The 72,089-nt window shown below is 35.8% G+C and overlaps 3 protein-coding genes across 3 annotated transcripts; 1 reads left to right on the forward strand and 2 right to left on the reverse strand.

The window, feature by feature from the left end:
- Window positions 1–21,062: 21,062 nt before the first annotated feature.
- LOC122195232 (uncharacterized) lies at window positions 21,063–22,132 on the reverse strand. Its single transcript, XM_042896817.1, has 2 exons — window positions 22,021–22,132; window positions 21,063–21,913 (listed from the first exon to the last, which is right to left on the reverse strand). Exons 1-2 carry the CDS (start codon window positions 22,130–22,132, stop codon window positions 21,063–21,065), a joined length of 963 nt encoding a protein of 320 aa, XP_042752751.1.
- A 1,273-nt stretch (window positions 22,133–23,405) lies between these two features.
- LOC111901036 (G-type lectin S-receptor-like serine/threonine-protein kinase At4g27290) lies at window positions 23,406–23,924 on the forward strand. The gene has a single exon (XM_023896902.1). The coding sequence runs from the start codon at window positions 23,406–23,408 to the stop codon at window positions 23,922–23,924; it is 519 nt and encodes a 172-aa protein (XP_023752670.1).
- A 4,848-nt stretch (window positions 23,925–28,772) lies between these two features.
- Window positions 28,773–38,588, reverse strand: LOC111901026 (G-type lectin S-receptor-like serine/threonine-protein kinase At4g27290). The gene is made up of 7 exons (XM_023896894.3): window positions 37,198–38,588; window positions 36,947–37,102; window positions 30,418–30,557; window positions 30,013–30,223; window positions 29,692–29,929; window positions 29,387–29,534; window positions 28,773–29,312 (listed from the first exon to the last, which is right to left on the reverse strand). The coding sequence occupies exons 1-7, from the start codon at window positions 38,510–38,512 to the stop codon at window positions 29,007–29,009; spliced, it is 2,514 nt and encodes an 837-aa protein (XP_023752662.1). The 5' UTR covers window positions 38,513–38,588; the 3' UTR covers window positions 28,773–29,006.
- Between the last annotated feature and the right edge of the window lie 33,501 nt (window positions 38,589–72,089).

Genomic DNA, 72,089 nt, shown 5'->3' on the forward strand with positions numbered 1-72,089 from the left:
TATGAGAAGCTTGTTCAATTAATTTTAACCTGATATTAAACAATATGATGGTTAGTAATATGAACTAATAACGAATTATTTAAGAATGACTAATGAATATAATATATATATATATATATATATGTATATATATATATATATATATATATATATATATATATATATATATATATATCACATTAAATATCCAAAACACTTTCACAAACAACCAATGATTAATATTGGGGATTAAACATTCAGATGTCGCAAGCTAATAAATTCAATTATGATTATTATTGTTACCAAGTTTCATTTGGAAATCAGAATGATCCTTCATGATATTATAAGAAAATTGTAGAAGTAGATTGTCCTGTTATTGAACAAATATAAATGCAAATCAATAAAGTAACACTGACGTGTTTGAAGTTGATCTAGATTGTAGAAACTTGCACGGATCAAACTTGTGTCCTTAAAGGTTTTTACTTCACATCTATTGGTTGTAAGCAATAGAGTAAAATCCTAGGATTTAATGGAGATTTATTGATTTTCGAACAAGTATGTGAAAAATAAACGCAAAGTGACAACTCAGAATCCAGAAGAAATCACCAAGAGAGAGAGAGAGAGAGTTTTGAATTTCTTGCGTCGAATATGGCTCCTATGAAGCGGTATTTATATTTGCAAAAACCCTAAAAGGCAGCAACAAACTCTCATATGCATGCCCTTAAAAACCCTAGGGTGACGCCTTGCTCTCTAAGAAAGTCATTTTTTGGGCCTTCTAGAATATTCTCACCTGAATCTTGGTGCGAGCCTACTGTCGCAATGCGATTTCCACGAACCCGATTCGGTCAAACTCAACCGATCCCGAACCTGCTAAAATTAAAAGCTCCTAAACTCCTAGCAATCGATGTGTTGTGTGAAGTGCCAAGGGCACCTAAATCGTGCCATTTTACACATTCGCGTTATCGGCTAGGCTACAATCATGTGTATGCTTGGACCATCTCTTGATCCACTTCAACCTTTGAAGACCTATCAAGACAAAATCATTATAAACCAACTAAAACGATCATAGTGACTTGATAAACCAAATAATCTATCTCTAAGAATATACGCAACCAATTAAAATGATAATGATTCAAGCATAAATTGATTGTAGCTTTTTGCATGTCCATTTTGGACATTTTAGATATTCAAGCTAATCCAAACATTTTAAAAATGATAGCTTATATCTTTTCACCATCACATAAACTAATTCAAACACTTTTTAAAAAACTCATTTTTTTCATCAAATAAGCTAATCAATGCTTTTACAAAACAAATTTGTATTAAGTTAAATAAGAGTATCTCTAATGGAAGGTGTTTTATAGCTTAGGGTTTTTGTCATAGAGACCCAACTATCTTTTATATCAGCTTTTAAAAAGATCATTTTTGTTTTCTTTGCCCTTTATGGAACCCCTAACTCGAAAATTATGTGTTTAATGAGCCACTAACATAAAATGTGACCTACGATTACTAGTTATCTATATGTGACGGTGTAAAGGTGGACAATGTTTTCCATGCATATACACAATTGGCTGGTGACTCATCAGCTTCATTAGTAAGTTATTATGTGTGACATAAATGAAGACAACATCATCAAGATCATTTCCTATTTATAACAATTCTTTGTCTACTCTCGAACCCTTAAGAATCGATTCATCTTCGATGGTATACTCATCCGGATCACAAAGCTTTGAGAACCAAATTGTTGTAGTTACTAGGAATCGTGATAACAACTTGTGTAATTATCGTCATCCAAATCTTAGTGTAGAAAGGATGTCAATGTCTGATAAGAATCCAACTCATAGATTTTGTAACTGTGTTGACTTTTTGGTAAGCATCATCTTCTTTAGTCGTGTTGTTTACTATGTGGAATTAGAGGTTATGAAGCAATGGCGATAATGTTGAATTTAGGGTTTACTGTTGTCGATAAAGTCGTATTTTTCACCCGAAATCAATAATCTTTATCGATAATAGAAATGAGGTTGTTGTGCTCCGTGTAACTAGATATCTGTTTGGTATGTTTGTGTCACATCCCAAAAATACACGCCAAAAACTTCGTTTTCAAAATCATTTATCAAACATAGATATCAATGCCATAGTGTAAAACCATAAAACATGTATCTCGAAAACTCATAAAATCTGATAAACATATAACAGTCTCATAAAAAATATCAGAGTAAACTCCCAGGCTAATCAACTGGGGTGTGTGACATGCCATCAGCTCGAGACCTTCCCTTTGCTAGCTAAAGTACCTGAAACCAAAAATGAAACTGTAAGCACAAAGCTTAGTGAGCTCCCCCAAACTATCACATACCATACAAAGCACATATATCAAATAAAATAACTCTGGGACTATTCCTACTGCATCGGGACGAATCTCGACATCGGCTTACCCGACATCGGACTCATGTCCGGCATCGGGCTCACCCCGGCATCCGGCCGCACAGGGCATCGGGCTCACTCCGGCATCGGGCTTACCTCGACACATACATAACATAATCACATAATCTGCATCGGGCTTGCCCTGAAATTGGACTGAAGCCCGGAACAACAACATCTAACACGTAACTAGCATACATCGGGCTTACCCCGAAATACATAATATACAGCATAATGACTAACATACATCGGTCTTGCCCCGACATCGGGCTTACCCCGGAACACACATCATGTAACATATTCATATCTACTACATCGTGCTTGCCCGACATCGAACCGGAGTCCGGAACACATAGCACATAACACATAACATGCACGAATCACAAAGACATCAAGCATACATAACTACTTCTCAGGACCGCCCCGGCATCGGACCGAAGTCCAGAAACATATAAATTGCATTGGGCTAACCCCAACATACATTGCTACTTAAACGGGCCGGCCTTGGTTCCTTAGACCCGCTCCTACTGGAGGAAAACTCACCTTGTGTGACTGACTGCTGCAACTCTTGGTGAAAAATCTCTATCTGCTGCTCCGGCGACTCTCCGGCTATAATTTCCATAAAGACACTTAGTAAGAAACTGATAACTGATCTTAGGGTGAAAAGACTATTTTACCCTTGGACAAAGTCAGTAACTTGGTCAAATTCAACATCCAGTTGACCGGACTTGCCGAGTTGGGCCGCCAACTCGTCGAGTCCCTATTCTTTCATCTGCCCCAACCCGGCTCTACTTGTTGAGTTCTCCTTCTATAACAACATCGAGTCAACCTTCAACTGACTCACCGAGTTGTATGAACAACTCGTTGAGCTCACCTTCATCATATGAACATGACCAGTCTATGATTGGCCGAGTTGTGAGAACAACTCGTCGAGTCTGTTCTTATGGGTAGGGAGATTTCATTGGACTCGCCGAGTATCCAAGAAAGACTCATTGAGTCACCTAATGTCCAATTATGAAACTCGACTTCTGATGTGCAACTCCTATCCAAATGGTAGATCTGGGCTTCTTCACTTGATATCTCACGTAAAGTCATGAACTTTACGTTCATGTATGGGACTATAACGCTCAAAGGACCAAAAATTGGGTTTATTTCAAACATGGGGTTCTCATGGCCATAAAGATGGTACCTTTATGCCATGAGAACCCTCCAAGGTTCCAGATCTAAAGATGTGTCAACTTGGGATGTCCAAGTCTCAAGAATCAAGCTCCTAGGTCCAAAACTCCATAAACTAACCATAAGGAAATCTAATAACCATGAGTCAAGAGTTAAGCTTTATTACCAAAAAGTGGACAGAAGATCATGATGTTTCTGGATCTGTAACCCTCCCTTGAAGCCTTCACTCTTCTCCTTCTTTACACTAGCCCCAAATACACAAGATTACTCAAAAGGGCACTAAATAGCTCAAAGATGTTCACAACTGCTTAGGGTTTTGGGGACAGAGCTTAGGGGTGATGGAGGCTGGGGTGGAAGCCTCATAAGGTGTTTAAATAGGGTGCAAACCCTCCAGTCTAGGGTTTTGCCCAGACAGCTCCTACTCGCCAATTCGGTCTCCCGACTCGTCGTGTAGGTCACTTAATCCCCCAATCCAGAGTTGATCCTACTCGATGAGTTGAGCCCCCAACTCGCTGAGTCTAAGAGCAAAATATGTAACTTGACTTGAATTAAAACGTACCTGAGACCGGGTGTTACAATTTGTTTGATTGTAGGTGGAGATGGCAAATGAAAAGTGTAAATACTTTAAGTGGATCGATTGTGAGCAGACACCACACTATAAGAATGCATTCAACAATGTCAAGTATGAGCTGCAACTAATGAAAGAAATTAGTTACCCTGCAAGACTGAAGATAATGATAGTTATGCTGGAGAAATTGAATGTTGAAACCATTACTGCCAAAAGCCATTGTTGATGCTGACTTTGCCATGGCAGTTTAAGAAAACAAACAATTGAGGGGTGAATTGAAGGTGGCGAGGATGAAATTAATGGTTGCTATGATGTTCCTTGTGCTTCTTGTTGCTTTGTTGATGATTAGAAAGCTAATTGATGGGGGTGGTTCATGGTAATTTGTGGTTTTTGGTGGTTTAGATGCTCTCCCTTTTTGTAAACATAGGTTAGGGATAGGGATAGTTATTGTGGTTTTTGGTAGTTTGGATACTGATTAGTATTTGTAGGGATGAAAATGCCCTTGTATAGTAAATGCCCCTTCATTTTAACATATTTTTGTATGTACATGTACTATTATATTATGGAAACAAGCTTCTTTTTGTTACTATAGTTTTGTTCTAGTACATTGTCGTGTTAAGTGCATAGATACTTTCTACATACTCTAATGGGTAACCTTATTCTAATTCACATGGGTACACCAGACAAACATAAAAGATATTAGTTATTGTATTCAATTGTGGACCACATAAAAAACTGGACATAAGGGATCCACCACATGTCCGGATTGAAAGTGATTGGGAGTAGTGTACAATATTGAACATTGACCAAAACAATTGAATACTACTAAAATAAAGTACCATTCAAGGTTCTTAGAACAATAAGTCATAAATACAAAATACATATGTTGCATCCATATGAATAATTAAAGGTTCAGAAGACACAAATGTTCCCCATGCAGCAACAACATAAACTAGTACATAACATAAAGTTTCAAAAGACAACAGATGGTCCCATTCAATCACTTAATCTAAATCCACTGCATTTGTTATTGAGCTTGCTTCACCATTTTTTTCCATAAACTACTTTTGCAAGTTTAGTCTTCAAAATTCCCTCAGAAGGCTTTCTTTTTCTAACAGTACCACCTATGCCTCTTGCGTTAACTAATAATTAGGGCTGGAAAATATGTACCACGGAAAACCAACCAACATGTTACCAACCGAGCCAAGAATATTGGTAACCAATATGTTTAGTAACCAACATGTTTGGTTGGTACTACCATACCAATTTCAAAATCATGGTATGGTAATGGTACAAAGATTTCAATACTACAACAATACCATACCAACGAATTCATATATATATATATATATATATATATATATATATATATATATATATATATATATATATATATATATATATATATATATTGTATATTTAAATTTTTAGATTGTTTGGTGCTTATGATTTACAAGGTTTGATTAATATTTACCGAATTATTAAAGCTTAAAGTTTTAAACTTATATTAGCATGTCCAATATTCCTCCACCGCTTGAACATACAAACTCGTGATAGAAATTAGTAAATCATTTTGGATTGAATTTTCAATCTCAACTATTAGAAAACTTTTATTCACGAAACACCCCATTGAAGTTTCATAATGCTTAAGAACACGAAAATCTTCATTCACAAAATGTCGTACATGTTGGTATATACCATTACCAACATGTACCAACCAAACTTATTAGTAGCCAAAAAAAGTTGGTACTAACTATAGTTGGGACGGTACTGGTAGAAAATTTTTTGTACCAACTATAATTGGTATGGTACTCGACTTAGTGAAAAAATGAATCATACCTACCAATTCCACCCTACCTATAATAGAAAAATTACCATATTATCCTTTCATTGAAATATTAATTAAAATTTTGATAATTCATGGTGCAGAACATACCCTTTTCTTACGAACACCATGAACTCTACCACCATTCACTACATTCACTCCTCCTTCAACCATTGGAAGATCATGTATTCCACCACCATTCACTGCTCCATGCACTCTTCCTGCACCTTCTTTCACTCCTCCTTCACCTACATATTCTTGTACAAGAGCACACATCAATAATTATTAAAGTGTTTGCTTTGATCCAATAACAACATCATTACAATATACCTTGTTAGCCTTGCTTCTCTTTGCTCTTTTCACTCTGAGCTTACTTGGCTTATTTGTTGTGGTTAGGCCACCTTGTTATGGCTAGGCATATGACAAGCACTGCACACAATGGGTTTACCCTTCTTTGATACTTTATGCTTCCCCATTCTCTCTGAGACATCTGTCTTCCTCTTTACTACAAGTCTTCTAGGAAACCTTCTTTTTTAGGAGGTAAAGGTGGGGTGAATGATGTCTCTAACCACATCTTACTACCATTCATAAGCAATATATTGTTCATGTGTGTTTTATTGTAATTAGGCCTACAGAAAATAGGATCCATGAACGTCTCAACATCCCTATTATGAAAAAATATTGTGGCAACTGAATAGGCACACCCATATCCATTTAGTTTCCATAACCGACAAGAATATGTCCTGTTGTCAAGATCAACATCATAAGTTTGACCTTCATTTCTAGTGTCAAATTTGTTTATTCCACTTGGGACCAATTCTTAGTACCTAGCTTCAATCTTTAAGCCATTCATCAACTGCCTAATCGTAGGACTTACCTACATTGACCATTTTTTGTGTTTCAAGTTATAGATCCTCACCATGATATATAATCTCAGATCCTCCAACAAAGTGATAATTGGTCTCCTTCTGGCTTCCACAACAACTACATTAAAGCTCTTCGAAAGAATATTCTTCACGGTAGCACAAGCCCTGCCTACCATACAAAATGCTCTTGACCAGGTCTCTGTTCCTTTTCCATCAAATAGTTATGGCCTTCTAGGCTTAAAATTTTCATTTCTTTCTTGAACACATTAAAATATTATGGTGTTGTTGCATTGCAAGCCTTCCAAAATAGGTAGGAAGGGCTTTTGCTACCTTAGAGAATGTTCTTTCATAGGGTTGTGCCTTGCTCAACACAAGGAAGCACTTCCTTAACTGCCTCCATAAGACCCTTGTGTTGGTCAGACATTAACGCGAACCTACAAACCATAACTAGTTCAACATCATCTCTTAGGAACTATAAAAACCCCATCCAATTACCCTTATTCTCAACACACACTATGGCCCATGCAACATAAATGATCTGTTTTTTAGCATCTCTTCCCACAGCACACAGTAACACCCTTGTGCATACACCTTTAAGGAAACACCCATCTATCCCTACCACCTTTGTACACCCTTCTAACCAACAAATTTTCACATTATCAAAACATACATAGAACCTACTGAAGTAATTCAAACCATCAAGCATGCATTGGACATCCATTTTAACTATTGAACCTGGATTACTTCTTCTAATTTCCTCCCCCATAAAACCATAATTTTGCATAATGCTCAGTAAGGGTCTCCTCAATAAGACTCATGGCATGTACCTTTGCTGAAACATCCCTAAAATACTAGCCAAAAATTTCGTATCAAAACTATAATCATCCATAATCAATAAGAAAGTCGAGTATCATGTATCTCAAAATCACATATCAAATACTGTATCAAAACCAAATGAAAAATATCAGAGTCTCAATCGATCTCAGGCTGAAGGCTGTGGTGTGTGCCATGCGATCACCCCGAGCTCTTCCCTCCGCTACCGGAAGTACCTGAAACCAAAACTGGAAACCATAAGCACGAAGCTTAGTGAGTTCCCCAACCTACCACATACCATATACGCATAACCATGAACACATAACCACGTACTGGGCCTCGCTTGCTGCATCGGGCCTTGACCGGCATCGGGCCTCGCCCGGAATCAGGCCCCGCCTGGCATCAGGTCCCACCTGGCATCGAGCCCCGCTCGGTATACATATATGTCCCTCTTCGGCCCCACCTATCTCTGGGCCTCATGCGCTATACACATACATATAAAAATATCATACTAGTATATAATTAGACACTCTCTAACTGAACACTAGTCTAAGGCCTAGCCTAACTAGGGCCCAGCCCCTGATCTGCTACTGAAGTTGTGGAACCCCCTCCATACTCCTACTAGTAGTGAGATATGGGCCCCCGCCCACACTCACTCCCTTCCTATCATGGGCCTCGCCCCTACTCTGCTAATGTTGAGATATAGAACCCCATCCATACTCCACTAGTGATGAGATACGGGACCTCGCCCACACTTACCTTTCTACCAAGCACATACAAGTATCATAGAGACAACAAGTATAATCTAACATACAACATAAGAATCTTCCTCGAGATTTCCCTGGCATCGGACCCCGGACCGGAAACATACTATCATCTAATCATACTATGGGCTTACCCCAACATCGAACCCCCTTCCTGAATCTATCATACCTACTCATGCAAGAATCACAAAGACCTCTAGCATTCTATCCTTCCTCGAGCCTCACCCGGCATCAGATCGTAACCCGAAACATATAATGTTAAGTGCCTAGGGCTAGCCCCCGAGTCTTCCTACTATACATAAGCATAAACACAATTGGTCGACATTGGTGCCATAGACCCATATAAACAGTGAGGAGACTCACCTTGCACTGTTGAAGACTAGCTGAACACTTCTGAATGCTATCCGGTAACTCCTGAACTGCTGATCCTTTGTCTCCCGGAACTATTAATACCCAAAATAACATTTAGACCATAATACTCTCAAAAGTCAAACCAGTTCAGACTTAGTCAAAGTCAACGGTCAAATTCAACGCTCCGAGTTGACTCGTCAACTCGTCAAGCCCCACAATTCACAAATTACTTCTGGACTTCGATCCTACTCGTCGAGCTCTCCTTGAACTCATCGAGTACACCTTCAACACATCGGGACCCTTCTTCATCTGACTCGCCGAGTTCTCCTTTGAACTCGTCGAGTCCACCTTCATAAGTTAGAGATTGCCTTGGACTCGCGCGAGTTCATTCCTTGAACTCGTCGAGTACGAGGATCCTCAAGTCCACTATGAACCCAAACTGGTTGAGTCCTTTACCAACTCAACTCATACTTGCTAGCAGAAGGGTTTTGGGCAAGGAAACGGCCTGACTCGCTGAGTCCTATAAGTGACTCGTCGAGTCCCTCTATGTCAAAATCTATTCAGATGATTTTTGTCGAGCATAAAGCATCCAGGACCCAGATCTAACCTTCTAGGGTTGGAATAACACGCAAAGCTACTGTCTTTACACCTATGCATGGCCATTTTTGCTCAAAAGGCCATAACAACCTCTTAAACTTTGCATGGGGAGTTCTAATGGCATAAAGCTTCCACCTTTATGCCTTAACTACCCATAATACTCTCAGATCTAAAAGGTTTTTGCTTGGGGACGTCCAAATCCCACACGCACCCATTCATGGACCAAAATCTTCATAAAAAGGGACTATAAAGAGATCTAATAAATCAAAAGCCAAGATGAAGACTTGATTACCAAGAAATGTAGCCACTGGAGTGTCTCTTTTGGATCTACTTCCTCCTCCTTGAACCTCCAACTTCCTTCTTCTCCTTCTTCCTCTTCAAGAGCACACAAATCACACAAAGGTAGCTTAAACACTCACAAGATGCACTAGGGTTTCTTGAGTGATGGTTTGGGGTCTGGGGGCTGAAGACAAGGCTGAGGAAATGAGAATATGATGCTTAAATAGGGCACCAAGTCCCGAAATTAGGGTTTCCCAACCCAGGCTAGACTCGCCGAGTCCGTCTACCGACTCATCAGTAGGTCACTTACTCCGTAACATGGAGCCCGCTCCTACTCGTCGAGTTCCTCCCTGGACTTGACGAGTAGACCTCTTGACTTGGGGGTTTTCTTTACTTTCTTGACATTCTGAATTCAGGGTGTTACATTTACTCTTCTACATTGACTTAAACTTACCTATATTCCAAACTTCCTGATGACCTCCAATCTCAATTTTCTTAGCTTCTGTCTGTGCAAAATTTCCTTAGTATAATGTTCTCCTATCCATGTGTATGTGACAATTGATCGTAGTTTATATTTTGTAGCACAATTATGCTCAACCTTTAATGACTTGATTAGAAATGACACCTCCTGGCTCATTCACGTAGCCCATAATATGAATAGGTAGGCTCATTTGCAATACACCACTAACAACCATTTACTGTCATTCTTCCTAAAGCATAGTTGACATCCATTTGCCATAACATAATTACATAACATATTTTTCAACTACTTTGGACTTTCACACTTCATCCCAAGAATAGGTACTTGCCTCTTCTATTACAAATCAGGTTTGAAAATGAAATGGATTTCTATATCTTCTTTTTCAACTTCATTGTCACCAGTGTGTCCTTTGTGATGGCATAACTTAGTAAGAAACTCATCTCCACTGGTCTTGTTCAAGGGTGTATTATCATGTCAATGACTTCATCTTCAAGACCTATATTGGGATGTGTTCCATCAGAGTCATGGTTTTCTTCAATTCTAGCTCCACCCTCATCTTCAAGGCCAATGTCATCATCTTCATTAACAGCTAGATTCATGTCATCATCCCATCATTCCCATCAGGATCAACATAAATTGAAGTTTCCCCATATTCATACATGGTATCTATAAACTAGGCATAATCCAAGTTATCTATGAATCCTTCTAAATAAAGCAATGTTAGGTATGCGGTAGTAGAAGTTTTGAAACTCATCCCCTATTGCTCTTTCAAGAAAACCAAAACAAACCCTAACATCCATACCTACCTAATCAACGTGGTAAAGAGGAAGTGATTCTCATCAACATATTAAGAAGGATGTCACACAAATACACCATTATAGTGTAGATGAGCTATTAGATAGACAACTTCGTTATCGTTCTCAGCCATGCAATAGAAAAAAAAATCAAAGAGTTGAATACCTCGGAGAGCAGCTGTGTAATCTTAAAAGTGGCATAGATGGTTTAAAACCCTAGTTCGAGATCTTCCTTCCTTTTCTTATAAGACATACGACACAGGTAATAAAAATGGATTTTAATATTTACACTCTTGAAAGATGACTAATGGCAGGGGTAAAGGTCAAATAAAACCTTATAGCTTATTAATATAAATTTATTTAATTTGGTCTTTTAAAACCTTATGTAAAAGGTAGTTGGGTCTCTATGACAAAAACCCTACAGCTTATTACTATACATTTATTTTTTTTAAGCACTTAATATCATTGGACTTGATAACTTATTTGCTTTTTTATTTTGACCATTCAATATATATTGAGTGTCAATATACATTAGTAATTTGTGCACATAACCCATTCTACTTTACGCATATTTCATTTTACCCTCTTAATTATAATTTAGTTATAGACGATAATATAATATTTTCAATGACATCACATTTTTAAAATATAAATTTTATGATGATAATATAATATTTTCAATGTTTTATTTTATTTTTTATAACTATAGCATAATATTTTTTTTTTCGTATTTTACGTATATAAATAATGAAACGATATATTTGTATTTATATGTTCTTCTAAAAATATATATATTTTTTTTTTAAAGTTGACTGATTGAATGTGGAAGTTTTATAAAACATTTAAAATATATGAGAGTAAATTAGTTATGGTTATTTAAAAAATAACTATTTAAAAAAGCTTTATCACTAAAGTGGTAACTTATTTAGAGGTAACTTATAGAGGTCCACAATAATTATATGATGATGTGACACTTATTTTAAGTCATAACATAGTGCAACCATTGAAGATGCTTTAAGAATCTGAAACACCCCCTACAATACATGACTGTCTACAAACTTAAAAACTTTTATCTTTTGGCTTGGTGGAAGAAAAAGAACCTTTCAATTTTACTAATCATCCAAGCTTCTACATAACTTTGAAATCCGTTTTTTCTGTTAGCGTTAGAGTAGGATCAGAATGAACGTCACGGATAACCATTGAATCGATGGAAGTATGAATTCATCCCTCAAGAAAAGTTGCACTTTGGATGTCGTTCCAACGACCAAAGTAGATGAGCACCTTTAAGAATTTTGAGATTTGATGATGAAGACCGAGCATTTGACAAACTTAAACTGATTGTATTTTTAATTTCAAGGTTTCTGATATTGTAAATTTACTCTTGTTGTTTTTTATTTTGTATTAGAAATTAAATATAATAGAAATCTTAAATTTGACTGGAACTAAATTTACTTTAAAAAATCGGATATTCGGATAAAAAAATCCGGTTCTAAACTTATCATAACAGATACTGCCTGAATCGCTTCCCATTTATAAATATCCTGTTTGGAAATATTCCAAATTTTGTGCCAATTTCTCTTAAGTTTCCTAGAATTTATTTTGAAAATGCAGAATGTCTGTTAGTACTGTTGATCTTGTGACTTTCTTAGGTTGACCGAGATAAACCATTCGAACATTTTGGTGATAAAGAAACCATAAGGCTTGCCTTTTTCTTGGATCCGTTTTGACTCAGGTTATTCAATAGTATTGTTTATCTGAGTTCTTATGTTCTTGATTTTTTATTGGAAAATAAAACTCAGTTCTGGTTCTTGTTTCGGATCAGTAAATCTTATACCCACAAGATGTGTTTGTTAATGTCTTGAGATACAGTTCTTGTTTATGATCACCCACAACTATAGAACTAACAAGTATCTATTTTTCAAGATTCGATAGCTCTATCGAGTATCATATCTTTGTTGATGTAGTTTCTTTCTACAACAACTCTGTTTTCTTTATCATTTATCAACAAATACATATATGTACTACAGATGAATTGGAATTTTCAGATATGTACTAAAGATGAATTGAATTTTCTTAGTTATATATGTTATGCATAAGCTTTAAATACATACAGATATCTATTTATCTAGCATTCAAAATTGTAATGCTAAGGTCATTTCTAGAACTTGTGTCGTATGTGCCTGAAGAATGCCGTGTATCTTCTGTATTTTTACCAATGAAAAAACCTGGTTCTTTAGGTGAAGGCACTGGTCCTTCATTCCCCAACATCAAAATCAAAGAAGCCATAGTTGGTCTATCGGACGTCTTTGAACACATAACAAACCCACATGGATTGATCTTAGAACTTGAGGAGAATCGATTGATTTAAGCTGACACATGATAGCAACAAGTTCTAGTGATTTCCCTTCTTTATGGAGTTCCCACGCCTAGAAGAACAATAAAACACCAAGTAAACATATTGTTTTAGATGTAGAACGAGAAGGTGATAAATTCTCTAGGGCTATTTTTAATGATGAAGATAAATGAGAGATTGTCGGTGAGTCCTTGTCCCACTTTGTTGCGTCTTTTGGGTGGAACAAAAAAATTCTATTTTTCTCTTACTATGTTTGTATGGCTGTTCTTAATGATGAAGATGGAGAACATTTACGTCTTTTGATAGTTAGTTTTGTTTACTTCTTTTTATAGTTTATTTTAGCATATTTCATTCATAATTTAGATAATTTCCATGCATATTTTCCCTTTTGTTATTTTATGACTATTTCGGGTACTTTCGAATCTTGTGAGCATAATTGCAGGTTTTCGGGTCTAGCGGAGCTGGAGTGTTCGGGAGTATGGGAAGCGATGAGAGTTGATAGGCAAAAAGGATGTTAGGCTTGGTGATTGTGGAGATGGTGCATGGAGCGAGCTTGATGGTTATTTGAAGGTTTTGAGAGAAATAAACTTTAAATTTGCAAAACGCGGGAGTTTATTTGAGCGTGCGTAGATTATTAACCGGGCGAGTTTGGAGGATTTGGAGAGGCCAAATTGGGCTTAAAATGAATAAAAACTTGAAGAAAATGGGCTAGGAGGTGATTGGATTCGATCTGGGCTAGTGGGACATGCTTTGGAGGCCCAAAATCTCAAAGAAGCCCATGTCAGGCACCACCCGCGCAACCCACCCGCGCAGCAGCACGCGGGTCGCGCAGGGCCCTGCAGGGGCAATTTCGGGAATCCTTCTTTTGAGCTATTTGAGGAAGGTTGGTGCCCATCTTTTGCATACTCTTGGACATCCGATTTTTGAGGATTCTCTCTGGAGTTTTGGAGATTTTTGAAGGCCAAGAACCCTTGAAGAACATCATATTTTTACCTCTTGATTCTTGCTTAATGTTTGGTACAATTTTCTCTAACTTTGTTTCTTTGTGTTTAGCCATGCTTGGCTAAACTAATCTTGGTTGACTTTTGGTTAATCCTTTGAACTTTTGTTGAATGTTGAAGAATCCATGAACATGTTCTTAAATCTTTATGGGAATGTTTTGTGTTTTAACATCTTATCACTACTTGTATGTTTTAGTTCATGAGTTTAAATGTGTTTGTGGTGATTAGTTGGCTAATTTCTTGATTAAGTAAAGGATCCTCAAATTAGCAAGCAACAAATGATTTTTGTGTTGTTTTTGCTTCACACAATCATAAAAACATTTCCTCCAACATGGTGATGAAAGCATTTGACCCCTCTTGGATTTGGTGACTTTTTGGTTCTTAATGCTAGTTGACTTTCACTAATTACATGCTATTTGGAATTAGTGACTTTGACTAAGGAAATTGTTATGAGCTTCTCTAGCCATTTCAACAATTAAGAAAAGTCTAGGTAATCTCAAGCTCCTTGGATTACTATAGCCAAATTAAGGATTTAAATCAAAGTATTGCACCATTGGATTCTAATGATATGTTCATCAAAAGTCAAAGTGAGGAAACTTTAAGTCAACCATCTCTCCCTTATTGATTTTACATCAAACTCTTATTTTTGTTGCATTTGTCTATTTAAATCATAGTTGATTCTAGTTTGTTTCAAGTATTTCAAAACACCAAAACCCCCCCATTTTATTTTTATTGTCATTTTACAAGTACTTTTACAAAGAGATTTTTCATAGAGTTATAAATTGAACCAATCTCCGTGGATTCGATCCCTTTACCACTATACACTATTTTAGTGTGTAATATTTAGGGTTATTATTTGTGTTGGCCTCGACAACCACCATCTTTTCCACATACAAGAGAACTAAAGTGAGTCCTTGTTCCACCATTTTCCCACTAAGCAACGGTCATGGTCAAAGATAAAACTTACATGTCCAATAAGGTTGTTGTTATGTTGTTCGTGAAAAATTCCCCTGTTTTTTTCCTCACTTACAATTTCAAGCACCAAAGCACCGAAGCTATATACATCTGATTTTATCGAATAGATACCATCTCCCACATACTCTGGTGCCGTGTAGCCACTACAAGAAATCATTAGTTAATGTTAATAAATCAAAAAAGAAAATAAAATAAAGTTAAATTCAATAAATCTTACTATGTTCCAACTACCCTATTCGTGTTTGCCTCAATCTGATTTCCTCCAAAGTTTCTAGCCATCCCAAAATCTGATATTTTAGGGTTTATCTCCGAATCAAGCAAAATATTACTAACTTTGAGATCTCTATGAGTAATTCTAAGCCGAGAATCATGATGAAGATAAAGAAGTCCATGAGCAATTCCATTTATAATTTTGAATCGTGCGGGCCAATCAAGCAATTTGCTTTGACGTTTATCTGTGGATTGTAAAATGATTTGAATTTAGTTTACTTATTTCTTGATATAATACATATAGTTTTTGTATTATAAAATTTACCAAATATAAATGAGTCAAGGCCTTTGTTTGGAAGGTATTCATATAATAGCATTTTTCCAGCTCCCTCGATGCAACATCCCAAAAGCTTTACAAGATTTCGGTGTTGCAGTTTAGATATTGAGATGACTTCACTCTTGAATTCATGAAGCCCTTGAGTTGATGTTTCTTCTAGTCGCTTCACTGCTATTTCTTGTCCGTCTTCTAGCACACCTTGAAATCAGCATTTCAAGATAAGTTTGATTAAAAAATATCAGTTCAATGGTTAAATCTATAAATTTGTGAAAGTACATTGTACTTTTCAGTATTTTACATTTTCTTAAACGGTATAAAAAAGTACAATAGTTTAATCACTATAGAATATAGTTAAGTGGCTAAAAATATATTGTAGTTTTATGTACTTCCCATTTTAGTAACCTACATACACCATAGACAAGGAATGTCACTGGAAGTGGCAACCTATTTTACTCGGGTTACTGTTATGGGAATATACATTAATTTTTACCCTTAACACCAACATATTTACATTTGTTTGTCAGTTATAGCAATGTACTTTGGTTTTTACTCATACTAGCAATGTTGTTACATCGAGTTGCCTATATGGACGTTGTACTTTATTTGTTACATAATTTTTTCGTTAAGAAATGTAAGTACATTGCTATTATGGATAAGAAATTGAAAACATGTCACTTTTATATGTAGGAAAATGTAAGTAGGTTGCTATATGATGCAATTTACCATGGAAATGTAAATATGTTGCTATTATAGATAAAAAAAATAAAGTACATTGCTTATATCACTTGATGGTAAGAGTAAAGCAAGTTGCTAATTCCTACAATGGATTCATAATATACCTTGTAAACCGGTCCGAATCCTCCATCTCCAAGTTTATTGTTCAATGAAAAGTTGTTTGTAGCTTTAAGTAATGTAGCAAAGCTAAATAGTGGTAGCTCGAGATCTTCCTTGTTGCTATTGTTTTCGGAATCATGCCCAAATTTGTCTTCATGTGTTTCTACTAAAGGAATAAACAAGTATTTACAAAAAAAAAAAACAGACCACTTTAGTTTTCAAAGTGCAATGCTATAATAGAAAAAAAATATGAATGATTATGATATATTGTATTCAAAATCCGTACGTTCTTGTGTGCGTCTCTTCCTCTTATATCGGTAAAATAAGAATATGCAAACTAGCATAATGACCAATACTACGGATGCTATAGGTACATTAATGATTCGTACTTGTCCTCCCACACTTGAGCTTTGACTATTTTCAGTCATGTCTATACAAAAAGATAAATAAAATTAATAACGAAAATAAACATATAAAGAAGCACATGAGATTGTGTCTAGTTGATGTGGGACACTATCCGATTTACCTAACTCAGAAGGCGGCAATCGTATAAAAAGATCCTGCCCATTTTCAGAAAACATTCTGATATCCATTAATTCATCCGACCATAGCAAGCAACCACTCCCTGAACCAGATATATTCGAATGTGTGTACGCACTACACAAACAATCTTTTTTACAAACCCGTTCACATTTTTCAAGGGTCCAGGTTTGTTTAAACCTGGAACCTTGAGTATCTGGCAACTTCACATTCGAAAACTTATTGAATCCTTCCCCGGTCCCACAATCCAAAGGGGTTCGATGTCGACACCCTTGATCCCAATCAACAACTTTCCATTGGTTCGGTAATGTCGGTTCAAACCCCTTTAAGCATTCACAAGCTGGTGAGTCATCGATGTTGCAGCTAGCATATGGTCCACAGAGGTCGAACCGGTCACAATTATCAATTTCTGGAGATAAGTAAACATTCCACTCTTTTCTACTATTTACCTGTCCATATTACCATTGGGCTTTAACATTACCCTAGTGAAAACTGAATTATTTATGAGGTTATAATGGTAATAAATTTCTCTTTCGTTTAGAACAAAACTGAAGTTGTAAATCGGGTTAGGTCTCAAATTAATGAAAAGAAAGTAAATTGCAAAATAGTTTAATCAAAATAGCTCTATGATTAATGAGAAACTTGGTCAAAACTCAATTGTTTACAATTACTATCTCATACCCTAACACGGCTATGAAAAATTTTATATAAGATCTAATAACCGACTTGCTACTAGAATGGAATTAGGAAACATGAACAACTTGCCATATTATGATTGCTTGGTCTCCAAGGTCCTACGTGACTTAGGATTCCAACAATCACCCCCAAATCTCTAAGTCCTTCTAGAGAATTCTTCAACCCCGATCAAGCTCCGCATTTCTTTGAACTTGGTTCGAGCTAATGGTTTGGTAAGAATATCCGCCCTTTGTTCTTCACCGGGATGTACTCCACCTCCACTTGTTCTTTTTCAACACAGTTACGAATGAAGTGAAACCTCGTGTGAATGTGTTTACTTCTTCCATGAAAGACATGATTCTTCATGAGTTCGATAACCGACTTGTTATCAACTCTAAGAATCACTTTCTCTTGCATTTTGTTCATGATTTCTCCAAGCAAATCTTGAAGCCATATTGCTTGACATGCACTCGCTGTGGCTGCCATGAACGCTGCCTCGCAAGATGATAAAGCAACGGTATATTGCTTTTGCGAACACCATGTAATTGGTGATGACCCGTAGTAGAAAATGTGACTGGTTGTGCTTGTTCCGTCATCCGGGTCAATATTGTGACTACTATCACTATAACCAATAAGTCGCCTTTGTCCCATCCTCTCATACTTGATTATGTATCCCGTTGTTCCTCGTAAGTACCTTAGAAAGTGTTTGATTGCACCACCATGCGATTCTCTTATACTTTGCATGTATCGGCTAGCAACCCCAACCGTATATGCCATATCGGGTCTTGTTTGCAAGAGATATCTAAGACATCCTACTAGCTTTCGATATTGTGTCGGGTCGATTTTAGGTTCATCATCGGCCTTTGACAATTTATTTCCTGGTTCCATTGGTATGTGGGTTGGATTGTAATCATGTAAACCAGCTTCTTTTAAAATGCGTTAAGCATATGCTTCTTGGTTTATAGTAATCCCCGATTCTTCTTGCTTAACTTCAATGCCAAGGTAATAAGTCAATCTTCTAAGATCCGACATCTCAAAGTTCTTGGACATCTCTAATTTGAACTTCTTGATCATGCTCAAATTTGTACCTGTGACAAATAAATCATAAACATAAATTGCTAAAATTAGCAAGTTAGATCCTTCACTTTTCCGGTACACTGATGGTTCTTTCATGCACTTTTGAAATTTCATACTCTTCAAAATCTCATCAAGCTTCGTGTTCCATGCTCGAGGTGCTTGTCTTAGACCATATAGTTTCTTTTAATTCTTTATATAGCCTTCCGGTTGTGACACGTAAACAGTTTCTTTTAATTCTCCATGTAAGAATGTTGTTTTAACATCTAAGTGGTGGAGCTCCCACCCATGAGTAGCTGCTAAGGCTATAAGAAACCGAATGGTTTCAATTCGAGCTACCGGGGCAAATACTTCCTGAAAATCAATACCGGGTTATTGCACGTAACCTTTAGCAACCAACCTTGCCTTGTATTTATTAATGGTGCCATCTGCGTTTTTCTTCAATTTGAACACCCACTTGAGTCCAATTGGCTTCACCGCCATAGGCTTGTTCACAAGAGTCCAAGTATTATTTTTTTTATCGACTTGATTTTCACATCCATGGCCTTGACCCATTCTGGTTCTTTCTTCGCTTCTTCATCCGATACCGGCTCGTCATTGGTTGTTAGAAGGAGTTCTTCGAGATTGTCAAGATCAAGCTCATAATCTTGAAATCGTCTTGGACATACTCTTGCTCTTGAAGGTCTTTGGTTTGCAGCTCCTTGTTGATCATTATTATTTACCGAACTTAGTTGTTCATTATCTTGTACTTCTGCTCCGTCTCCAATCTCATGATCCGATTCAATTGGATCATTGTTTACATCGTTTCCTTGGTTGTTGTTCGCATCTTCTCTTGGATAGTCCCATGGTATTATGAATGAGCCCGGTTCTTCATTGTTGGTTCCTGCTTCTTTAATCCAATCCAACCCTTTGGTTTCATCAAAAATAACGTCTCGACTCACGATTATTTTTTGTATTATCGTGTTAAATAACCGGTAAGCTTTCGTACCCGGTTCGGAACCAACATGTACTAGTGGTCTTGATCTTGCATCCAACTTCTTTAGATTAACCGGTTCAACTTTTGCATGTGCTAGACACCCAAATATACGAACATTTTCTATATTCGGTTTTCTTTTATACAACTTTTCGTATGGAGTTGTATCACCAAGGACTCTTGTGTAAACTCGATTGATTAGATTTGTAGAGTGATTTACCGCTTCTCCCCATAAGTAGTTTGGAACATGCATTGCCTTCATTATACTTCGCGTCATGTCCATAAGAGTTCGGTTTCTTCGTTCCACAATTCTGTTTTGTTGTGGAGAGTATGGGGTGGTAAGATGGTGTTTGACTCCGTTTTGTTCACAAAAAGAATTAACCTCGAGAGAAGTAAACTCACCTCCTCGATCACTTCTAAACACTTTCAAAGGCTTTCCAATTTCATTTTCCACCAAAGCTTTGAATTTTTTGAAGTGTGTAAACGCCTCACTCTTTTTTTTATGAGATAAATCCACATAAATCGTGAAAAATCATCAATTAGTGTAAAAATATACCTATTTTGACCCTTGGTTGTCGGCGTGATCGGACCGCATAAATCACCGTGAACAAGCTCCAATGGTTGTTTCGCTTTGTATGTCGTCATGGTTGGGAATGACTTTTTGTTTGCTTGTCGACTAAGCACGATTTGCATAATTGATTCTCATGATGTAATTGAGGTAACCCTTTGACTAAACCCTTCTTGAACATCTTTTTCATCGACTCGAAATTAATGTTGCCAAGTCTTGCATGCCATCGCCATGCATCTTCACTTAGTCTCGAATGAAGGAAAATAGGAACTCCAGTTTGTAATTTTATTTTATAAAGGTGGTTTGGAGTTCTTTGTACTTTCATTAATAAGCAATTATCAGCATCATGCATAGTCAAATACTTATCTTTCATAGGAATATCACACCCGGCGTCCGTTGCTTGTCCGAGACTTATAATGTTGTTCTTGAGATCCAGTATGTAATAAATCTCCATCATCAGCCTTTGTTGACCCCTTTTACCTTGGAAAAGTATAGCACATTTTCCCTTGATTTTTACACACGAATTATCTCCGAATTTAACCCTCCCAGTTAGTCCTTCATCAAGCTCGGAGAAAAATGATCGGTTTCCAGTCATGTGATTGCTCGCCCCATTATCCAAGTACCACACATCGTTGTCTTGTGAGTCGTATCGGGACGTTATCACCTTTTTCGTTTAAAAATACGGTCTCGTGTAAAAATACGGTCTCGTCGGCATCGTCATATTCGGCAAAATTACTTTCTTCTAATTTTTTAATTTGGTCCGGGCATTGAGACGCAAAGTGGCCTGGTTTATCGCACCGATAACAAATGATTTTGGATCGATCCTTTTTTGTTTTATTCTTATTTTGGTTATTATTATTGGAATTGGTCCGATCAGAGTTGGACTTGGTTCCTTTATTGGGCTTGCCACCTTGCGGGACCCGATTTACATACTTAGATCCACTTGATCCATTCGTTCCATTAGACCCTCCTGCCCCATTTACTTCCTTCGTCCCTTTCCCTTGTGTTCTACGATTGCTTGAACCTCTGCTACTTGAAGACTTTGTAAACAGCGCCTTCATTTGATCTTCTTCGTTGTCGTCCTCCTCTCTAATTTGTTCTTCACACGCCTTTAACCGCCCTACTACATCTTCAAAGCCAACGGTTTTCAAATCTAGTACCTGTTCTAATGATGCGACGATGTGGATGAATTTTGCCCTTGGTAGTGATTTCAATAATTTCTTCACCATCCTTTGTTCATCGATTGATTCACCTAGTGCGGCTGCCTTGGATGCAATTCCAGATAGCTTTCCCGTGAAAGAGTCGATCGACTCCAACTCAGTCATCTTCGATCGATCGAAATCAGACATTAAGGTCTGTAATCGTGCCTCTTTCACACGGTCAGCCCCCAAATGCCTTGATTTGATTGCTTCCCAAAGTCCCTTGGAAGATTCTTGTTCACCGATTTGGATTATGAGTTCTTCTAGGTATCGATTGATAAATTAAACCTATTGCTAAATCATCTTTGTCTTGATTTTTTGTAGTTCCAGGTTCAGTTATCTCCCAAGCTTTGTGAATCTTTAATACTACCTTCATTCTCATTGACCACACAGTGTAGTTTGTTGACATGAGCATAGGACACTGAACAGAGGTTGATCCAATCTCTTTCACCCTCACCGAAGCTTCTCCATCCCCCTGACATGTTGACCTACTTATCAACAGGTAAGAATTGATCTCACAACTTCTTGTTTATGTGCTCTAATACCAATTAATGAAAAGAAAGTAAATTGCAAAATAGTTTAATCAAAATAGCTCTTTGATTAATGAGAAACTTGCTCAAAACACAATTGTTTACAATTACTATCTCATACCCTAACACGACTATGACAATGTTTATATAAGATCTAGTAACCGACTTGCTATTAGAATGGAATTAGGAAACATGACTAACCTGCCATATTATGATTGCTTGGTCTCCAAGGTCCTACGTGACTTAGGATTCCAATAATCCGGCTCGCCACTAAACTGGAGTCCATTCCATGGCCCGACCCGTAATATTATTTTCCAGCCATCCATTAGGTACATCTGCGCGAACCCTCTGGTATCAATCAACGCAAGTAAACTCACCAACAGAAGGATTATTCTGGGATTTCCACGACGTGAAGTTTCTTTCGATTCCATTGACCAAATCCTGGCTGAATTTCATTCCAGGAAGTAAATGATACGTGGAAAATCAAAACTTTGTCATATGAGATTCTCTGTATCGGTGTCGGCTTCCTCATGGATGATAAACTTACCGCAATCCAGAAGCTTACCCATGGGATTTCTCAGAGACGGTGGTGATGCAGAGTTTGCTGATGACCAAATGACATCTCCGGTGGCGTTACGGAGGATTAGAACTCCTTGAAAAGTTAGAGTTAGGTCGCCGGAGGTGTTGCTGAGCGGTGTGTTCCGGTTGGTAACCCATACAACAGTTCCGGTGGAAATCTTCTTCTACTAAATTCCGATGTAGTAGTTTGTAGAGTTACCGACTTTAAGGAAACCGAGTTCCAAGGTTTCATGTGGTGAAACGATGGTGTCACCATACCTGATTGTTTGGTTTGCGGATATGGTGTCTAGGGCTGTCGTACAAGTTATTGATGCTTAAAGTACAATAACGAAGAAGAATAACAACTTGGTCTTCGGAAGTCCTTCTTCTGCCATTGATAGTATTTCTGTAACAATGAATAATCTTTTTCTTTGTTGTGTTAAAATCATCATATTTTTCATTCAGATTGAATAATCATTTAGATTGAAAAAAATCTGAAGAAAACATTACTCTAAATGGATGTCGCAATCGTGAAAAAAAATTATTAATGGGGAAAGCAATGTGTAGAAGATACATTGAAATCGATAAAAATTATAGTTATTGATATTATTGAAATGTGTAGAAGATACATTGAAATCGATAAATATTTGTAATCGTGAGAATTTTAATGGGGAAAGTAACTATACTTGTTCTTTTAATTGTTTCACTCCATGTTCAGAAAATCTACACTTCTAAAATTGACTTGATTTCAGATTCAAGGTTTTTGACAGAAGCATACACGTTGGTCTCACAGACCGGAATTTTTAAACTTGGGTTTTTTAGGTCTGGAAACTCTGAGAACAAATACGTTGGTATTTGGTACAAGAAAATCTCCGTTCAAACAGTGGTTTGGGTCGCCAACAGACACTTGCCACTCCCTAGTGCATCATCTGACACACTAAGGATCATCTCTCCAGGAAATATTGTCCTCATTGACGAGACTAATGATGTGGTATGGTCATCCAATACAACCTCATCAGTCAACGCAATTGCACAACTTGATGACACCGGAAATCTAATTGTCAAAGAAAGAATCAAGGAGAAGTTTCTCTGGCAGAGTTTTGATTATCCAACCGATACACTTCTACCTGGCATGAAGTTACACTACAAGGATATGGAGCTATGCAGACGACACTTATCCCGATGACAATTGTCCTCGTTAAAAGTACCCCTATCCCGACGACTAGTCATCGCCATAACTTTAACTTTGACCAATTTACTTTGACCAGGACCTCTGTTCCGACAACAAGTTGTCGGCAAAAGTCTGGCGGGAATGACAAAAATATTGGCGGTATTCTGGAATTCTATACCGATGACATATCGTCGGTATAGGTATCAAAAAATATATTTTCCATTTATTTTTAATCCATGTGCCAGAAAAACAAAACGACGTAGTTTGTGGATGGACCAGTTGATAGGGAGGAAAGTCCCTTAGATGTTTAGACTCGTAAAGGGACCTAGGAATCATGGGACTGGACGAGTGTATGAACAGACTCGGTGATTCCAAGGCAATGTCCAAATCTTTGAAGATGGACTCGACGAGTTGTTCATACAACTCGGTGAGTCATAGACCAGACACATTCGTATGAGAGAGATGAACTCGCCGAGTTCAAAGAAGAACTTGGCGAGTACGATGAAGATAGCTCCGATGGTTTGAATGAAGGAGAACCCGTCGATTTCTTGCTAGACTCGACGAGTGGATTTGGGTTGGATCGGGTTAATGGAGTATGGACTCGACGAGTTGGTAGACTAACTCGGCGAGTTAGGTCAACTGGGTGTTGACTTTGACCAATGTTGACTTTGCCTGGTTTTGGTATTGACCGTGGTTAAGGTTATATGTTCTCTTTGAAGACTTGAGGGTTGTCGTGTAGGGACTGAGGAGTCGAGGAGAGCCTACCTTCTTGCCAAGGACAGTTCAGACACTACACGACATCAAGGTGAGTTACCTTCCGGTAGAAGTGGGTCTAAGGCACCAAGGCCAGCCCCCTAGTAGTTGACTATAGTTGATATGATTGTCTTTGTGATAATTATCTGGTCTGTTATTGTCGGATATGTGAGTATGCTAGTTTTCTAGTTGCTATGTTATGTGAGATAGTAATAGTAGAAGGGGACTAGTCCCCGCTTCAGTCGCTAGGACCAAAGGGTTGGTCGGACACCCCAGATATGTCTGACAGCATGATTATGTTATGATATTATGTGTTAGTAGTAGGGGTGAAATAGTCCCTGTGTTTGGTTGAGATAAACCGGAGGGTAGGTCAACACCCCAAAAGAGCTTGACATGGGTAGGTCAGCACCCCAAAACAACTTGACATAGGTAGGTCAGCACCCCAAAATAGCTTGACATGGGTAGGTCAGCACCCCATAATGGCTCGACATGGGTAGGTTAACATCCCATAATGGCTTGACATGGGTAGAACGGGCGCCCCAGAATTGCCTGGCAGTATGTATGCTATGTGATTGTATGGTATGTGGTATGATGGGGGAACTCACTAAGCTTTGTGCTTACAGATTTGGTTTTGGTTTCAGGTACTTCTTCGTTCAAGGGGAAAGAGTCGGCGGTGTAGCAGCGCATCACACACACATACATGATTTCCGCTTAGAATTTTCTAGGCTTGTACTCTGATATTTCGTTACTTCAGATGATTTGGTTTTGAAACATGATATTATGGTTTTATGGATTGACGTGATATTGGCAATGTTTGATAAACTAATTTATAAATCACTTAATTAAAAACGAAAATTTTGGCCTCAAATTTTGGGATGTTACATATATATAGAGAAATGCCAAATTTTTGTTCTATTATTGGTTTTATATTAATTGGTAACAATTTTTCTGAAATTGTGAAATTTTATATCTCATGTGATTAAGACAATTATGGATATTATTTTCTAGATTTTTGTAATATTATTTGAGGCATTTCAACATATTTAAAGGTGTTTCAAACTCTTAAAATCCAAAAAATGTTATCAAACGGTTTCCAAAAATTTTCAAACTTTACGTTTTCATTCCAAATTTTGTAGAGGTCTTCCAAAAAATTTCCCTTGAGTTTTTAATGCGATTAGCTATTTTCAAAAAAATTTAACCCTTCATATCAATATAAATTCGTGAAAAATAGCATTCAGATGATAAAAAATTTCAAACTTTTTATAATACGACAACTAAACATACTTAAGCTGAAAAAATATGAAAATGGATTTCTAAATAGTTTAACCAATTTTATTATTTTTGTGCATTTATTGTAACAAAAATGGAGATAAATAGAAAATAGTTTCCAAAATTCCTTAAACTTTTTGTACCAATGTTATTAAACATATAGAATTTGCAAAAAATATAAAAGTTATTTTTCAACCAGTTTGGCTATTTTTCATTGTTTTATTCACTTAAATAATCATTAATTCATGAATAATTATTAAACAGTTAAGGTAAATTACCAAACTTTTTCTAAACTTTATAAGGTGTGTTGATAAATTTTCATGAATTTTGGATGAGAAAAACTATTTTTCCCGTTTTATTCCATTATAAACACAAAATTCATGGAAAAATAGATATATGTTATGAAAAATTCCCAAAATGTTTTTCTAAGTGTTCCACATGGGGTAGGAGCATTGAAAATTCATATATGATCACACCAAATTTCATAAATTGGTTTTATGATTTATTGGGACTGAACAAAAAAAATTAGAAAACATACTAAAGGGTAACAAAAATCGATGAAACTTAATGATAGGCCATTATTTACTTTACGGGTCATAAACGCATTTATCTAGGATTTATATACCTCATAAAGTGTTTTAAATGATTTATGGCATCGTTTTATTGTACCAACTATAATAAATCAAAGAAATGATAACAACTCTTAGGATTTTTCATATCCTCTTATTACCTTATTGGGATTCTGAGAAAATTTTGTTTTGAATAGAAAATGATATTTAATTTTTTTATGAATAAAATTCTTTACATGCACTATTAACGATGTACTTTGATCATCAAGTCGTTAAACTTGATGTTCATTACATGCATCACGGTTAGAAGACCATGCATGAACATTTTTTGTTCATAGTGATGTTTTTAAAGGAAAACTTTGGTGCATAAGGTGGATGAACCTTTAAAACTTGTAAAAATATGTATTTTAGGGTTTGACAAAGGTTTTGGTCTTTGGATTTCACCATTAAACAACATGCATGTTGTTCTTGGGTGAAATCCTACCATCATCATCATCAAACTCGACATTCATGGCTATTCGCATGAATGTTCATAAAGAATGGTGTAGGAGAAGGAGAAGTGTAAGAAAAACCTTTAAAACTAGAAATAAAAGTGAATGAGAATGAAGGGTTTTTCGTGATTACCCTGAAGAACAACCCTAGATGATGAAGATTTGAAGATTGAGAGGTGTTCTTGGCTGAAAATTTTCATGAGTTTAGAGAGAGAAAGAGAGAGTTTGAGTGTTGTAAGTTGTAGAGAGAGAGAGAGAGAGAGAGAGAGAGAGAGAGTGAGTGAAGAGAGGGAGGTGAAGTAAAGAAGTGAAATAGTGATTGAGATTTTTTGGAATAGAGAGCCTTGGAGAGAGGGTGGCCGGATCTTGGGTGGATGAGATAGGTCCTCTCTCTCCTAATTCAAATTTAATAAATTATCCCTTCATTTTTTAGAAAATCCTAATTTTTATAAATGGCTTCTTTAGATTTTGAAGAAACGGGTAAAACGAGGAAAAAATTGTAGTTTTAAAAATCGAGCATGAGCGGAGCAAAAATACAAAAAAAGCTTGTATTTATTTTGCTTTTCGGTCAAAACTGAGGGGTAACAAAACACAAATAAATTTTTTTCTAGTTAGAACAAGCAAGAAAAAAAATCGTGTGCTTTTCATACAAACAAACTTCTTTTAAGATTTTTGGAAAAATATTAAGAAATTTTACAAAAATAATTATAAAACACAAAATTAGTCGAGGCCGATATTTAGCACCTTAAAAACAAATTTGCTTGTAACGAGACATTTCTTTCTCGATATGCAACAGCTAGAAGTGGTTCTTCGAAACCGAACCTTGTTAATTAAGCCCGGATTTTGCCTTGATATCACCATAAATTTATATAGAGATATTGTAACGTTCATAACAGAATAGTCATGACCAAAACAGTAAAAACCAAAAAATTAATGCAGTCATTAACTAAAAAGTCATAACTGACACTTCATTTAATCACAATTCACATCTAACAAAGGGCTTCTAGCCCAACGGTACCAGATATTGCCCTCCCTCTTTAGGATCGAGGGTCGAAGTCTCATCTGGGACATATGTTATATTAGGAGTAGTTTAGTAGGAATAAATTAGATTTGCTGTTTCAAAAAAAATCACATCTTTAAGGTGGAGGGTTCAAGTCAAATTACTTTTTAGTCTTTCCAACTACCTAATTTTAATGATTAATTTTTCATTCGTCAATACCAAAACGAAGGTATGATAAAGGAGAATACAACTGCATAAATGTTTATCCATTTAGGTTTCAAAATTCGTGTTCAAAATAGGAAAACTCCAATTTATAAATTGTTTGGAACCAATTTTTCCAACAAATTGTTGTAATCCTGCTTTAATTGTGCATTATACAAGATATCAACCCTTCCTTGCGGATGTATACAACCTCTTCGGGTGTGGAACCACCATAAATCTCTTATCTTGTTATTGTTGTGTGTTGCCATATTGTGTTTTCGTGTTTGTTAGACATTGTTATCTTAGTATTTATGCATCAAGGGTTTTGGGTATTTCAAGCAGAAGATCAAATGGCGGATGTTTTGTACGCATTTAGCAGACAAGTATTCAAATGAAAAGTAAAAATGAAAGACCGAGAGCAATTAAGTAGCAAGTTATATGTACAAAAAGCATTGTGTTGTCATTATAATAAATTAACTTGTAGAAGTGAACATTAATCTAGATAGTGAAAGATCTACAAATCAAATAGTCTGGACTGAAAAGTGCAGAAAGTTCAAATTCTATTGATGTGCTAAGAAATTCAACGATGATGTGATTAATTAAGAACAAAATTATTCTCCATTTCAATGTTGTCTTTAAAGAAAGTAACAGGAGATAAAAGAAAGTAACAGAGTATTGTCCAACAATTAAATCAATTTAGTAGACATGTTTAGAAATGGGGATAACAAATAGCTTATATTTTGAATGTACTAATTATAAGAAGAAAAAGAAAAAAAAAAAAAAAAACTGAAGGTTGAAACTATGCATGTTCTTTCTATCGAGCAACTACCTCTGTAACAGTTAAACCATTGGTTGAACTTGTTGGGCAAGTGCTTGAAGAGAAATCAGCACCAAGTGTGTTCGTTTTTGAGAAAAATGCTGGTTGCTTAGGTTTCAGCAATGCACCCTCGTTTCCCAACATTAGAATAACCGATGACATGTTTGGCCTATCTTCTGGATTTTGTTGAACACATAACAACCCCACTGTAATTGATCTTATAACTTCTGATGAATTGCTTGATTGGCCTAAAGCTGTATCGATGAGTTCCATTGACCTGCCTTCATTATGTGTTCTCCATGCCTGAATATAATGTAGAAATAGTTAGAGGACTGTATATGCAAATCAAACAAATACTTTGTAGTCAGAGAACATACATGTCCAATGAGGTTATTATCATGGTCAGGATGCATGAATCCCCGATTTCTCTCCCCACTCACAATCTCCAGCACTAAGACACCAAAGCTAAATACATCTGATTTTATTGAGAAAACACCTTTTAGTGCCTCAGGCGACATGTAACCACTGCATGCAGGATAATGCTTATATGAGTAAAAAACAAAACTTAATATATATATATATATATATATATATATATATATATATATATATATATATATATATATATATATATATATATATATATATATATATATATATATATATGGATTATCTAGCTTACTATGTGCCAACAACTCTCTCCGTGTTTGGTTGAGTCTCGCCTCCTCCAATGCTCCTAGCCATGCCAAAGTCTGATATCTTAGGGTTCATGTCTAGATCAAGTAGAACATTGCTAGCTTTAAGATCTCTATGGATGATTCTTAAGCGTGAATCTTGATGCAGATAAAGAAGCCCTCTAGCAATTCCTTTGATAATGTTCATACGCTTTGTCCAATCAAGTAGCATGCTTTGTGTCTTATCTAGATGAAGGTGCAGTTATTTTTAGTTTCTATGAATGCTTAATTCTTAGAAGTTAAATTAATGGCATTTATGTGAGTCTGACCGAATATATATGAGTCTAAGCTTCTGTTTGGCATGTACTCATAGATCAACAAATTTTCGTCTCCCTGTATGCTGCATCCGAGGAGTTTAACAAGATTTCGGTGCTGAAGTTTTGAAATGTAAATGACTTCATTCTTGAACTCAACAAGCCCTTGGTTTGAAGTCTTAGATAAACGTTTAACTGCAATCTGGAGTCCTTCTTCTAACATACCCTGGTTATCATCAACAGTTGCCATGTCAAAAACAATAGAAACAGTGAAGATGAATTTCAACCATATCTTTTTTTATAAGTAGAATACTTATACTTCATGGCCTGTATTTCTTTGTTTTACGTACAGAATCTCAATATACAATTTTGAGTGTTATTGAACTCCGAAACCTCTGTTGGAATCACATTGTATTGTACCTTATAAACTGATCCAAATCCACCTTCTCCAATTTTATTGTCTAGCGAAAAACTAGCAGTAGCTTTAGCTATTGTAGAAAAGCTAAATAATGGTAGCTCCATGGAATCTCTCTGACTTTCACCAACATGTAAGAATTCGCCTGCACATAAGAATTAAAAGAATTTACTTCAAGAATTCTATTACACCTAAATATTCAACTTACTTATGTTGAGATTAATTAGTCTCCTATTGAATATTTGTTACAACCAACTGTAAACTAATGAACAAAATAGTATTACGGTTTCAATATTGAATCATAGGAGTACAAACTAAAAGAAAGAGAAGTACAATATAAATAGGAAAGCTAAAAAGATTAAACCTAGCTATATGGCTAAAGGGCCAAACAGCGCAAAGGCCTAATAACTTTATTATGCCAACCCCCCCCCCCCCCCCCCCCCAATTAAACTTATAATGTGACACTAATGATCATTGAGAGTTTGTTCAGACATAAAATGAAACCAAGGAGCAGTCAAGGATTTCATAAATGTATCAGTAATATTCATTGTGGATGGGACATGCGGAAGAGAAATAGTCTCCTGCTGAAAATGTTGATGAATAAAATGACAATCAATCTCAATATATTTTGTCCCCTCATGAAACAACAAATTTTGTAGATGAACGAGAGACAACATATTCGTTCTTACTTTTCCACGAAATCAACGAATCTCCAAGAAAGATACAATACCGAGTAATGGACTTGTCATCATAAACATTGTTGTCTGAGTTTGCATCCCTATAAGCACACAACTCAAGAGAGGAAGTAGAAGGAAATACCAAACTGTGAAACAAAGTACCACAAAGTATCTCAAAATACAAAGAATAGCTCCCTAATGAACCGTGAATGGAGTGGTAACAAAATGGCTAACCACTTGAAGTATATGAGCAATATCTCATCTAGTAACGGTAAGAAAGATCAAACTCCACAAAATGGTACTATAAAGGCTCATATCTGACAAAAGAACACCGTTGGTTGGAGAATACTTCGCATTACTATGTAGAGGGGTATCAAGTATTTTGTTATCCGAAAATCGAGCAAGTTCAAACAAATATGAGATATACTTTGTCACAGAAAAAAGATAACCCTTTGTATATTGAGCAAATTCAATACCTAAGAAATAACGCAATAAACTCAAGTCTTTTCAAAGCAAAAGGGCTAGCCAAATCACACTTCAAGGATTCTATACCATCATGATCATCACCAACAATAATAACCATATCATTAACATATAAGGAAAGAAGGATCCGACCTACACTTGTACATTTAGCAAACAATGCAGAATCATGGCAACTAGGTTGAAAACCATGGGAAGTAATTATTGTAGAAAATTTCTCAAACCAAGACCATGCAATGCTTTCTGAAGCCGAGAAACTTCACCTGACTGACTGGTGAACAACACCTAAAAGAGGAGACATGTAAACATCCTCATGAACATCACGATTCAAGAATACATATTTGACATCCATTTGATAAATATTCAATTGTCGAATAGAAGAAACAATAATCAAAGTGCAAACAACTGTCATTTTTTCAACCGGAGAAAATGTCTCTTCATAATACATACCATATTCTTGTGAGTATCCAATTGCAACAAATCTAACTTTTAACTTTCAATAGACCCATCAAACATGGTTTTGATCTTATATGCCAATGACAACCAATTTTGTGTTTTGCAGGTGGGAGCGGAACTAAATTTCATGTATGAGTCTAATAAAGAGCTACAAGTTCCTCAACTACAACATTTTGCCAAAAAGGATTAGGGATGGACACTTTAAAGGATGTTGGTTCTAAGAGACGATGTATATTCCCAATAATGGAGGAAAAGGATCGTGATTCAGAGGAATATACAAATTATGGAAGCTTGGTACACTTTTGAGTACGAGTAGGTCTTTATGATGGGGGTTCTTAGGTAGGTGGAGGTTCTTGAGCAACAACTGATAGGGGTTCTTGAATAATAGTAGGTGTGGGATCAGAAGTTGAAGGGGTAGATGAAGTAGCAGAAGCATCTGACTAAACGTTATCATTTTAAATGCTAAATGGATCAATAACCCGAAGTTCCGACTGAGTCACATTATGTGACTGAACAAGAATGTTATAGAAAGGAATGTTTTCTAGAGTGGTGACATGTCGAGGAACATAAAATTTTTTACTTGTCAGATCATAACATCAATAACCTTTTCAACCAATACCATACCCCAAGAATAAACATAGAGCATATTTTCGAGACAACTTGGTTCGCTCAGCGTGAGGTCGTAAAACAAAGCATGTACACCCAAATACACATAATGAAGAATAATCAAGAAGTTTTCCATATAGGTTTTCATAAGGAGACATCCCATTATTTTGTGTAGTAGGAATTCGATTAATGATATATGTAGCGGTAAGAACAAATTCTCCTCAAAATATACTAGGAAGCTGAGAGGTTAAAAGCAAGGATCATGCAATTTCAACAAGGTGACGATGTTTTCTTTCAATAATAACATTTTTCTAAAGGATATATATACATGATAATCGATGCATAGTGCCATCGGATACTAGTATTTAACCAAAATCATTAGAAGTATATTTGCCTCCTAAATCATGACAGAAACATTTTCTAACATCAAAGTGTTGAATCTTGACTATGGATCTAAATTTGATATATATTGTGAAAAATTCAGATATGTGTTTCATAACATAAACCTGCGTATAATGAGTGTAGAGGTCTATAAAGGAAACATATTAAGTGGATCCTCCTTTAGAGGAAACGGGTGAGGGACCCCACACATTAGAATGCATATATCAAATGAAACAGCAAAGCGAGTGACACTTTTATTAAATGGTAGAGCATAAAATTTTGCTAGTTTGTAACCATAACAATCAGAAATATCATGACTTTCCAAACGACCTAAAACACCAGTAGAGGCTAAAAATGTAAACGAGAAGTTGAGACATGTCCCAAATGTGAATTGCAAAGTCCAAATTAAGAAGACGAATCACTCAAATGGAAAGAAGACAAGTAAGCACTATTGGAAACAACATCCGACAAATCAACACTACTGACAACGACATAATTCATTTTAAATTGGTCGAACAAATATAGTTCTCCTAACTTATGGCCGATTCCGATCACACTCTAGGAGTGAGAATCAAGAAAAGAACAAAGAGAATCAAAAAAGAAAACCCAACAATTAGATTTACACAACTAACTAAGGCAAGATTTAAAGAAAGTGTGAAAATATAATAGACATCATTAAGGGATATAACACACACACACACACACACACACACACACACACACACACATATATATATATATATATATATATATATATATATATATATATATATATATATATATATATATATATATAGGGAAAGGTTATATGGAAAATAAAGAATTAGGGAAACACATGTTGGAACCAATAAAAGAATGACAACACATCACTTTGGAATAACTACATAAATAACTTCCATAATACATTGCTTATGAATAAAGAAATGGACACGTGTCACTTAATCATTGGTTCTAACATATGTTGCCCTAATTAATCATTTTCCATTGAACCTAAACCTATATATATATATATATATATATATATATATATATATATATATATATATATATATATATATATATATAATGAGATGGACCATAGTCCAAGATCCATAAAAATGAAGGAATACTTGAAGTACCGGATGAGAAAAGACTTGAATGAGATGTAGATGCAGGCATAATTACAAAATTAGGAGGAAGGAACTGAACTCCTTACAGAGTTAAGTATCCGATACAAAAGATGATGTGGTAGCATGAGTATTAGTTTCTAATGTGGGGTGAAACGATCTAGATGATCTATCTTGTTGCTATTTTGACTTGTTCAATAACAATGGGCACTGATACTTCCCGTGGTTCTTCTGTGTGCAATAAGCACATTCATAAAAATTAACTCGTCGACTGGTCTATCCTTTGGATCCATACCGATAGTAAACAACCAAACTATAATCCCAAAGTAACAATAAACGAACAATTCAAACCGTCGAAACCAATAACGAATAGCAATAGTCAAACGGAACAAAGAAACCTAAAAACTGACAAATATGTTAAATAACCAAACAAACTAAACTATGAACAATAACTAAAACAGAAAAAAGATGCTTTCAGTCAAAAAAATTGTGGCGTGATAACAAATTCACTACGATATATGTATGAAACAATACTCTCAACTTAAATCGCGGTGCGAATATAAAATCATGGCAAGATATTGACGAATAGGTTAATTTTGTGGCGGCAGAACAGTAGAACCTAATTCGGGGCGTGAAAAACGACGAAAAACCCCAAAATCAAATGAATACCAACGATAATTGGAACCCTTGAACAATACAGACAAATCAAAATAAACCAAATACACTTGCAGATTAGAAGACATAACAAATCGTCAAAATACTGCTAGGGTCGCATTATTGAACCATAAAAGAGAATATTCGATTTGTATTTTTCAGAAAAAAAAAAATACAAAAAAAACAAACAAACAAACAAACAAAATCTGACCATCGAATTTGTCAGTATTAACTCTTTCATCTTCAACCATAGCTCTAGCTCTAATACCATTTTGTTAGGAATCAAAAATCACTTGTAAAGAATCGGAAGAGCTCTTATAACACTTGCTATGCTCTAATAACGATTTGTTGAAATTTAGCAAAAGAGTTAACCACATCAGAAGAAATGATAAACGAACTTTGGAGAAACTTGTGAAATAAAACTTTTGAAAAAGTATAAAATCAAAACAAATATTTAATGTGGTTCGGTCACTCTGACTTACATTCACGAGCGAGAGAGAGAGAGAGAGAGAGAGAGAGAGAGAGAGAGAGAGAGAGAGAGAGAGAGAGAGTTTTATTAAACCTCCCCAGAACAATTATAAAGGTTGCACCTCATTAGATCTCTCAAAGCAAAAAAATATCTCTTGCTAATAACTAATAAACTGCTCTAAAGGATGTGGTTTCAACCTCACGATGATTTCGTTTTTTGGAATTTTTATGCAAGAATGTTGATGGAGATGTGTGCCTATTTAAGGAAATCATGGGAAACCTAATTTTGGGTGGCCATACCCATCTATAATTAGCCCATGAAGGGGTGCTATAATTTTTAGCCAATCACAGAATGTCATGTAGTTGTTTCCTCCTTCATGATAGAGTTTTCTCTCACCCACATAGCTTTCTGCCACCAAACAGAGTTTTCTCTCACCGACAGAGTTTCTATCAAGACTCCACACCCCAACACACACTGACAGGGATATGTCACCCATGACTTACATACAGAGGGAAAGAAAAATGAAGACTATAAGATTGCAAACACAAAGATGTGGATTTGATAACTTACGAATTAGACGGTCTAAATCACTCGAAGGAGTCTATAACCGTGTGATCGTTATAACAAACCAAATGAGATTAAATGGTGAAGAATTCGATGATAATAGAATTGTGGAAAAGATATTTAGAGGTCTAAGTTGAAGATTTTTATTGTATGGTTGTGGCAATAGACGAATCAAAGGATCTATCAACCCTTTACCTAGAAAGTTTGCTGAGAACTCTACAATCCCTTGAGTTGCATATGAAGCATTCCAATCACAAATCAAAATGAAATTCAATTCAAATTAATCATAATAGAAAAATATAGTTCAATACATATCGATTGAAGGCAAACGGACAAGGACGAGTGCCCACGGTTGATCGATGTTATCACCCTTCAGCAGCATCAGGTCAGTCGCTCAACAGCTTCTTTGCTGCTGCATTGCATTACGATCATACCTTCAGGTTCTTTCATTGGTTTGCTACTCATCCGTTTTCTTATAGTAGTGTTCCATTCGTGTTGGGTAAATCACGTGCCCGGGGTTGATATTGGTGTGTGTATTTTATTCGTGTGGTGTTGGTGTCAAATCATCGAGTTGTTGAAAAGAGGGAGGGGCAATATAATATTCAGTTGAGTTTGAAGTTTAAGTGATATCCTTTCAATGCTCTTTGACATGATGGTGCTATTTTAATCTGCGCTTAAAGCTCTCTGAATGAATTATCACATGGTGGAGGCAAGCACTTCAAGTTATAGGTGCTTGACTACGATCGAAATACTCTGTTTTACCCTGCTACTGAAAATGCATACTATTTCATAATTTTGGAAATAGAGGATTTTGTCTAAACCTAACGGATTCAAGATTTCGAGATTTGTTTATGTGTTACTGTTGGGTTCAAAGACACTCGGGTCAGCCTAGAAGATCTTATGCTACAGTTTGGAATTCTCTTATCTTTAAGCGTCGTCAATGCAAGGCTTCAAGAAAACTCACAATGAAGGAGACTATAGAACGGGTGAGAGTGGGGATCTAAAGAAGGCAAATGATGAACATAACAATTTAATATAGAAAGGTTGAAAATAACAATGTAAACTAGTAGATTGATGTAATGGGAGCATATATTACAATGTAACTTAGGATCATTAATTTGTAGTTGTGTATTTTTCTTACCTTGCCTCATTGATTGTGGATCACGCCTTTTTCTACATGCAAAAAGGAACCATGTAGAGCCCAAGCCTATCAGAAGAACCCCAAGAAAAACTACTGGTAAGATGATTTTAAGGTTTGCTCTCTCCTTATTCTCTGAAACTGGTTGAGCTGTAGTAACTAGTAAGAATCATAAAATAAGTAATTTTACATGGTGAGATTCATACATCTATTTGAATAAATATCAAGGAATATTTTTGTGAAGAGATGGTTACCTATTTCTATTTCTGAGGAAGCCATTCTTACAAAGATATCCTGACCACCATTGCCATCAGGTATCTCTCTCATGTCCAAAAGTTCACCGAACCAAAGCAAGCACCCACTTCCTCCCTCTCTAATGTCTATATTTGCATACGCCATACAAGTACAATTCATGAAGCATTTTTCTCTACATTCATTCAGACTCATGCTTATGTTAAACCATGAAGACTCTGTATCAGGCAACTTCACATTAGAGTACCTGATAAACCCATCGGTTCCATTTTTGCAATCCAATGGTGTTCGTCTCACACAACCACCCGACCAATCTGTTATCTCCCATCCATTCTCGTTTCTGGGCACGAATCTTATCGCATCTAAACAAGAACATCTTTGTGAGGTTAGAACACTGCATGTTCCATAACCATAACAGATGTTGTACCCATCACAGAAATCTCTTTGTAACTGAAAGAACATCTGCCATTTATTCACGTCATTAACCCACACCCAACGTTCTAGCTGGCCAGATGAATTCAAGACGAGCCTTGAGATAACAGAACTATTGAGAAGAGAATAACTGTAATACGCCTCTGATTCATTAATAACCATATCTCCTGTAATGATGTTCCTAGTGGAAGCAGAATCTCCGCTAAACCAAACATCATTCCATGGTCCACCTCGGAACTTGACTGTTGTGCCTTGTTTTAGTATGATCTGAGGATAGCCGCTTGTGTCAGCGCTCCATGTGAATTCACCTGGAGCTGGATCTTGATTACTCTTCCATTGCGACAAGGTCCATTCCTTACCCGTTAAGAAATTTCTTCCTACTTTCATGCCAGGTAGAAGAGTATCAGTTGGATAGTCAAAACTCTGCCATAGAATCTTCTCTTCTATTGTTTCTCTTACAACTAGATTTCCATTGTCTTCAAGGTGTACAGTTACGTTACCTGATGAGGTTGTATTGGTTGACCAGATTACATCATTTGTATCGTTCCCTTTCATGAGGACGAGATTTCCTGGAGAGACGATCCTCAGTTTGCCGGATGATGAACCATTGACTGGGAAGTCTCTGTTGGCAACCCAAACCACTGTTTCAACAGAGATTTTCTTGTAAGAAATACCAACGTATTTGTTCTCAGAGCTTCCTGGCCTGAAAAACCCAAGTTTAAAAATTCCGGCCGGGGAGACCAACGTGTCTGCTTCTGTCAAGAACCTTGAATCTGAAATCATGTCAATTTCAGCGGTGTAAACTTTCTGAATGTGCAGTGAAACAAATAAAACAACAAATAAAGTTGCTTTCTCCATTGAAAGTCTTTCGGTTGAGCTAATCATTCTCCTCTGCCTTGTGTTTTGTTACTATCTATAATTCTCTATACTCCAATGGAGGTATTACATTTTTGAGTTTTAAATCGGGAAATGGGTTAGTCAAAGTCTGATGGTCGATATCTTGTTTGAATATCTAGAAGACATAATTAAATAAACAATGAAATAAAAGTATTAACAACCCAATATTATTATATAGGAATAGGAATGTCGACGCAGAAGTCTTAAATTTTATCAATCGTTAAGGGCTTTATCTCGAATCCATTTTTATGTTTATGTGGTGTACCACGTCAGCATTGACCGAGTATTTTGGCTCACTTGGCGGCCTACATGGCATGCCATGTTTCCTTAGTTAAAAAGTATGTCTCTTTTACTTGAATGTGTTTCTTTTACTTAGGCCATCCGCTATACTCTCCACGACCACGGTCGTGGAGAGCTTCCAGATCGATCACCACCACCCACCACAAAGCCATGGAGTACCCTCCACGACCACGAACAGAAGAACGAAGAGAGAGAGACAGAGGCAGAAGAAGAAGAGTTGAGAGAAGAAGAAGCCTCGATTGGGCGTTGTCGTTCATTTTCCCTACCACAAACCACCACGAAAACGCCCCACCACGGTAGGCCGGGGTGGTGTGCACGAACAACGCTCATGGCCACATTGGCCACAAGCCTCTTCATCGTTGGTATTCCAGAAAGCCTTAGAAAAAAAATAAGGCTGAGGGGAAGTAAAAAGGCGAGTTGTATTCCAACCGCCACCTACCACATACAATTTTTAAAAAATATTTATATGATTAAAAACATATGTATACATTTTGAAAGCGAATGCATACCTTTAAGAACATACTCCTATTCAATAATAAATATATTTATTTGTATTTAATAGATATAAATATCTATTTACTTTGTAAAAAAACATCATATATAAATATTGTTTTAAAGATTTAAAAAAAATTCAAAATATAAATAAGTCTCTTAAATGTAAAAATATATTATTATTATTATTATTATTGTTATTATTATTATTATTATTGGAAGTATAAATACTTATATTTATGTTTTGTTTAGAAGTATAAATATGTATACACACATATTTTTAAAGATTTAAATATGATTTTAAAGATAAAAATAAGGTTTTATAAATATCTTTTAAATGTATAAATACATTTTAAAAGATATGAATAAATATTTAAAGGTATAAATATGCCTGTATAACTAAACTTATCTACACATTATAAAACATCTTTATACATTTTCAAGGTATAGATATGATTATAAAAATATAAATATATTTTACTTTTTCATGGAGTCGTAAATCAAAAACGTGGTATGCTTGCTATTCGTGGCGTGTTTTCAAATGGGGATTGGATTGATAATCCGGTTTATGTTAAAACAAGCTTTTCAATCACTTTGTTGATCGATTTTCTTCTCCTACTTCTTCTCAGTTTGTGGTGGATTTTGAGTTCCTGAAAAAACTTTCTTTGGGCCAGGGTGTTTTTTGGAAGCTGATATTTCGATTGATGAGGTGAAGGCTGAGATTATGGAGGATATTGTTGTTCAGATGGTTATTAATTTCTTCTCCTATTATGGAGGATATTGTTGTTCAGATGGAGGATATTGTTGTTCAGGTGGATTTTGAGTTCCTGAAAAAACTTTCTTCTCCTATTTTGTTTTTTTTTAAATATTGACATATTGTGGAGGATATTGTTGTTCAGATGGTTATTAATTTCTTCTCTTCTATGGAGTTTCCTAAAGGTTGTAATCCCTCTTTCATTACATTAATTCCTAAAGTCTTGGATGCTAAGTTTGTGAAGGATTTTTGACCCATCAGTCTTATTGGATGTCAATATGAGATTGTTAGTAAGATTCTTGCCAACCGTCTTTCTTCTGTTATTGGTGATTTTCGACCCATCGATCGTTGATCTTGAGTGAGATTATTTCTTGGTGTAAAAGCAAGAAGAAAAAAGCTATGGTTTTCATGATGGATTTTGAAAAAGCTTACGATTCTATGAGATGAGATTTTCTTGATGATATTCTTCTCAAGTTCGGGTTTAGTATTCAATGGAGGAAGTGTATTCAGGGCTGCCTCAAGTCTTCTATGGGATCGGTCTTGGTCAATGGTAGTCCACTTGAAGAGTTTAGAAATACAAGATTCTTGGGATTGGTGTTACGGGGTTACGGTAAGGAGATCCTTTCTCGTCGTTTTTTGTTTATTCAGGTAGTTCTTCATATTTCTTTTATGAGAGTTGTGTCTTATGGAGTTTTTACTGAGTTAAATATTAGGTCCTTCGACCCAATATTTATACCTCATCTTTTTTATGTTAAGGTTGCAGTGTTCATTGGCTAGTGGTGTGACTCTAATCATCAAAATATTGTCAATATCCTTTAATGTTTCATTATGGCTTCTTGTCTTAGAACTGATATTTAGAAATACAGGATTCTTGGGATTGGTGTTAGTTTTGATGAGGTGGTTTTGGTAGCTGCAAGGATTGGGTGTGCTGTTATAAAGTTACCGTTTACGTTTCTGGCATTCATGTGGGAGGCTCTATGTCTCCGTTACATTCTTGGAGTGATGTCATTCAAGAGGTGTCTGATTGCTTATCTAAATGGAGACTTAAAACTTTATCCATTGGTAGTAGATTGACCTTGTTGACGTCAGTGTTGGGCTCGGTTCCTACCTTTTACTTATCTCTTTTCAAGTCCCCGACGGGTATTCTCGTTAAGTTGGAATCATTAAGTAGGAATATCTTCTTTAGTGCCAAGGAAGGAAAGAAAAAGTAGGCTAGGGTTAGTTGGGACAAGGTCATGGTTTTTACGAATTATCTGGGTATTGGAGTTAACAGTTTTTTCTTACGAATCGTGTTCTTCTTTCTAAATGGGTGTGGTGTAACATCCTGTTTCGGATCGTAGGGCTTCTCATCACCTTTCTGTAGATATGAGGTTCATTGGAAACGGAGTTATATTGAGGAATCTATGGAAGTTTGAAGTTTTTTCAAGATAGGTACCTTATTTGAGAAGGGTGGAAGTTGAGTATGTTTGGTGTACGTGTGAGTACGCTTAGCGTATTCATGTGCGTGACTTTTAAGCGGACCCACCTAGTATGATGGGCGTACCAGAGGGTACGCTGGGCGTACAAGGCACAGAGTGACAACCCGAAATGGGGGGTGTCCCTATATAAAGAATAACATGGCCTCATTCCTAGCCACCATCCTCAAACAATCAACCCTCTCAAACCCTAAACCTCATTCTTTAGCTTGTGTGCGTCCATTTGAGAGCATTTAAGCGATTTTGTGTGTTCTTGGAGTGAAGAAGGATCTTTAAAGAAGAAGGAGTGGGAGTCTAGGCTATATTTGAGAGCATTTCAGGTTCTTCTCAGCATCGCGGGAATGCGAGGGCTTGATTATACACACCAGAGAAAGAGATATGTTTTGAGGATCCTGGATTATTACTCAAACAATTATGGAGTTGCGTTTTGTAAATTAAATAAATGGGATTTTTGTGAAATGTGTTATGAGAATTAAGTGATTTTAAAATGAAATTTTTGTTTGAAATTTTACGGTGTTACAAGTTGGTATCAGAGCCTTGGTTTGACGGATTCAGATACATCGTCGGGTATATCTGGACTCAAACTGAGGATTTGAGAAAAAAATTTCAAAAGAAATGATTTTTCTAAAACGAGCAAGAGTTTGTAAGAGAAAAATGAGAAGGTGCAGTGTGTACAATCAGCCAAAGCCCGAATGGTGATTTCCCAAAATACCCTTACTTATTTGTATTTTGAGTTATTATTGAGATATTAGTGATGCATGCTAGAAGATAGGCTAGGTATTTCATATTTTAGGGCTAGAGTTGCCTGATTTGTGATGCCTTAGCCTAAGATTTTTTGCTATCTGTGACGTGCTGTCACACCCCCAAACCGGAACGGCGGAAACGTTCGGGGGCGGATGACTTCATGTGGTAACGTAACAAATGAATACATAGTGAAGAAAGCAATACAACAATCATATATATAATTGAAAGTTTACATTGTTAAAAGGTACATGTTCAAAACCAATTACAATATGATGCCAAAATATGAATTTAAACTGGCGCCGCAGCGTCCCTTCTTCAAAAGCTGTTTATTACCTGTAATTACTGAATCCCTGGGACATACAAGTAGTTTTGAAAGACTAGATCAGCATTTAAGCTGATGAGTTTCATAAGTATTAAATGACAATGTTTGTATGAAATGAAATGTTTTGTTCTTGTTTGTTTGCTTCTAGAAAATCCTATATTTTCTACTAGTATAAATGTAACCTTCTCTCAAGACCAATGTTTGTTTCTAAAAATGTATGTAAGTATAAAATTTCCAATACGTCTGAAAAACCCCGTAAATCAATGTGTTTTCAATACTCCATGTGAGTTTTATAACCATGCTATTGACTAGAAATGCCTATACACAACGTTCTTCAGGCGTTGGAATGTTCTGACGTTTGTCACCCCAAATGGTGGACTGTAGCTAACAGTCAGGGCGCGGGTTGTCAAGCCCGTATAGATCTATACACAAACACCATGCTCCCCCTCCAAGGGATTCTGGTATATAATATAGGACTTGAAATGCGTACTCGAACATACGTGAAGTTGATGTCTCACAAAACTTAGTATAAAATAGATTTACGTATGAAAATGTTCGTTTGTTCTTGTATATGAAAGTAAACTTCTTGAAATAGTGTTTCTAGTATGTAAAAGTTTGTAATGCTCTCGTAAAACTATACCTAGTATAGTCTTCTAAAAATGTGTCTCGTTTGCATAATAATCCCTAGTAAAATGTTCACTTGTTATGAAAAGTGTAATTTTTGATGTAGAAGACAAGTTTGTAAACAAAACATATATATGTATATTTTCGATGTAGAAGACAAGTTTGTAAACAAAACATATATATGTATATGGTTATATATATGTATAAATTTTAAAAGATGATTTGGTATGTTTCGTAATTGTTGTTCATATTCTTACGTTTTTATTATAAACTTTGCATGAAATAATCCTTAAGTTTGATACTAAAGACCTTTTTGTACTTATTACTTTTGTAAAAATGGTAATTAAACATATTTAAATGATTGTGTTTTAACTTCCTTAATGTATAAACATTGCTCAAAAATGTTAGAAGGTGTTAATAAATCTATAAACCACTTTTGACAGTTTTACCCTTTATTGTCCCTATTTTTAGAAAACTCATAGAAAAATCATCGTAAGTCAAAAACTGAATCCGTCACCTCTGAAAGTTTATAAAATGAGTCTACGTTGTTCCTAATTTTTATTATGATTTTTAGTGGTCTCAAACTAGTGTGAAAATGAACATCTTCACAGACTGGTCCGAAATCACTTCTGAAATGACAGGCAGTTTTATAAAAATCGCCATAAATTGTAGAAAAATTGTATGAACGCGTGCGAGTAGTCCTTAGAAAGGTATAAACTTGAACTATTTTCATATTGTACAGTTTTGAAAGATATTAAGTTTAAGATGGTCAAAACAGTCCGTGAACAGGACTCAACTTTTCTGTAGAAAGCTGTCATTTAAATTTAAGTTATGTTTAGTGTTCTAACTTGTATTCCCCCCCCCCCCCCCCCCTTAAAACTTGAAGAAAACATGAAAATGTAGGGGTATGAACTCACCTTATGTGAATACTTGAAGAATGGAAGGTTGAAGATGAACTTTTGGTTGTTGGTTTGATGCTCCAAAACAGCCACTCTTTTGGCTATGTTGCTGTCACGAAAATTTCACAGCAAAAGAGCAAGAAAAAGGGTAGTTTACTCACTGTTTTGAATCAATAATTTTGAGTATCATAACAAGTAACTTCCAGGGGTATTTGGTGGTAAAAATATCAAGCAAAAAGGGAAGGTGTAGATGGGTGAAATGGTGGCTGAAACACAAAAGGGACAGCAGCCCTTTAGTTCATGGTTTTGATGGCTTTGGAAGGAAGTTCTTGTGCTTGAAAATGAGATGAAGGTTGAGAGTAATTCCATGAAGTATTGGCTGGTAAAATGAGGGTAAAATGAAGAGGAAATTTCGTGGATATGAAGGAGGAAAGAGTGGAAGAGGATAAGGGGACAAAACCTAGACTTGCTTGTGATGGGATGTGAGTTTAAGTGATGTGATCTTGTCTAGCCACTTGCTTGGGTGGTTGCTTAGAGATAGAGTTAGTTAACTAACTAACTACTAGTTATTTAGTTAGTTAGGAGTTCTAGTTAAGGAGAGGGAAGGTCTTAATCTCGAAAATTAGAAGAGGGATTAATAAGCATTCTTAGTAAAATGTCTTAAGTGATTAAGCACTTATTAGTTAAGTTGGCACATATCTCCACCAATTCTCTTATCTTAATTGATTTAGAAATCATATTCCTTACATGAAATCACTTAAATCATGACTCATTACTAGTCATTCACTAGATAATAATACATATGTACAAATACATACATGTATACTTAGTATAAAATAATAATGTAGTTTTTGTGTATTTGAACTTTAATGTTTATGTTTTATTCTTTTTATTCAAAAACACTTAAATACATTTTAATTATACCTTATAATAATTCATTTTATATTTTAATTTATTTAAATATAAAATTTATTGACCAATGTATAATTTCGTGACATTTAACCGGTTAACCATATCGTTAAACACGTTTTGTCACTTTGGTTCGTATATTTGTCAAATTTAGATCCTCCACATCTATTAAGCAAACGTTTTACATAGAACCTAACTTACTTATCAACTAGAGAAATGTTGATACAAAAATTAAGTTTGTTGCGTTTAAATGATGTTATATGCTAATTTTCACAAATCGGTGATGGTTCGTAGTCATACATCATAACGGAATTATCATTAGTTACTTGTTTTATATTTCACAAGAACTTTTTTAAATAAAAGAGGTTAAATTCCTTCGACCATTCTTGATAAAATACTCATATTGCTTAATAATCAAAACATAGCATCGTACGATCGTTCCTATTTTTACCAATTGTTACACGTGCCTTGAGTATATGCGTAGTAAGAGTATCCAACAAGAATCTTTTAGAGAGAACTTTGAGTAGAGGAGTAATCTAGGAGAGATACCTAGATGAGCATTAGAGGAGCCTACTGAGGGAGTAGATAGATACCCACAAGAGGTAGGGTTGCTTGAGTTCGATGATACCTTTTGAGTGTGAGTAGAGCAAGTGGAGTTGTAACCTAGAGTGGTTTTACGTGTTGGTGGAGATTATTCGATGCCCTAATGCTGCTTGCTTCGTGCTTTGCAGAACTCTTGATGATGGGAGTCAGCTACTAAGTGAATATGACGATATTCATGAGGTAGATGGCTGACATCATAAGGTGTTCTTCAGCAGCTGATGGCAGAGAAGTGTGAGAACCTAAGGAGAGCCTAGGGAGTGACCTTAGTTAGATGAGTACGTTGATAGAGGAGAGTGTTCGTTGGAGATCGACCAGGTATTACAGGATTGGTGATCGAGAAGGTTGAGCAGCTACTTAGGAAATCTGGGATGATCCGTGTGGAAAGTATGGGTAGATGTGGCAGGTAGTATGGGCTCATACTACTGAAAGCAGAGGACCATACTCGAAACAGGGAGAATTCCATGAGTTCTAAGTAGCAGATTGAGAGGTGATCGCATGGTTTGAGTACCATGATTCGTGGCGGTTAGTGCTTCTGATTTTACCAGTTATTCAGTTGTGATTGATTAGACTGAGAACATATATGATAGAGTGTGGGGGCCAGAGGTCCATGTCGAACTAGTTTTAATGGAGCATACATTGAGAGGGAAAACGAGTTAGTTTCCAAGAGATTTTATTAGTGAGATGCCAGTTGGAGTCGCAAGACTTAGGGATGAGTAGAGATGATGCTTATTGGAGGATCGTGGTCTGAGTTAAGCAATTGACCGATAATGAAACGTCACCTTCTATGACAAGATTTGTAATGTCCCCGTTTCCTGAGATAAGCAAAAGAGATAGCGAGCTTCCGGTTTTAGAGTTTGGAGGTAAACCCCGTGGGGTAGCATAGGGTTGCAACCTTGTCACCAGAGTATTTGGGAAGTATGTTTGTTGCGAGGTATTTCTTATACCATAATAGAGTCATTAGTGGGACTAAGATGGAAGAGAACAACGAGGTGCCTTATTGAGGGAGGCCTACTTTTAGCAGCAGTTCCAAGTGATTGAGAGGAGTATATCGGGACGGTGGCCCTTGTTGTCTACATTGTGTATCGATTGTGAGAGTGAGGTCTTGAGCTCTTATTATGATTTCCGGTGATGGGAGGCTGGTCGAGGAATCAGAGGCGAGGTGCGTGATAGTGCATTATTTCCAGATTGAGAGTTAGGACTAATTCAGAACAGTTGGGGTATCCGGCGCGCGTGTCGGTTTGAGGCTTTGAGATGACTAGAGGCAGTCACGTTGGGAGGATGTTGAGATTTTTGTCTGCGTTATGGGATATTTGGTTTCCATCGGGAAGATCATTGAACTGATTACGTGGTACGTTCCAATAGTCATGTCTTATATACCTGGTGAAACAGTCTATGGAGTGGATTGTTGGTATGCCAATTGGTTATGGTTCGAACCCTGAATGGGGCAGAACTGGGTATTCTATTGAGAGGATTAGTGATCCGTTTAGGCACGGTTAGAGAACTGGGTATGGAGATCTGTGGTGCGGAGAAATGAGACCTAGGTTATTGGTGGATGAGGCAAGGTGCAAGGCGAGATGATGTATGTTTGTGTGCTTAAGAAGGATGAGTGAATCCACAGTAGGTGGTCGTTGGTCCTAGAATTTACTGTGGCCAAGGATTTTCAGGTTTGCAAATGTTGAGTTCGAGGTAGTTGGGTCGCTGAGTTCAGGGTGCAATAGATGAGACTTGTGGGTATAGGTATAGATTGTGATCTATACTCTAGGAGGGCAGGAGTTGATTTGTTAACCAAATTCAAAGTCGGTATGAGTAGTTTCGTATAGGTGGTGATCAGTAGAGGATGGAGCTTTGGATTTTCGTCAACGTGTTTTCAGTCATTGATGATTCCTCTGTGTGTCAATTGGTAAGATGGGAGTATTTCAAGGTTTCGAGTTGCGTGAGTGGAAGATCAGTGGTTGAGGCAAGACATCGTGAGATATTGTGATGGTGTACCGAGGTACCTGAGTATGATCTCCTAATTTTAGGTCATGTTGAGACTCGAGTTGTGAGATGGCGAGTGGAGTACCGAGTGACTTTTGCTCTAGTGTGAACCCATCAATTAATTGTCACCTGAGTGGGACTGTCTAAGGGTGTATATGTGCTCAGACAAGTGCCTTGCCTACGAGAACTTACATCAGGAGTGGTGGTGCATAACTTGGGTGGGTGTAAGCACCTATCTATGTTGAGCTGCAGAGCATGAGTTGGTGAACTCAGTGTAGTGATGACTAGATGATGAGATTATGGGGTGATAAGAGAGCAAGTGGATCCGAGTGGGAGTAATCGGTTGGGATTATCAGGAAAAACCATGGAGTGAGCCCGTGGTGATTTAGTGAGCGAAAGAGTATCGTGATACTACGGGGAGCCGTAGTATTCACTAGTGAGAGAGTGATGTGATACTGCGAGGAGTCGTAGTACTCACTAGTTAGCGAGTGAGTGTTGTGGTACTGCGGGGGGGGGGGGGGGGGGGGTAGTATTCGTTGGTTAGAGAGAGAGTGTTGAGATACTGCACGAATCCGTAGCATTCACGAGTCAGTGAGAGGGTGTCATAAGTCTACGGGGAGCCATAGAATTTATGAGTCAATAAAGGAGCTTCTTAAGACTAGGGGGGAACTATAGCACTCAGTAGTCGATAAGAGTAAATATTGTTCTACAGGGAGTTGTAGTATTCACTAGTCAGGGTATGACGTAGAGGAGTTCTTAGGCTTGGGTAGCCTTACCACTTGAGTCTTCAGCGGCCTGGTTGCCGGACCAAGGGCAAGACTGGGGTCTCCATGGCGGTTGGAAATTCTTATATCCCAGGTTGAGGAGGGATTATCGTGATCAAAAGTAATTTGAGAGATGGTGTATGCATAAATTCACGAATCACGGGTATGTGTTGAGTATCAGATTAGAAATGAGTGGTTCCAATTCTGTTGTTGAATCAGACTCTCGAGTTGAGTTTGGGAGAATTCGTGTATTGAGTAGGTGAGATGAGGTTTCAGATTCGTAGATGGGTTTCATTTTGAGGGGTATTGATCTCCATCTAATGTCTTAGACCGAGGTGGGTTAGTTCGTTGGTATGGGAAGAACCACAAGATGCATGGAACTAGTGAGTAGTAGACAACAGAGGTCGGAGGTGTGGCGACTTCAGTTGAGATTGTAGTATTCACTTGGGATAAAGCAAACTTCATGACTTGTGTGTCACAATGGACAGAGATAGTTATTGTGAGAAGGAAGCCAGTGAGACATTTTTTTTTTTGGTATGCAATGGGTAACCTTTAGATGTTCAACTATTGGGTCCGGAGCTGACCTGGTGCTCAGTGTTGAAGGGGATATTTGAGAGGAAGCTGGGACTTATGTCTATAGATGTCAGAGGATACTTCCAAGCGAGCATGATCATTATCTTGTGTCTGAGGACCAAGTTTTGGAGGTTCATTCTTTCAGATGAGTTCTGATAGTTGTTCAGGCGGTGGGTCCTTGGTGGGATGTGACCTTTCCGTTCCTCTTGAGTTATGACCGGGATAGATTAGAGAATCAGAATTGGTAGAGTGTTCTTAGAGTCTGTGATTCGATGAGAGATTAACATGATGATATATTGTAAGGGTGGTTGTCACACCTCCAAACCAAAACAGCGGAAGCGCTCGGGGGCGGAGGACGTCATGTTTAGTATCATAACAATGCACAATAGTAAAACAAGCAACAACATCATCCATTGAATTGACTTTAGAAGTCAATTGAAACAAGTATGCCTTTGGATTGTATTGATTGACTTTACAAGATAGAAATTCTGGGTTGTCACAGTGGTTTGGCAGGGAGACAGACCACTAGAGTTTTCAAGTACTGGAGAGACAGATCGAGTACCACATCGGAAGGAGGGTCTGTCCTTCTTCGGGGTTGGGAGTTCCTTTTGGGTTCAGGTGTCTTTGGAAGAGATTGTTGTATGATATAAGGTCCTTTCGGTGGTGCTTCTCGGGTTATTGGGTTCAACCTAAGTGTTGATAAGGAGCGATTTTGAGAGCAAGATCTTATTCAAGTGGGGGAGAATTGTAACATCCTATTTCGGATCATTCGTGGTTAGAGATCGTGGGCTGTAACTCGGGCATGAGGAAGCCTCAGGGGATACGACAAGTTACTGGAAGTGTAGGGCTTCTCATCACCTTTCTGTGGATATAAGGTTCATTGGAAATGGAGTTATATCGAGGAATCTATGGAAGTTTGAAGTTTTGTCAGGATATGTCCCTTATTTGAGAAAATTGGCAGCTGAGTATGTTGGGCGTACGCGTGAGTACGCTTAGCTTACTCATGTGCGTGAATTTTAAGCGGAGCCACCTTGTACGTTGGCCGTACTAGAGGGTATGATAGGCGTACTAGGCATAGAGTGAAAACCTAAATGAGGGGGGTGTCCCTATATAAAGAATAAGATTGCCTCAGTCCTAGCCACCATCCTCAGACAATCAACCCTCTCAAACCCTAATCTGCGTTCTTGAACTTGTATGTGTGTCGATTTGAGAGCATTTAAGTGATTTTGTGTGTTCTTGCAATGAAGATGGAGCTTTGAAGAAGAAGGAGTGGGAGTCCATGCTATAGATCTGAGCATCTCTGTGTTGGGAGCTTCATTTGGAGGTAGAAAGCTCAAAGCTTTCTCACTCTTTTGTTTTGTGCATCATGTTAGACCATTTAAGGGTTTTGGTCCCAAAGTTGCATGCTTTATGAGAAAATGAGCTCTAGAGATTATGAGCAACTCCTTTGAGTGTCTCTAGGAGTATAGTGTCATAAAAATTGGGACTTGGAGTTTGAATCAACCCATGCATGAAATATGAGCATTTTGAGGTAAAAGAAAGAGACTTTTGGGTGTTTGTGACTTTATCAGCTATGCAAAGGCTTAAAGTCACATACTTTATGGAGTAAGAGCCTCTAGGGAGTTTAGATCTGTGATATGAGCTAAGGTCTTAACGGGTTAAGTCCAAGAAAGTGAGAAAAGCCATACTGGATGTACGCCAAGCGTAATCCTAGTACGCCCCGCATACTGGGTGGGTGTCCCCAATCAGATTTTGTGCATGCTTGTGTACGTTGACCGTACCAAGGGAGGTACACCCCGCATAACCTCGATGTGGGCTTTTTTTGGGCTAAATCTTATTTTGGGCCTTAAGGGTTTGGCCTTGATCTTTGGGCTTGTGTACTAGAGATTTTGAGCAGAGAAATATTATATATATGCCTTGGTCCCTTGTGTTGGGCTTGTCACATGGACTTGAGAGTTGGGCCTCGGGAGAGCCCATTCATTATTGGGCCTTGGTGGGCCCAATGAGGTTTAGGTTATTGATGGCCTAGTTAGTGGACTACCTTTAGACCTAAAGAGTGAGGTTTTGGACTTAGATCTTAATTAGGTAATTATGGATTTTGGTCCAGTGTTAGAGGCCGGTGCAACAACATCTATAGGAGCTATTCATCATCCAAGGTGAGTCTTCTCACTATAAGTTACGTAGAGTGATAACCTTTGTGTGACTAGAGGGTCTTATGTGTTTATATTGAGTATTGTGATATCCTGCATTATGTCTTTGTGATTTATGTTGTGTATTATTCTGAACTTATTGAGTTAGGACCGGAGGGTCCACCCGAATTTTGGGACCGGAGGGTCCACCCGAGTTTTGGGACCGGAGGGTCCCACCGAGACACATTAACCGGAGGGTCTTATCTGAGTATAACCACGAGAGGCTAATGAGATATGTGTGGTATTTTGGGGAACTCACTAATGTTCTTGCTTACCGTGTTATGTGATTTGTGTTTCAGGTTCTTCTCAAGATCGCGGGAAGGCGTCAGCTTGATTATACACACCAGAGAAAGAGTTATGTTTTGAGGATCCTAGATTATTACTCAAACAATTATGGAGTTTCATTTTGTAAATTAAATAAATAGGATTTTTGTGAAATGTGTTATGAGAATTATGTGAATTTAAAATGAAATATTTGTTTGAAAATTTACGGTGTTACATGTGGCGTTTTTTAAATGATTCAATGCTTTATGGGCTCGTCTTATCAAAGCTATTCATGGCTCTCACAGGAAGTTGCAATCTCGTGTCTATCCTTATAAGTCGATCTGGGTATATATAATTTGTCTATTTCTAATCTTCGAAACAAAGGTGTTGATTTACTTTCTAATTGTACGAAGATTGTTGGCAATCGGGATTTTCTAATTATACGAAGATGTCAGGTTGGATAATACCCCTCTTATGTCTAGGTTCTTTAGATTATTCTCTATGGAGAATTATAACGAAGTTATTGTTGCCGATAAATTTAGTAGCTCACTTTTTTCCTCTTTTAGAAGACTTCCTAGAGGCGGGACTGAGTTGGAGCAAAGTAATTCTCTTGTTGACTTTCTGAATATGGTTATCTTGTCTTCTGTTGCAGATAGATGGCCTTAGAGACTTTCTAGTAGCGGTTCTTTTTCACTAGTTTCTGCTAAGGCTCTAATTGACCACATATCACTAGATGGGTGCGTCTATTACCTCTTAAAGTGAATATTTTCAAATGGAAATTAGCTAGAGATTTTTTACCTACTAGTTTATTGCTTTCGAGAAGAGGAATGGATATTCCTTCCTTACAATGACCGTATTCTATTGTATTATGATGATTGGTTAATTTGGTTGTCCTGTCTTCGGATTAAGAAACTTAAAATGGAGTTTCTAGAAGTAGTTTGCTTAGTTGCTTGGTAGCATAGTTGGTCATTTAGAAATAAGATTCTCTTTGGTATCAATTTAACAAAGAAATCTGTTATTTTTGATGATATTGTTTTGCATTCCTTTTCTTGGTGTCAAAATAGGTTTAAAGGGTCATTTAGTTTGCCGAGTTGGCTTCATAGTCCTATGTTTGCTTTCATGTAATGCGTTTATTTTTATTTTGTTACTCTAGCTTCTTACTTGCTTGGTTTCTATAAATTTTCTTCGTTCTAAATAAATACATTTTAAAAGTAAAAAAATATGTTTTTAAATATACATGTATATTTTTAATGGTAGAAATATGTTTTTAATAATAATAATAATAATAATAATAATAATAATAATAATAACCGTTTAAAAAATAAAATAATACATAAATATATTAAGTATGAATTAATTTCAACATGATATTTAAAGACACGTATATAATATATAGATTTTTTTTTCATATAGTGTATAGAAATTTGTGATGTAGCCTGTGGAAAATCAACTATCTATAATAACATTATTTTCCCATGAATTGGCATTTGGCTAATAATTTCATTAATACAATGACTAGATTAGAATACAAAATAATACTTAGGCCTAAACTAATATACGTAGATACATGATGCACTAATACACCTGTAAAATCCGATTATCAGTTATTTCAAATTTAGCCCTTAACCTAATTATAGTTTGCACATTTGGTCCCATGTGGTTCATTTACGCATTTCACCCCGTACGATGGACGTACATGTGGGAATACAAAGTATACTCATGAGAACTGACTACAGAAGCCATGCTAGTACGTTGGGCGTACGTGTGGTACGTCAGGCGTACTAGCTTAGTATCAAAACCCTAATTTCAAGGGTTTGCTCTCCGAAATAATCCACCTTATTCCTCCCTTGGACATTCCTTATCGGCTACCTTCCCTAAAAAAACCCTAATCTCGAGTCTAAGCCTTGTTTGTGAGATTTCGGAGCTTATTAGTGATTTTTGGTGCTTATTTGTTGAAGAAGAAAGCTATGGAAGAAGGAGACATCGATGGTCCCAGTTGAGGAAGTGTATAGCTGACGAGACAACGATGGTTCCTTTGAAGGATATTCAGTTCGATGATCGCCTGAATTATATCGAGAAACCTGTGACAATTCTGGATCGAAGAGTAAAGACCTTGAAAAGAACGATAGTGAACTTGGTCAAAGTTCAGCGGCAACAGAGGAAAGGATTGGAGTGGACGTGGGAGGCCGAGTCTAAGACGCACAAGCTCTATCCTGATTTGTTTCCCGAGGATGACTTTAAGGGTGAATGTTGATTCTAGTAGGGAAGAATTATAACATCCAATTATTAGGTATTTCCATTTTAGCCCTTAACCTAATTGAAGTTTGCACATTTTGGTCCCAAGTGGTTGAGTTTCGCATTTCATCCAATATGTTGGGCGTACATGTTGGTACGCGTAGCTTACTCATGAAAACGGATCATAGAAGCCATGCTACTACGCAGGGCGTATGTATGGTACGCCAGGCATACTAGCTTAGTCTGAAACCCCAAATTTAAGGGTTTACTCTCTTATTTAATCCACCTTATGCCTCCCTTGGACATTCTTTATGAGCTACCTTCCCTCAAAAACCCTAATATTGAGTCTAAGCCTTTTTTGTGAGAGTTTGGAGCTTATTAGTGATTTTTGGTGCTTATTTGTTGAAGAAGAAGGCTATTGAAGAAAAAGGTGTTACTTGTAAGCTTATAGATCTATAAACTACTCCTCCTTGTGCATCTTTTGAAGGTATAAAGTCTATACCTTCATGTATTTCCTTTTTTTTTTATCTCCATAGATGAGTTTTTATGAGTTTTTTCCAATGTTTGGACCTTTGTGATTATGAGGCACTCCAAAGCATAGTAGTTGTCCTTTCATGCATATTAGGTTTTTTAGATTCATAAAAATGTTTGCTTGATGGTCCTTTTCTAGTCATGCAAGAGTTTGGTGGTGTTGAGTGTGGATTAAGTTAGAGATTTACGGTTCAAGCTCTTTTCTAACATGCAAATGCTTAAAATTTTCGACTTTATGGATTAAGACGTTCTAAGAAGGTCAAATATGTGTTTGGATGCATGTCTTAATGATTAAGACAATATTGGAGTGGTTTTTGGGGTTAGACGGCGTATGCCCCATGTACTACTAGTAACACCCAGCGTAGCCAAGCGAGACCCCCATCCCGCTTAATTATTGAGTACGCCGCACGTAGGAAGAGTGTATGCTCCGTGTACGCGCTGGGTAGTTAAATTTTGCTGAATTTTGACCTTTTGGTCAAGGTTTAGGTTTTTGGACCATGGGATGGACAAAATGGTCTTTTTTGCCCTAAGGGACTTAGTGGTGGGATTTGGACTCGTGAGCTGAGTTGTAGACTTTTATTATTAATTAAGGATAATTATTGTGTTATTAGGCAGAGTCTGGTTACAGCAGTTCGGGTGTGAGATTTCTTTGTCATCGGTATCAGGTGAGTCTCCTCACTTATTCTTGCTTCTGTGGTAGAATAGTTGTATTTGTGATGAATAACTGGGTCTAACTATTATTTTGTATTATGTTATTTATGTGCGACTGAGACTATGGTTAGTCACTTGGGTTGTTGATAACCCATATGGCATGGGGTTTGGCCACTGGGGTTGCTGATAATCCTTAAAGTTTCTGATAACCCATAACTGTTTATTTATGATGTGTTTTATATGGTATCTTATGGAACTCACTAAGCTTCATGCTTAAAGTTGTTGATTATATGTGTTTCAAGTACTTCTAAGCATCGCGGGAAGGAGAAGGTCTGATTGTATATACTTGCTGGGAGATTTTTTATTGGAACATCTTAGACACTCTGATATTTTTGATGATGATTTGTATTTGACATTTATTTTTTTGTTGACTTGGTTTATGAACAATGTTTTGGTAATTTTACAAACGAAGATTTTGTTTTAAAATTTGAGGTGTTACAACACCCCCACAGTTTGAGCGGGAGGTTGAGTTCGAACACTCAAACTGAATCAAAACTCAGTAAACAAAGTAATCGGTAGACCTTTGTAAAGATGTCTGCATATTGAAGGTTGGATGGTACATTGTAACGTCCTATTTTCACAAACAAATATTTTCATTTTTATTAAGATAAAAACTTCCTAATTTATTAATCCATTAACTAAGAAAACCATTTATTCTAAATTACATTTATTAAAAACAGAGTATTGTAGAAACGTGGAATCTTCAATGTTGTTAATGAGTGTGTATAGTCTCGCCTTCGCCTCCCAGCAATAACCGATGATATTTGAAACCATAATCAACTGGGTAAGCATAAACCTTAGCGAGTTTCCCCCAAAATACCACCATATAAACAGGTCACATATATAATCAAACATGTTGGGTCCAGTCAACCATCAGGTTGGAATACCTTAGGCCCAGTCAACCTTCGAGTCCAGTCATCCTTAGGATGGAATACCCCAGGTTGGAATGTCAATATACAACAGGTCCAATCAGCCATCGGGCTAGAATACCCAGGGTTTGTTGGCCTACCGCCTCAACCCTACCTCTCTTCCAGAGTCGTCGTGCCTATAGCTTACATCCGGACTGCATCGAGTGTCTTGGCCTACTGCACAAACCAAGACCGCCTCAACCCAAACCAAACACAATATTTCAACATATAAACAATCAGGATCAAGTAGGCACATAATACATGCAAAAAGTAATCATACAACTCACTACTGCCTACTAATCCTCTCAAAACATATAGTCCCACTACCAGCTAGCCCCCATAGAATGCGTAACCATAAGTAACCAGAGGTGAGATAGCCACTCGAACAGATGGTCATACTCTAGAGCCACAACCAAATAAGGAACATGTAAGAGAGCCTTGACTAAGAGTTCTCAGGTTATCCTACAAGACCATTGACAGTCCCTAAGGGAACTCCATAGATGAAAACCAGCAAGCACAGATAACATACAATTCTACAGGTTATTACGACATAGCAGCATACTCGATACCAGAACACAGATCTAACAGATCCCTACAGCATAGCAGCATACTCAATACCAAAACACAAATATACCAAATTACTACAACATAGCAACATACTCAATACCAGGACACAGATCTAACAGATTACTACAGCATGGCAGCATACTAAATATCAACAATCCAAGGAATGCATGGTCATATATACTCAGAGGTGAGATAGTCACCCGGATAGGTGATCGTACTCTACAACCATAACCAAACATGGAATAGGTAAGAGAGATTAGATAAAGAGTCCGCATTCTATCCTACATCACTAAATATAGTCCCTAGGGCATCCCTCTACTAACAGATAACCAAAACTAATGGGTAAACATTTGTCACAACTAGGAAATTTTGATGCCTTGTAAACATTTAACAACGATAACAAATGTGAACCAACAACGTGAAAGCATGTATGATGCTTACTCACTAACAACAAAACATCCATCAAACGCTTTGTAAGAGCACATCAAATAGTCAACAAAGGTTTGGAAGTCCTAAAAATCCCGGTTTAAGTCCATTTTGGACTAGGATTTCCTTATTGGACCTAATGGACCAATAAGCTTCCAATTTAATTATCTTGAACATAGAACTCTCAAATGGGCCCTAATTGGACCCATATACATGAAACTTAATATTTTGGGCCTTATAAGCCTAAAATGAAATAGGTTATCTTTAATGGGCCTTATTGGACTATAACAAATTTAAATTATCCCTAATAGGTCATAAAAATCATTCTTTGATTGTTGTTGGGCCAAAAATCATCTAACTTAACCATAAAATGGGCTTACGCATACAAGGCCCAATTACTTTTCCTTCCCTTCTCCATTCTCGGCCCAAACCACAAAAGAAAGGAAGGGTTGACTTCCATTGCCACCTCTTTATTATCCCTAGGACTTTCATGCTTATAACTCATATTCCCATGCAACCATCTCATCAAAGTCTCTCTTCCCCTCTCTCTTTCTATCCTCGGCCGGAGACACAAGGGAACACACACACACCTCACAAAAAAAATATTCTCTCTAAACCACTCTCAAGATCATCTTCTTCTCCTTTGAAGATCTCGAAATTTTGGCTTGAAATCTAAGGATTTTCATCAAGTAGTTCACATCTTTGGTAAGTTATTTCTTTGATTCATAACATATTTTCTTCATTTTACCAACAATCTCCCTTATCTCATACAAAATCATGATCACTCTCTTAGAAATCATCTAAGTTCGAGATTTACCAAGAGGACTTGCTAGGATCGAAACTTTCTTCATTTTCTCTCTTCAAAACCAAAACTACAACTCAAGGTGAGCTTCATACCCCTCTATTTTCGGTTTTCATGTGTTTTATGGGGGAGAATACAAGAAAATGTGTAGATCTATGTGTATGTGTATGCTATGTGTGATTTTATGCATGTATGTGTATTTTTATGTGTTTTTGTGATAAACATGTAGCTAAAAAGGGGTGAATCTCGAGATCTATGATATGAGAAAGGAAACAAACATAATCTAAGTTATTTTACACTAAAGAAGTCAAGAATAATAACTTATAAGATTATGATAAACATATTTCAACATAAAAACCCATTTTTGGGCTTAAAATGTCAAATATACAAAACTAAGGTTAAAAATGGCCAAGTCACGATTTCTTAAGGGCCAAAAGAGTCAAAACAGTTTCCATAATTGTTTTTCTGAATAATAAAATTTACAAAGGACTTGAAATGTAAATTTTTAGCTTAATGGGCTAATTTTGGGCTTTTTGGCCTAATAAGCCTAAAATTGCAATGATAATTTAAGGGGCTGAAATGAAACTTTCTTCAAAACAGGGGATAAATAGCGTAATAAAACCATTTCAAGGGTTAAAAATGCTTTTCACTACCAAAAAGGATCAAAAATGTAAAGTTTTTAGACTTCGGGCCAAAACTGTAAAAGTTGTGAAAATAGGGTTTTAACCGAGAAATACCATTTTGGAAGGGCTGAATCTGTTAAAAAAATAAATTTTGGGTAAAAACTATCTTTTCAACAAAGTAGACGGAATTAGGACGATATTCAAGGTGGAGTAATCAATATTCATTCGATTTGACAATACAAAAATCAGTAATCACGGATACCTTTCAACATCGGAAAACATCGGGTTTTCCGGGGATCAATACTACTCGCTCAAAATTTCTATAACTACAATACAAAATACCCTTCATATATATGTTTTTGAAATCATTTATGCATCAACTTATGGATCTTCACACTTTGATAAATAAAAGTCTTTTCAGAAAATATCGGATTTTCTAGGTTTTACAAACTACACAAATCATTTTATCACAACATTGCTTATGAACTCACCAACATTTAATATGTTGACGTTTTTCCAAAATAACTTGTATTCTCAGGTAACAGGTAAGCGGAAGGGTAATATGAAGTAATGTTAGGATGTTATGTTGTTGAAAACACTCAAACAATTTATGTTATGAATGTGTAATGTTAAAACAATGTACTTGATGCGAACAATTCCAATTGTAATATATTAATGCATGGTGATGTTTATGTTATGATTCATGTATATTCATTGTGATGATATTCAATTAAAGTCACGCGAGCCCTCGGACGTTTCCGCCGTCTGGTTCGGGGGTGTGACAACATTGGTGCCTTCAACGCACGCATACAATAAGGCGAAACTCACCTCGATAGGGGCGTAGATAACCACTGTAGCAATGAAGGACTCTACCAGCTTCAACTCACATCCAATCATCTACATGAAGATGCTTGAGTCAATACCCGATCACATGTCATAGTCACTTGCAACAATGACCGCCTCATATAAAATGATGATTAGGGTTTCATATAAAATAACAATTAGGGTTAAGTAAGAACACTTAAACCATTAAGGACTTAATCACTTAAGGGTATGAAACATTTAGGTTTGACTTAGTCATTCTCGGATGAAATAATAATCCAATCAACTGCCCAAATACATGCCCAATCAATTTCCAAAATAGAGCTTCCATATTCTAGGGTTTTTACATAAAATGATAACTAGGGTTAGTGTTCCACACTTAACCCATTAAGGACTTAATCCATTAAGTCCAATATTACATTGAGTTAATTGTAGGGGCATTATTAAGTATAATTTAAAGTTTAATTAATAGCTTTAACGCAAGTTGCGACCATATAAATCATATGTGATTAGATACATATAATTACATGTAATTAAACACGAGACCAACTATTGAATCGAGTACACGAAAATAGTTTTTTTCCACATAATTTATATGTGACTAGATATATATAATCATCTGTGATTATATGTATTTATACATATATGATTTATGTGGACAATGTTAATTTTCACGTTTTCGATTCAATAGTTGGTCTCGTGTATTTACTCACATATGATTAGATGTATTTAATCACATATGATTTATATTGATAATATTAGTTTTCATGTTTCAATTCAATAGTTGTACTTAGTTATGTGTGATTTATGTGGATAAGCTTTGTTTTTGCGTTTTCGATTTGATAGTCGTTCTTGTATATTTAATCACATGTGATTATATTATTTAATCATACATGATTTATATGGACAAAATTGGTTTTTTTGTTCTTCATTTAATAGTTGTTCTTTTGTTTTTTAATCACATGTGATTATATGTATATAATCATATATATATATATATATATATATATATATATATATATATATATATATATATATATATATATATATATATATATATATATATATTACCGTACGCTAAATAGACTAATGTACTCTTATACTAATGTGTATAAATTATGTAAACAAAAAAACATACAAAAATAAAAACAAGTAGTATTTAAAATTCATATGCATATATATATATATATATATATATATATATATATATATATATATATATATATATATATATATATATATATATATATATATATATATATATTATTGAAAGTGTAAATATGATATAATAGAATGATGAAAGTAAAAGAATCAAATCTTAATGGTAAGAAAATCAAATATTACTTTCGTGAAGGTTTGTGAAAGTAAAAAGTTTGATCTATTTAAATTATCCTAAATAATTATTATATACGGGTAGTGGAGTGGCAGTGTCTATTTACCGGATTGAATTGATCATTAATGGTCATGAATAGTTACATCACACCTTTTGATTTTAATTTCTTTTTGATATAGAAGTATAATGCAGTGTACGATTTACACTCTTTAATTTAATAATCCTTTGAATTTTCGTTCATATTTAATAAACCTAATTCATATTTTAACATGACCTTCAAATTTGTATTATAAGAAAAAGGCATAAAGAGTCTTAGAAAAAGTCAATATAGATTTGAAGTTTCTAACCTCCTCATCCAAATACGCATAAAATTGACATATGAATTCCAACACAGACAACTATTTTCTCTTCCGGTGACACCTTCCTTTCTGGTGGCTCCCTCTTCCGGCAAATCTTTCTTCTTTGACGAAGTTGGAGACTCTAATCCATATTGCAACAACAACACTATGTTGTGAAGCAGAAATTAATGAAGTCGGAGTCTCAAATCCTCCACGAACTTTATCTTGTCAGTTTCTTGCAACTGCCTGACCTCCTCTACACCTCCTATGTACCTACCGCTAATGAAAACCCTATGCAAGGTTGGTTTGGTCTTTTCAATCTCTTCTTCATCGCCTACAGCCATGATGGTTACACCGGTAGTCCATCGGCAAATCTCGCTCATTGATCGAGAAACAAAATTCTTTTAAGATCGATTGAACGATGCAACAAGCCATAAATGTCGGTCGGACCACACAGAGGCTCGTAACGTATACCACCGCTCGCTTTTTTGCTCTCAAAAATGAAATCATGCGGTCAAAATTCCTTAATTTTACCTCTTCCATGATAATATTTGATTCCTGGATTCTTGATCTATCTTGCGGTGATCGGGAACAGGCCTTCAACTTCAAATAGATCTGGTGGCCTTCAACTTCAAATATAGATCCGGTGAGACTAGATATGGGAGGCGGTTCATACGAGAAGAGAAAGTGAAGCTCAGATGTGCAAGCATATTCAAAGAGAGCGAAAATCAGTGTTTCGACATGGGTTGGTGATGGTCCAGTGGCCGATGGGAAGTGGTTTGGTGGTCTTGGTTGAGCAGCTTCAAGGGGTGTGTTGTGTGATAAATTAATGTGGTCGGCGGGGGGGGGGGGGGGGTAATGTCCGAAAATACGACCCAAAATTTTTTGTTGTATTAATAATAAAAATCACATCATCGATAACATATCAACAAAACTGTGGAACAAGTATCCTAAAAGGTCATAACAAATGTAACATAACAACTGTATCAAAACATATCATAGTTTATGCTGAAAACTCCCAGGATAAAAAGCTGAAGCTGTGGTGTGTGCGATGCTATCATCCCGAGCTCTTCTCCTTACTAGCGGTAGTACCTGAAACCAAAAACTGAAACTGTAAGCATGAAGCTTAGTGAGCTCCCCCAAACTACCACATACCATACAATTACATATAAGCAAATACTGGGCCCCGCTCGACATCGGGCCGAAATCCGGAATAATTTGGGCCCTGCCCGGCATCGGACTGAAGTCCAGAATATTTGGGCCCCGCCCACTACGTCGGGCCCCGCCCGGCATCGGACTGAAGTCCGGAATAATTTGGGCCCCGCCCGGCATCGGACCGAAGTCCGGAATAATTTGGGCCCCGTCCGGCATCGGACCGAAGTCCGGAACTATCAAGCATAGAATAATCATATATCTTAAAAACATATACTGTATCGGGCCCCGCCCGACATCAGACCGAAGTCTAGAACATATAGCACATAACATAACCGAACATAACATACATGAATCACGAAGACATCAAGCATACATATCTACTTCTCGGGACCCTCTGGCATCGGATCGAAGTCCGGAACTACTATCTACAAAACTGTGGAACAAGTATCCTAAAAGGTCATAACAAATGTAACATAACAACTGTATCAAAACATATCATAGTTTATGCTGAAAACTCCCAGGATAAAAAGCTGAAGCTGTGGTGTGTGCGATGCTATCATCCCGAGCTCTTCTCCTTACTAGCGGTAGTACCTGAAACCAAAAAACTGAAACTGTAAGCATGAAGCTTAGTGAGCTCCCCCAAACTACCACATACCATACAATTACATATAAGCAAATACTGGGCCCCGCTCGACATCGGGCCGAAATCCGGAATAATTTGGGCCCTGCCCGGCATCGGACTGAAGTCCAGAATATTTGGGCCCCGCCCACTACGTCGGGCCCCGCCCGGCATCGGACTGAAGTCCGGAATAATTTGGGCCCCGCCCGGCATCGGACCGAAGTCCGGAATAATTTGGGCCCCGTCCGGCATCGGACCGAAGTCCGGAACTATCTAGCATAGAATAATCATATATCTTAAAAACATATACTATATCGGGCCCCGCCCGACATCAGACCGAAGTCTAGAACATATAGCACATAACATAACCGAACATAACATACATGAATCACGAAGACATCAAGCATACATATCTACTTCTCGGGACCCTCTGGCATCGGATCAAAGTCCGGAACTACTATCTACAGGGGCCGGTGTTGTGGCCATAGACTCGTTACTACTGGAAGGAAACTCACCTCGTAACTCTAGCTGCTGAGATGCTAAATCCGAAACTGGATGACTGTTGCTCCGGAACTCCCCGACTATAATTTCCATAAACACTAAATCAGATACCGATAACTAAACTGAGGGTGTAATGACTATTTTACCCCTGATCAAAGTCAAAGTCCTTAGTCAAGGTCAACAATCCATGTTGACCATAACTCGCCGAGTACCCGAGGCTACTCGCCGAGTTCTTACGATTTTCGGTCGAAACCTTGAGGCTACTCGTCAAGTTTTCTACTAGCAACACAACAGATACACACGCATTCATAACATGGGGAAAACTCATCCGACTCGCCGAGTTGTTCATACAACTCGTTGAGTCTATGGCAATCTTCATCGGACTCGCCGAGTTACTCATCTAACTCGTCGAGTCTATGACTATCTTCATATGACTCACCAAGTTAATCTTGCGACTCGCCAAGTTCATTCAGTCCTTTTTCCATACAGACTTGTTTTGAGCCATGCAACGGTTCCAAATCACAAATCCAAGCTTCTAGGGCATGCTTTTCACGTAAAGTTGCAAACTTTACGTGCATGCATGGCTATAAAGGCTCTAAATGCCTATTTTAAGTTCTTCATGGAGCTTCATGCTCAAGAGGGACCTCAATCATGACCAAGACTGCAACTTTATGCTTCTAGAATCCAAGGAGGGTCCAGATCTGAAGTTAAAACTTCAGATCTAGCCCATAGCTCATCTTATCAACTTAATATTCCATAAAAGAAACCCTATAACTCAACCAATAGAAGAGATTCACAAGGAAATGGCGATTTGGGTACCTATAGAAGATGATAACTGAGATAAGTGCTGATTCCCACACTCCACTTGCTCCAATCTCCTTCTCCTCCAAGCCTTCTCCCTCCAAAGATCCTCTTTTCAAGCTTCAACACATAAAGGGGCACACACACACGGATTAGGGGCACACACACATGGATTAGGGTCTCACAAAAGCTTTCTAGAACTGTAAAGAGGCCCAAAAGAGGATGCGGTTCCTTTAAATAGGGTGTAAAACCCCGAGATTCAGGGTTTCATCTGTCTGCTGCAACTCGCCGAGTCCCAATATGGACACGTCGAGTAAGTCACTTATCACGCGATCCCACCCCACTGCCACTCGACGAGTAGGGCAATCAACTCGTCGAGTAGGCCTTAACCCAAGAAATCTTATTTAAACCATACCTGAGGATCGGGGCGTTACAGTGGGTGTGAGTGGTGTATTTTTTTTTTTCAAATTAATGATATTTAAAATTATTTGAACTAATAAATAATAAAGTTCTTTTTTTAAATGAATGGTTTAAAATTGCTCTCATATGTGCTCCAATTTAAAATTGTTCTCATTAGTAGATGTGTGCCCGCACAAAGCAGCGACGAAAAATAGTTTTTTTGGCGAATAATTTTCTTACGGGAAAAAAATTATTAGATTTTGTTATTAGTTATTATGTAATAAGAAAAATTATCACTTTTAATTGAAATATTTATGTTTAGAACTTATATTTATATTGTATGTTTATATATTTATTGTAAATTAATTATTATCGTCATCTAGTTTAAAAAATGTAAATTAACTTATATTGATGGATTTAATATTTTGAAATTGTTATTTTGCTCAAAATTAGTTTTTTAATAACTTTTCTTAATTCAAATTTTTAAAGTTTCGGCAAGTATTAATGATTTTGTTATGTATAATTGATTTGTACAAAAAGTTTTGTATTTTGTATCTCTTAAAATTCGACTGATATGCTTTATACAGGAAAATAGTTATTGGATTTTGTTATTAGTTATTATGTAATAAGAAAAATTACAACTTTTAATTAAAATATTTATGTTTAGAATTTATATTTATATTGTATAATTATACATTTGATGTAAATTAATTATTTTCGACATCTAGTTTAAGAAATTCAAATTAACTTATATTGATTAATTTAATATTTTAAAATTGTTATTTTGCTCAAAATTAATTTTTTAATAACCTTCCTTAATTCAAAATTTTAAAGTTTTGGCAAGTATTAATAGTTTTGTTATGCACAATTGATTTGTACAAAAAGTTTTGTATCTTTTACCTCTTAAAAATCAATATATATATATATATATATATATATATATATATATATATATATATATATATATATATATATATATATATATATATATATATATATATATATATATATATATATATATATATATATATAATAGGTTTAGGTTCTATGGAAAACAAAAATCCCTAAACAAACCTTAAAAATCATTAAAATGCATAAAAAAAAAATACTTAGAGATCACAAGACTTTTTTTTGAATTTTTTTTATCAAAAAATCGCAAGTTTTAGGTCAAAATCGCTGAAAATAATTTTTGTAATTTTTTTTTACAAAAAAAAAATTGCTTTTTTTTTCAACAAATTTGTAAAAAATGCTACAATTTTTTGATAAAAAAAATTTTAAATTTTTTTTTATGATGTCTTCACATCGCAACATTTCTTTAATTTGGAAAAAACACTCTAATTATTACTCACTCCGTCCCATATTAATAGTTAATGTTTTTCTTTTTTGTTTGTCCTAAAATAATAGTCTATTTCTAAAATAATTTCTTTTTTGTTTTTTCCAAATTAATAGTATATTTCTAAAATCAAATATCCATTTTACCAAAATACCTTCATTATTAGTTAACGTATATCATGAAATTAAATGCAACAAAATGATGGAATTAAATACAATAAAAGGATATTATTGTCATTTCATTTAATAAAGTTAGTAACAATTAATATTTCCATATGATTTTATGTGTGAACAATAATTTTGGAACGGAAGGAGTATATATTGTTATTTTGAAAAAAATCTAATTGTGAGAATAGATTTCCACTCATCAAATTGAATCATTCAAAGCAAGCATCATACGTTTCTTACCCTTAAGGTCAAGGGAGAAAACGATGTTTGTGAATTTTCCCCGTTAATCTATGGCGCAGGTTTGACTTGGGCAAACGAGAGAACGATTAATAGATGAAATTAACAACCAATTAACACTTATTATGAATTGTACCTTTTTTTATGTAGAGATCATATTCTTTATAACTGTAAGGCACAACGAGACATGATAGAAAGTTTGCCACTCACAATATATGACATGTATTGAACTTCACAGTATAGACATGTATTGAACTGAAAAAAAAAAGACTACTAAAATATTTGTTTGAACATATTAGACATAAATCAAGTTTGTATCAAGTCATAAGGTCAATTGTTAATTAATGGTGTTTACTAGTGCAAAGTAAGAAATGTTTTAAAAGAGGCAGAATATGAAAAAATGCGTCCACAGGTGAGGCTGTTCTGATGATCCGGTGACAGTCCACGTTATCTCAAACAATTAGGATTAAGGGAAATTAGTTGGTAATGGGGACACATCCAAAATAGTCATTGAGTTGACTTCTAGAAACAATTATACAGGGTTGTAAGGTGAGACACATGAGAGAATGGTAGGTCTAAACCCACCCTCAAATTCTTACAAAATATTTTCATATATATGAACAAATTACTGAAATCTCGTTGTGTTTGTTAAGAATTGCACATTTTTGTCTGTAATATTTTTTTTTGTATTCGGATGGTCCTTAGGTTTTGATTTGTTGCGTGTTTGGTCTCTTGCACACATGAAAAGACCATATTACTCTTATATTTCTTTTTTAGTTTTTTTTACTATGTTTATTATTTATTAAATATAGAAAATATATTAAATGATTTATGAATATCTGGACCACCCCTAAAATAAAGAGTCGATCTCCTTCCTTCTTTCACATTTTCTTGTCTTACTTTCTTCAAACCGGCGACCATCACTTCCCCCTCACCGACGACCATGACGACCACCCTTTCTAGATCTGATATCTTTCTCTCCAGCTCTCTTTGTAAACTCAACTATAAAATCCACTCATTTGAACCTCTGTTGATCTATACCTCTAAAGTAATTAGAGTTCTGCAACTTAAAGTCGTTGTCGTCAGAGTTCTGCACCTCTAAAGTCGACATCAAACCTACACACCTCTAAAGTCGACATCGAACCTACACCTCAAGTCACCTTTGGATTAGAAGGGTTATTTGTTTGATGTTAGATTATGTTTTGAGGTTAGATGCTTTTGTCTGTCAACCCTGTCTTCTCCGCTTCTTTCTCTCGTCAGAAATGTTAGCAACAACCACCAATGTCTACTCTGCTTCACATTTACTCAACGTCACAACCCCAACTCTACAAATCGAAGTGCCTTTGTGTGTGTACATCCCTAACTCTGCAGATCCATCCTAGGTTTGATTTGAATTTCAAAACTTCGAAATAAAGACATAACTGATTTCAATTTTCATCTCTTGAAATCACGTTTGGTATTTTGTTGGTTTGTTCTTGATTTTCTTCTCTTGATTTATGAAATTTGAATAAGAAAACAAAATTGGTTTAGATATCGATTTCACTGCCAAGAAGTCATGTTTGTCGTTTAATGTTTGATTTTGGTGGTTTGGCTTGTTTATGATTTTGGTGTTTGGTTGTTTCAAGAATTTGAAATAGTTCCGAAGGTAAACGGTGGTGGTTAAAGAGGTAAAAAGGGTTGTGTTTGCCGGAGGTAAAAGGGATAGTTGTTGCCGGCTCCTTTAGCAAGATGGTGGTGGTGGTAGTGGTTCCTACTTATTCATAAATCGCTTAATTTATTATCTATATATAATAAATAATAAACAAATTAAAAAAAAGGTATAAATGCAATATGGTCTTTTCATGTCTGCAAATGACCAAACACGCAATAAAATCAAAATGTAGGAACCGTCCGGATGCAGAAAAACGTTAGGGTGCAAACATGGGGATTCTAAATACACCCGAAAAAAAACCATTGTAAAGGTCAAAAACCACTTTGACTTTAATTAACCCAATTTGATGGGATTTTAAATGATGATTATTTATTAAATCGACATATTATATTGTAATTATATTGTGCACAGTAACGATCTCTAAATAAATTATTGGTATTGTTATACCAATTTATTAAAACTTTCATTTATAACCTTCTAACATATATTAAATTTATAAGTTTTTACCTTCAACTATTAAATATTTTATAATAAGAATTAACATAATATTCCAATTTTATTTTGTATACCTATAGAATTTATTTTGTATAATTACATAATTAATTTTATTTTGTATACCTATAGAATTTATTTTGTATAATTACATAATTAATTTTATTTTGTATAATATCTCAATTTTATTATAGGGATTTTCATATAATATTTTTTTTTAAGTTTTAATATTAACGATATCAATCGGGCTGTGAGACGAACCTAACAAACATGAATATGGATTTGTTCATATTTGTTCATTTAGCCTTTAACGATAAATAATGATCACAAACAATTAAACGAACAATAAAAAACATAATATGATATTTTTTTTTCACAACTATAATCAATAAAATTTTCATTTTCATTTACCACCGTTTTGTCAAACACTGACATATTTTAATTTTATTAATTATCAGGGACATCAACTACATAAATATTACAATTATTACATGGTGCATTCGGTGAAATATATGCATTAAGTCGAGCATTATACAATACTTCTCATCCAGCGGCACGTTCTAATATGTGTTGGCGTCAAAGTGACAAAACTGTAGGTATTGGATGTGATTCTTGTAAATCAACTTTTACGTAATAGCATCTATAAACAAAGACGATAACAATAGATCTGTGATGTGAGATGTCTCACGGGCCATGCCAAAGCGGAAAACAAATCGACGAACCTTGTTTGTCTAAAAAGCATACGATTACACCATACTTATTAGCAATGAGGAATCCAGTACCCGACATAATGTTACGTCCTAATTTTCAACACAATTTTTTTAAACATATAGAAAATATGTCCAAAAGCTCATTTTTATTGAAATATCATTGTCATACATTTATTAAACATAAAAGAGAGTTTTAGCGGAAGTCTAAAAACATTATTAATTTTTTCGATGTGAGTACAATCATGCTGGAGCCTTTCCACGGTCAAAAGAACATCCTGAAAAATAGTTATTCAACAACTGCAAGAAATAATGATTTAGATTTCTTTACTTATGTAATTAGATCATATTGTTTATCTTCATTTACTAGATTATCTCAACGCAATTCAACATGCTACTTTACTTTACATAGCAGTACTTTCCGACCCCGGCAACGCCGTAAAATCTTTTCTAGTTATTATTATTATTATTATTATTATTATTATTATTATTATTATATTAACGTTTGGTAGCAGACCCAGCTGAGTACGCACATATTTTTTATTACAATTTAAACACCATACATCACTCATTGAATTTCAATGGATCACGTTTCGCGCCAAAAGATCGTTGATTGATTATGTCGGTCACTAGCTTTCTCATTGCTAACAAGTATAGTGCAATAGTTATTTTTCTAAGCAAAGATAGTCCATCAACATGTTTTCCATGATAGTTTGGTCCCAAAGACATCTCAACTCATAGAGTTGTTGTAATTGCTCTTGTTAGAGGTGATCATTATGTGAAGGTTGATTTACATGGAGCATATCCAATGCCTATTATTTTGCCACTTTGGCGTCACAATAGATCATCACGGTCTGCTGGATGAGAAACTGTTTATGTTGCTCGTCTGAATTCCTACCTTTCTCTATTTGCAACACATAGTAATTGTAATAATTCTATAGTTATAATATCTGATAATTAGTAAAATCAAGTTTATGTTTTGTTGTTAATAATTATTAAGATCGCTATAAATAAAAAAATTGTTTTTTTTTTTAATTTAGCAAATTTATATATGTGCGATTATGATGTGTCTAAAAAAAGATTAAATATTTTGAAGTACAATCTAGAAACTAATCACAGTCTATAATATATATATATATATATATATATATATATATATATATATATATATATATATATATATATATATATATATATATATATAAACTTAAGTTTTAAAAAGTGTAAGGTTTGATTTGAAAATAAATACAAATATAAGGTATTGAATTCAAAATTTACATCTTCTTTAATTTTTAACAACAGCGGATGCAAATTCAATTTAATATTATTAAAAATAGTCAAATTTGTTAAGTGATGTATATCAAATCAATCGTGTCTTCGTGCATTTGGAATTCAATTCGTGGGTTTAGAATTACCCTTAGTTTTTTAGGAAACTGAGACGTCATTTCTTTGGCTCAATACATCATATCAATTTGGGTTTTATATAGGGTGGTTTTGACTTTAGTTAATAAGTGGTTTTGACCCACATTTTGGGTGTGTTTAACAACACCCCGCAATCGCTACAAACCAAAAGGACGAGTAATTTACATATATATATATATATATATATATATATATATATATATATATATATATATATATATATATATATATATATATATATATATATATATATATATATATTCTAATTAATTTACGCGGAACACCTTAATTTTCTTTTTCTTAGGTTGCTTTAAAAATATTTTAAATGATAAACATGTATATAGTTCAATAGATCAATTTGGATTAAAATACAGGTTCAAACCGATATATCAAACGGGATAAATATTTCAACCTAATCTAATACATTTAATTAAACGAGTTGAGATTTTTAATTCAACCAAAATTGCTAAATAAATTGATTAACATCAAACCGACATGTATTTTTTTTTACTGCTTTCAAATAAATGATGTGCACCTGGGTCGACCCTTTTTAAAATTTATCAAAATAAAATAAATTAGATTATTATCTTTATATTAGTTACAAACTCTAATAAAAATATATAAAAAAGCATTCATGGGTTTAGAAATTAGAATTAGAGTTATCATTGCCTAAGATAAAATTAATAATATAAATGTATAACAAAATTTATAATAATAAATATTATACTAACTTTAAAATTAAAATATATAATATTAAAAAGTTGAAAAGACTTTGAGAATTTTAACATTACACAACTAAATTTAAATTTAAAATATATAATATTAAAAAGCTAAAAAGATGTTGAGAATTGTAACATGACACAACACATTTGACTAAATAGTTTAGATATTTATCCATTCAATTTAAATGAATTGAAGTTCTCAACCCAATCCTTAAGTTTGGGTTGGATTGGTGGATTAAATCACTTCATGTAAGGTCACAACTTTCAACTCTAGCGCCAACAAGTCTTATCAGAGGTAGCGTATAGTCTTATAATCTAATGTAATCCTTTTATATATATATATATATATATATATATATATATATATATATATATATATATATATATATATATATATATATATATATATATATATATATATATATATTAGATCTGATAACCTTGTGATAAGGATCAGTTCTTAGGCTCTGTTTGATTTGGGTCTGACTGGGTCAGGTCAGACAAAAATGTCTGACTCTATCAGCTCCATGTGTTTGATATGTCTCAGCTTTGCATCTGACCAGGTTAACAATGTCTGAGTCGCTCATATCAAAAAAACTTGCTGACTGAATCTGAATGAAATCCATTCCACCATTGCCCCTCAACCAGCACCACCCTCATTCTCCTTCCCCACAACCATCAATTTAATCCATGGAAAGGAAAAAAGAAATACGAACAAAGGCACAAAAAAAAGAAAAAAAAAAGAAACACAAACAGAGCCTACATCGATGCTCAGGGAGATGAGGGGAAGAAGACAACTCAAAATCATAATTAGGCAGCTTTGGTCCTTGAAGATATCCATTTTGCCCGAATCTACCACAATTTTAAATTATTTTGCATAACTAATTTCTGGAAATTACTAGTTAGACTCTGAACTTTTATAATCAATTATTATTATTATTATTATTATTATTATTATTATTAGATCATCAGGGTAAAATGGTCATTTTGCATCAGTCAGCACATTCAGTCAGATATACAATCAAACAACATGGTTTCTTACTCAGTCAGAATTTATTACTCAGACAAACCTTTCCCAATAAGCACTTTCTCAGTCAGCAACTATCAAACGGGGCCTTAGTATAGATTAGATATAATCCCATCAATGAAGGGATATACTAGTATACATTAGTAT

The sequence above is a fragment of the Lactuca sativa genome, chromosome 7 (genome assembly GCF_002870075.4).
Source record: "Lactuca sativa cultivar Salinas chromosome 7, Lsat_Salinas_v11, whole genome shotgun sequence".
NCBI classification, from domain to species: domain Eukaryota; kingdom Viridiplantae; phylum Streptophyta; class Magnoliopsida; order Asterales; family Asteraceae; genus Lactuca; species Lactuca sativa.

What these genes read in the sequence shown, in the direction of transcription:
- LOC122195232 (XM_042896817.1), bottom strand. Translation starts at nt 22,132, where the DNA reads ATGTCAGGGGGATGGAGAAGCTTCGGTGAGGGTGAAAGAGATTGGATC. An exon ending in TGTGGTCAATGAGAATGAAG is followed by an intron (nt 21,914 to 22,020) that starts GTAGTATTAAAG and finishes ATCGATACCTAG; the next exon opens with AAGAACTCATAATCCAAATC.
- LOC111901036 (XM_023896902.1), top strand. Translation starts at nt 23,406, where the DNA reads ATGGGGAAAGTAACTATACTTGTTCTTTTAATTGTTTCACTCCATGTT.
- LOC111901026 (XM_023896894.3), bottom strand. Translation starts at nt 38,512, where the DNA reads ATGATTAGCTCAACCGAAAGACTTTCAATGGAGAAAGCAACTTTATTT. An exon ending in TCCACAATCAATGAGGCAAG is followed by an intron (nt 30,558 to 36,946) that starts GTAAGAAAAATA and finishes TCTTATGTGCAG; the next exon opens with GCGAATTCTTACATGTTGGT. An exon ending in ATAATAACCTCATTGGACAT is followed by an intron (nt 29,313 to 29,386) that starts GTATGTTCTCTG and finishes CATTATATTCAG; the next exon opens with GCATGGAGAACACATAATGA.